General features: G+C 45.9%; 1 non-coding gene across 1 annotated transcript; it reads right to left on the minus strand.

Moving 5' to 3' along the window:
* Positions 1-19,920: 19,920 nt before the first annotated feature.
* Positions 19,921-19,995, minus strand: Trnat-ugu (transfer RNA threonine (anticodon UGU)). Its single transcript has one exon. It is a non-coding gene; the product is annotated as a tRNA-Thr (tRNA).
* Positions 19,996-72,089: the final 52,094 nt, after the last annotated feature.

The following is a 72,089-nucleotide window of genomic DNA, read 5'->3' on the forward strand; positions in this document are numbered from 1 at the left end:
TTGTGACCCCGTAATACAGCGTATTGTCATCCATAAAAAATTCATCGTTTTTGGGCAAATGAAGTCCATGAATGGCTGGAAATGGTCTCCAAATAGACGAACATAAACATTTCCAATCAATGGTCGATTCAGTTGGACCAGGAGACCCAGTTCATTTCATGTAAACACAGCCCTCACCATTATGGAGCCATCTTTGGCTTGCACAGTGCCTTGTTGACAATTTGGGCTGATGGCTTCGTGGAATCTGCACCATACTCGAACCTTAACATCAGCTCTTACCAACTGAAATGGCACCCATCTGACTAGGCTACGGTTTTTCAGGTGTCTAGTGCCCAAGCGGTATGGTCATGAGCGCACGAGAGGCGCTGCAGGCGATGTCATACTTTTAGTAAAGGCACTCGTGTCGGACGTCTGCTGCCATAGCCCATGAATGTCAAATTTCGCAGCACTTTCCTAACGAAAACGCTCGTTGTATGTCCCACACTGCGGTTATTCCCCCCGTTGTGTTGTTTATCCCTTAGCACCGTCAACTCTACGTAAACGCCGCTGCTCTCGGTCGTCAAGTGAAGACAGCCGGCCACTGCGTTGTCCGTGGTGACAAGTAATGCCTGAAATTTGGTATTTTTGGCGTACTCTTGACCAGTGGATATCGGAATATTGAATTACTTAACGAATTCCGAAATGGGATGTCCCATGTGTCTAGCTCCAACTACCATTCCGAGCTGAAACTCTGTTAATTCCTGTCGTGCTGTCATAATCACGCCGGACAACTTGTCACACGAATCGCCTGAGTACAAATGACAGCTCCGCCAATGCACTGCCATTTTATAATTTGTGCACGCGACACTACTGCCATCTGTATATGCTGCATATTGCTATCCCATGACTTTTGTCACTTTATTGTTTAACACAGTCCCCAAGGATCGAAACTTCAGATACGCACCTGAGGAAAATCGCATTACAACATGTGTTCCACATGCTCACCATCCTTGTGAAACCAAGCTTGAGCGCGTTCAAAAATCCGAAGAGTGTTCCGAATACATTAACAACCATCCACAACACATTTCTGTATTTCATCAGCATTCTAAAAAGGGCTGTAATACACCAAAAGTTTTAAATATCGCCCACAGAAGAAAAGAAAATTCGATGGGTTTATGTCGAGGGGCCGACCGCTGTGGCCGAGCAGTTCTAGGCGCTTCAGTCTGGAATCATGCGACCGATAGGGTCGCAGGTTCGAATCCTGCCTCGGGCATGGATGTGTGTGATGTCCTTAGGTTAGTTAGATTTAAGTAGTTCTAAATTCTAGGGGACTGATGACCTCAGATGTTAAGTCCCATAGTGCTCAGAGCAATTTTTTGATGTCGAGGGACTTGGGAGTCAATAGCATTGACGAGCCACGACTGATACATTGTTGAGAAGGTTCATGTTACATCTTCCCGAACAGCCACATAAAAGTGTACCAGTGCACCATATGCATGTACCACATACGGATTACTTCACAATAAGAAATAAAATAGACGAAGCTTTACACGTTAGCTGTGCTATAACGTTAGCATGGCTGCTCTGGTACACGTATCAGGAAAATTAATGATTTCCGAACCATGTTTATAAGGATTATATGATTTTTCCATTGTCTTCTACTTGAACCTTCCTTTTTGTGCCTTATCTATTACAAACAGTATGTACACTACTGGCCATTAAAAGTGCTACACCACGAAGATGACGTGCTACAGACGCGAAATTTAACCGACAGGAAGAAGATGCTGTGATACACAAATGATCAGCTTTCAGAGCATCCACACAAGGTTGGCGCCAGAGGTGACACCTACAACGTGCTGACATGAGGAAAGTTTCCAACCGATTTCTCATACACAAACAGCAGTTGACCGGCGTTGCCTGGTGAAACGTTGTTGTGGTGCATCGTGTAAGGAGGAGAAATGCTTACCATCACGTTTCCGACAATGATAAAGTTCGTATTCTAGCCTATCGCGATTGCTGTTTATCGTATCGCGACATTGCTTCGCATTGGTCGAGATCCAATGACTGTTATCAGAATATGGAATCGGTGGGTTCAGGAGGGCAATACGGAACGGCGTGCTGGATCCTAACGGCCTCGTATCACTAGCAGTCGAGATGACAGGCATCTTATCCGCATGGATGTAACGGATCGAGCAGCCACGTCTCGATCCCTGAGTCAACAGATGGGGACGTTTCCAAGACAACAACCATCTGCACGAACAGTTCGACGACGTTTGCAGCAGTATGGACTATCAGCTCGGAGACCATGGCTGCTGTTACACTTGACGCTGCATCACAGACAGGAGCGCCTGCGATGGTGTACTCAACGACGAACCTGGGTGCACGAATGGCAAAACGTCATTTTTTCAGATGAATCCAGGTTCTGTTTACAGCATCATGATGGTCGCATCCGTGTTTGGCGACATCGCGGTGAACGCACATTGGAAGCGTGTATTCGTCATCGCCATACCCGGCATAATGGTATGGGGTGCCATTGGTTACACGTCTCGGTCACCTCTTGTTAGCACTCACGGCACTTTGAACAGTGAACGTTACATTTCAGATGTGTTACGACCCGTGGCTCTATCCTTCATTTGATCCTTGAGAGACCCTACATTTCAGCAGGATAATCCACCGCCGCATGATGCAGGTCTTGTACGGGCTTTCCTGGATACAGAAAATGTTCGACTGCTGCCCTGGCCAGCACATTCTCCAATATCTCACCAATTGCAAACTTCTGGTCAATGGAGGCCGAGCAACCTGAACGTCACAATACGCCAGTCACTACTCTTGATGAACTGTGGTATGGTGTTGAAGATGCCTTGGCAGTGTACCTGTACACGTCATCCAATCTCCGTGTGACTGAATGCCCCGGCGCATCACGGCCGTTATTACGGCGAGAGGTGATTGTTCTGGGTACTGATTTCTCAGGATCTATGCACCCAAATTGCGTGAAAAGTAATCACATATCAGTTCTAGTATAATATATTTGTCCAATGAATACCCTTTTATCATCTGCATTCTTTGTTGGTGTAGCAATTTTAATGACCGGTAGTGTATTACGGAGGGGCCGAGTGGACTCCTCTGTATGGGGTCAGAATAGCAGTTGGGTACCTGTGAAGCCTTTCTGACGCTAGTAAAACATTTTAAAAGTTCTATTATTTATTAACCACGTCTTGTTCCACACCGGCCTTGTAGCCGATGCCTCATTCAGTTCCATGTTGGATTTCCGCTGACGGGTACCGAGTCAGCTCCTCGTCTGCGGGTTCAGGAGAGGAGTGAGTGACCTCACACCGTGGCGCGCTGCCGGTGCGTGTAAGGTCCAGCACGAATGGTCTCGTACTTGCTGTTGGAGTGTGCTCGATCCCATGCCGAATTCTATGTTGACTCTTGGCGACCCATCAGCAATGTTGTCTTGTCAGAAGTCGTGTGGTCAGTCGATCACCTTCATACCGCCCAGGTAGGTATCAGCACCTGGAGGCGCCTAAGTGCTGAATACGAACGTGGGCCCCACGAGGCCTGCATCCGGTTTCTGCGCTGAAGTTCGGTGCTGTCAGCACTCCGCGATGCGGTGTTGTTAGAAAACGGTCAGCTTCTCCATCAGCAGTGGTAGCCGGCGAACAGTATGAAGTTTATCAAGAGAATACCGTCAACTCAGGTATATCTTCGGCTGGTTGCTAGACTGCTAGACTGTTCTGGAGTATCTAGGACATCGATTCGCTATAGTATCGTAATCATGAAATCAAGTCCCATTAGTGCGAACGCCATCGATCCATATGATCAACTCTTAGAGAAATGGAGAGCTCGATTATTTAAGGGGATCTAACGTGTGAGTGTGACTATGACGCGATGCTCGGTTCGTAATGACCAGAAGTGTCCATCTTATTCTGTTATATTCGGTTAACAGCCTCTTAACTGCTGTCTAGGTTCTCTGATGCTGGTTCTTACGAAACTGGTACAGTTTCTTTCGACATCTCTTACGAGTTAACGAATTTGCATGTCATGTTTCAGTTGGTTTTTTGTCCCATGCTTTCTTCTGCTAAGGTCGTCCTCTCTCTCTCGACTTGATGCTGTAACGACACTAGGCCTGACCCACTTGCAACAAACAGCTTATTTCTTGGTTCAGTCTTTGCCTCTGGCGTGACCGCACTTTGCTTGTAGCAAGGTGAATGACTTTTAATAAAATTGTCTGTTTTTCAACCCCTTACTATTCTGTGCCATTAAAGTCCGAGAGTGGCTTGAAAAGTTCTCGGAATCACTATAAGAGGTCAGCGCTAGCGCAACGAGTTATTCGCGTGATATTCGTTGGACTGTAGCCTGTAAACACGTGCCGCGTCAGTGCTCCTGGTATAGAGCTGTGGCGGTGACGTGGCTCTGTTGTTGTTCCCGCGTAGTGATTTGCGAAGATGGAAAAAATCGAGATCCGAGTACTTAGCAAAGAAAAGTATGAAAGCAAAGGACATTCATGCCGATTTCCAGAATACACCGGGAGACTCTGCTCCTTCATATTAAACTGTTGCCAAATGGACAAATGGTCGGGAGAGATTAGATGATGATCCGCTCAGAGGTCGGTCAAGATGTGTCACTACTCCAGAAGTCCGGAGTTCGTGGTCTAGTGGCGAGCTTTGCTGCCTCTGGATCACGGGGTCCTGGGTTCGATTCCCGGCCGGGTTGGGGATTTTCTCTGTCCGGGAACTGGATGTTTGCGTTGCCCTCATCATTTCATCATCATCATCATCATCATTCGTGAAGTGGCTACATTGGACTGGGTAAAAAAATTGGACTGTGTAAAATTTGGGTTTTTGTAAAGGCGGTAATGACCGCGCAGTTGAGCGCCCCATAAACCAAACATCATCACTACCCCAGAAATCACTGCAAAGTGCACAAAATGGTCATGGAGGATCGCCGATTGAAATTGCGTGAAACTGCTCACTCTTGCCAGATGTCATCTGAAAAGGTATATCACATTTTAACTGAATAATTAGAAATGAAAAATCGGCTCCTGACGCGCGCCCGCACATATGTGCCAAAAGTACACGAACTGAGTTATGAATTCTTGACACACCCGCCTGATATGGCTCCGTCAGACTTCCATCTCTTCCCAAAACTGAAAATTTGTCTTGGTGGTCGAAGATTCACTTCAAACGAAGAACTGAATGCCGGAGTTGACAAATATTTTGCAGGCATGGAGGAAACTCATTCTTGAGGCACTAGAACATCGTTGGACCATGTGCACTTATCTACAAGGAAACTACACTGAAAAATTAAAAAAAAGTTTCAGTGATGAAAGTGCTTTTTTTCTCTTCCGTTCCGAGAACTTTTCAAACTCCCAGAATGTAGATGGCGTTGTTGCTACTACCACCTTTGTGCGGCGCCATTGCACGATATTACAATTTAATAGCTAGCAGTATATTTACTCTACCATCTAGTGAGCAAGATGTATGAGATAGGCGAAATACCCTCAGACTTCAAGAAGAATATAATAATTCCAATCCCAAAAAAAAAAAAAAAACAGGTGTTGATAGATGTGAAAATTACCGAACTATCAGGTTAATACGCCACGGCTGCAAAAATACTAACACGAATTCTTTACAGACGAATAGAAAAAAATCTGGCAGAAGCCGACCTCGGAGAAGATCAGTTTGGGTTCCGTAGAAATGTTGGAACACGTCAGGCAATACTGACCCTACGACTTCTCTTAGAGAATAGATTAAGGAAAGGCAAACCTACGTTTCTAGCATTTGTAGACTTAGAGAAAGTTTTTGACAATGTTGCGTGAAATACTCTCCTTCAAATTTTGAAGGTGGCTGGGATAAAATACAGGGAGCGAAAGGCTAGTTACAATTTGTACAGAAACCAGATGGCAGTTATAAGAGTAAAGGGGCATGAAAGGGAGTGAGACAGGGTTGTAGCCTATCCCCGGTTTTATTCAATCTGTATATGGAGCAAGCAGTAAAGGAAACAAAAGAAAAATTCGGAGTAGGAATTAAAATCCCTGGAGAAGAAATAAAAACTTTGAGGTTTTCCGATGACATCGTAAGTCTGTCAGATACAGCAAAGGACCTGGAAGAGCAGTTGAACGGAATGGACAGTTTCGTGAAAGGAGGATGTAAGATGAACATCAAGAAAAGCAAAACGAAGATAATGGAATGTACAAAATTGTTAAGGCTTTCGTGGCCACTTGTTGACAAACTGCCTATTGGCTTCTGTCTCGGGTTCTTCGGCCGACGTTCATCTAATGATTTTTCTGACGTTTCGCCAGCACGAGTGGCTGGCATTGTCAAAGCCTCACCCTCCATTGCCGGTGGTGAACTGGAGCCGAGCTCGCGGGCGCAGACTATATGTACCTGGCGCGCCAGTGTCCGAGGGCTTCTCCGCGGTCATTTCCGGTGCGGTTCTCCTCTTGCTACCTGCGACGGTCGTTTGCTGCAGTACGGGAAGCCAGGATCCGTTTACCTTAAGGCTTTCCTCTTTCTTGTTCAAACTGTTCGCGTGTTTTTGTATTTCTACAGCTTCTCTGAACAAGCGCGTGTGATAGTGCTTCTCTACAGCCAGAACTTCCGTGTCGGCGAATTTTATTACGTGGTCGGTCTCATTCAGTGCGTGCTCTGCCACGGCCGATTTCTCCACCTGCCCCAACCTGCAATGTCGCTTATGCTCTTTGATCCTTGTGTTGATGGATCGTCCAGTCATTCCGACATAAACTTTTCCGCATGTGCATGGTATACGGTATATTCCCGACATTGCAAGTGGGTCTCTTTTCTCCTTCGCCGATCTAAGACACTCTTTGATCTACCCTGTCGGTTTGAAAATCGTCTTTACGTCATGTTTGCGCAATATACGGCCGATTCTGTTCGTCACTCTGGGAATGTATGGCAGAAAGGCCGTACCCCACATTTCTTTTTCTGGTTCCTTACTTCGCCGAGTGTTTGGCTCTGCTACACTTCTAATATAATTTGTGGAGTACCCATTGCTCCTCAGGACAGTTTCCAGGTGTTGCATTTCTCGTTTGAGGTGTTGCGGCTCACATATTCGTCCTGCTCTCGTTACGAGCGTACTAATCATGCCTCTTTTCTGGCTCGGGTGGTGGTTTGACAGTGTGTGCAGGTATCGGTCCGTGTGTGTCGGTTTTCGATACACGCTGTGTCCCAGGTTTTCGCCGTCCCTTGTGACCAGCACATCTAGAAATGGCAGTTTCTTGTCCTTTTCTACTTCCATGGTAAATGTTATGTTGGCATGGAGGCTGTTCAAGTGTCTTAGGAATTCACCGAGCTGTTCTTCACCATGGCTCCACACCACGAAAGTATCATCGACGTACCTGTACCACACTTTAGGTTTGCAAGTCGCCGAGCCCAGTGCCTGCGCTTCGAATTGTTCCATGAAGAAGTTGGCCACCACTGGACTGAGAGGACTACCCATGGCGACGCCTTCCAGCTGTTCGTAGAAATCGCTATTCCACGTGAAATAGCTCGTGGTGAGACATGCATGGAAGAGCTTTCTGATGTCCTGCGGGAAAATGGAACCGATGTGCTCCAGAGCGTCACTGAGTGGCACTTTCGTAAATAACGAAACAACATCAAAGCTGACCAAGATGTCGTTTGGTGCAAGTTTCAGTTTCTTCAGCTTCTCAATGAAATGTCCTGAGTCCTTAATGTATGTGTCGGTCTTCCCCACGTGTGGCTGGAGCAGAGAGGCCAAGTGTTTTGCCAGTTTATATGTCGGTGATCCAGGAGCGCTAACGATCGGTCTCAGTGGAACTTTGTTCTTATGGATCTTGGGTAATCCATACAGCCGAGGTGGTAGGGCTTCTGTGTTGTGCAGGTTTCTCTGTATGTCCGCCGGCAGAGAAGACGCCTTGATTAATCGATTCGTATTCCGTGTGATACGTTGCGTCGGATCTGCGCTTAGTTTTCGGTACGTCGTCGGATCTAATAGGTCTCGGATCTATTGCTCATACTCTCCGGTCTTCATTACGACAGTCGCATTCCCCTTATCGGCAGGCAGTACCAATATACTCTTGTCGGCGTTGAGATTCTTAATGGCTTGTACCTCTTGTTTCTTCAGGTTGCAAGCTGGTGGTTTTGCTCGACGCAGTATCCTGGCTGTTTCCGTGCGTATTTCCTCTGACCTTTCACAAGGAAGGGTCCGAATGGCTGCTTCGGTGTTGGCAATGATATCCTCCATAGGTATAGTTCTCGGGATGATAGCGAAATTCCCTCCTTTTTGAAGAACAGACACTTCCTCTTCGGTCAATTGTCGTTCAGTGAGGTTGACCACTGTGTGTGACATGAACGTCGGCCGAAGAACCCGAGACAGAAGCCAATAGGCAGTTTGTCATAATGGAATCTAGTCGAATTAAATCGGGTGATTCTGCGGGAATTAGATTAGGAAATGAGACTGTGGTGTGCGTACTGTAAGACCTTCAGTACACACACCATCAGATTATTTGACTTGTCGCTCTAACAAAGTAGGCGAGTTCAACAATATGTCTCGTGGTCTTGTCGTGGCGTGTTTATCTTCTGCCGTTAGGTCAGATGATAGAAATTCCACTTGCAGGCTTAGAGTAACAGATTGACGGTGACCAACTTTAAACAGAACTTGGTTAATTTGCACACACATTTGTTTATATAATAACAAGCATAAAAATTACTTAACTTGGTTCTGGATGCTATTTACAATTGACAATCTGAAGTTCCTTTGGTATTGGTACGTTAATCTTATTGTCACATATATCTCTGATACTTGACAAAAGTGTCTGTACATTTATCTTCATGGCTATATACAGGAATATGGTAATATTATTAGGCGCAGACTGAAACTTGACTATAGACTGGTACAGACAAATGTAGAACTCGTACAGATTAATACCGACAAATGCAGACATATGCAGACTGACTAATTGGAGGTCTGTACACTCGTTATAATACCTCGCACGTTCATGTATCACTGCGCGAGTGTGATCCGCGAGGAGAAAAGGTTCTACGTTAGCAGCAATCACATTGGCTGCGTTACATATTAATACGCGGATCGGCGGAAGCAGTATTTGGTCCGTCTCTATGGCAGCGCCATCTCGTAGTGCGGAGACGGACGAACACTGCGCCTGCGCTGCTGTGCTTACCGGGGCGCGCTCTAGTGGGAAAGTTGTGTACGCACTGACTACGCGGAACTATGTACACAACAGAGATACTTACAGTAAAATGAGTTTTGCTATTTGGGGAGTAAAATAACTGATGATGGTCGAAGTAGAGAGGATATCAAATGTAGACTGGCAATGACAAGGAAAGCGTTTCTGAAGAAGAGAAATTTGTTAACATCGAGTGTAGATTTAAGAGTCATGAAGTCCTTTCTGAAAGTATTTGTATGGAGTGTAGCCATGTATGTAAGTGAAATGGGGACGATAAAGAGTTTAGACAAGAAGAGAATAGAACCATCCATAATGCCACTTCCTACACCTTCTACCCCTCTGCAAGTGTGCCCCAGGGCTCTGTCCTCTCCCCTCTCCTCTACCTCCTGTACACGGCAGATATGCCCCAACCCCCCCCCCCCCACCAGTACACCTCTTGCAATATGCTGATGACACCGCATTCCTCGCCCTCGCTCCTACCCTCCAACGGTCCCAACACCTTCTCCAGAATCACCTTGACCTTTTTGCTGCATGGTGTAACCAGTGGCTCCTGAAACTCAACCCTTCCAACACCCAGGCAATTATCGTAGGTCGTACCACTCGCTCCTTCCGGCTCCTGGATTTCTGCCTTACTGTCTGCACCCGTCCTGTCCGCCACACCCCCACCCTCACCTACCTTGGCCTCACCATTGACCGTCACCTCACCTGGATCCCTCATCTCCGCTCCATCGAATCCAAAGCCCACAACCGCCTCCGACTTCTCAAACTCCTCTCCGGCCGGACATGGGGGTTGCACCCCTCTACCATCCTCCACACCTACAAATGCTTAATCCGTCCCATCCTCTGTTATGCCAGTCCTGCCTGGATATCTGCCCCCCCCCCCCCCCCCCGCAAATTCTATAAGTCCCTCCAGATCCTTGAGCGTCATGCACTCCGCCTTGCCTTCCGTATACGCCTCCCGTCCCCCATGCGGATCCTCTATGATCTCATTCCTTTCCCCCATCTGCTCCTGTTCCTCGAACATATCTGCATCCTCTACACCTCCCGCCGTCTTGAACCCCCTCACCCCCTGGTTGCTCCTCTCCTCTCCGATCCCCGCCCCCTGCCACGTCTTCACCGTTGTGTCCCCCCTACCCATCTCTACAACCTACATCTCCTTTCCCAAGGTGGCTTCCATCAACTACCCCTCCCGGATGATGCCCTCTCTCCCTCCATTTATCCCTCCTATCAACTCTGATCCGCACTCCCCCTCCTTTCCTCTGTCCTTTTCCCGGGCTCCCTCTCCCCCCCTTCCATCCTCTTTCTTCCCCACCTCCCCTCTCTTTGCCCCCTTCTCTCCCCCGCGTCCTTTTACATTTCCCTCCTCTCATTCCCTCTCGCGTCTGCCCTTCTCCCCCTTTCTTAGTACTCTCCCTCCTTGGTTCCCCCCCCCCCTTTTCGTGCTTTTTTTTCCTCTCCTCCCTCCTTGTTTTTCCCCCTCCTGCAGGTCCACCCCCCCCCCCCCCCCATCTGCCTTTGGCTCGGGAGTGTCATCTTTGTGCTGCCACTTTCGTGCAGTGTTCTCCAGTGAGTCTTCTGCAGTGCGTGTTTTACAGTGAGTGTTCCGTGTTGTGTTTTTTGGGACTTGTTGCGAACGGCCATCATACTGCTGCTAGGTGTGCCTTTTATCTCTTGCGAACAGAAACCAGACTGTCGCCGTGTTTTTTAATTGTGTGTCTACTATGTTACTTGTCTGATTCCTGTGTATTTTATCTACATTGCCAGCCCCTTTTGCTTTCTGTTTTAACTTTCCGCATTTTTACGCCATTTTACACTTTAAATCACCATTTTATCGCCTGTTTTACCTTGTTTCCTTCTTCTTCCTTTATTTAAAAAAAGCCTGTAGGCTGTAGAGCAGCGTAGTAAGCTGCTGCCAGCCCGCCCCCTTCGGGGGGAATTGAAAATCAATAAAGGAAAAAAAAAAAAAAAAAAGAGAATAGAAGCTTTCAAAATGTGGTGCTACAGAAGAATGCTGAAGATTAGATGGGTAGAGCACATAACTAATGAGGAGGTATTGAATAGGATTGGGGAGAAGAGAAGTTTGTGGCACAACTTGACTAGAAGAAGGGATCGGTTGGTAGGACATGTTCTTAGGGATCAGGGGATCACCAATTTAGTACTGGAGGGCAGCGTGGAGGGTAAAAATCGTAGAGGGAGACTAAGATATGAATACACTAAACAGATTCAGAAGGATGTAGCCGGCCGAAGTGGCCGAGCGGTTCTAGGCGCTACAGTGTGGAATCGCGCGACTGCTACGGTCGCAGGTTCGAATCCTGCCTGGGGCATGGATGTGTGTGATGCCTTAGGTTAGTTACGTTTAAGTAGTTCTAAGTTCTAGAGGACTGATGACGTCAGAAGGTAAGTCCCATAGTGCTAAGAGCCATTTGAATTTTGAAGGATGTAGGTTGCAGTAGGTACTGGGAGACGAAGAAGCTTGCGCAGGATAGAGTAGCATGGAGAGCTACATCAAACATGTCTCTGGACTGAAGACCACAACAACAACATATTTTTAGTGACCGTAATGTATGAGACACTTGTTTCAGTGAAAGCTGCGTAGTGCTATCGCGAGCGAGGTCGCGGAAGGGTCTCGCAGCGTCGGCACGGGGACGCAGGGCGGCAGTGGGCCCGCATCGGCATTTACGGGAGCTTCTCGAATATCGCGAGCGCCAATCCGTCGCGAGCAGCCAGCACAAAGGAGCGCGCCGCCCGCGGAATCGATAACGAGCATAACGCGGCCGCTGGCGGCACACAGCGGCGGTCCGGTTACGTCGGCCGCTGCGCCCCGCCTGTCCGCCTGCCGACGGACGGCCGCTCGTTACGCGAGCGCCAGGTAGTCGCGGGTCGGGGCTACAGCCGCCGCGGCAGATGCGCTAACTGCCCGCCCGGCTGTCAGCTCAGCGGATCGGCGCCGCCGCTGTCCAATTATATCGCCGGCTAACAAGTACACCAGGCCAAGGGCGCGGCCGCGCCGTAATGGAAGAAATCGGTTAGTTTATAGTCTGCCGGCAGGGGGCGCAATGGCGGGTAACGAACGGCCATCGGACTGCCGCTTCGGCGTCGTTTGGTGCGGTGTTAGCTACTATAATGGAGTCCCTTGCTTATATGTCCATATATTACGGAGAACATTACATTGTAATAACTATCCCATGGCTTAAACAACATTAAAATACAAAAAAATGGCTCTGAGCACTATGGGACTTAACATCTTTGGTCATCAGTCCCCTAGAACTTAGAACTACTTAAACCTTACTAACCTAAGGACATCACACACATCCATGCCCGAGGCAGGATTCGAACCTGCGACCGTAGCAGTCGCGCGGTTCCGGACTGCGCGCCTAGATAAAATACAGGGTGAAAAGTATTTAAACCGACAAACTCTCGGAGGTTGTAGGGGGCATCAAAACAAATATTTTTCCCTAATGTCATTTTTTCCTCTGAGGATTATTTAAACCGGTGGAGGCCGTATTACGCTCGTCAGTTGTTAGAGGCCGTGTTACGCTCTTCAGTTGTAGGCAACTGCTGTCCACCAGTGTACTAGTGCATTGTCTCTGTTTACTAATGGAGCGATACACCTGGGCCGGCCGGTGTGGCCGAGCGGTTCTAGGCGCTTCAGTCTGGAACCGCGAGACCACTACGGTCGCAGATTTGAATCCTGCCTCGGGCATGGATGTGTGTGATGTCCTTAGGGTTGTTAGGTTTAAGTAGTTCTAACTTCTAGGGGACTGATGCCCTCAGATGTTAAGTCCAATGATATGTTTGGTGCGTACTACTTAGCGCACCACAACGGACGAGCTGCACAGCGGGTTTATCAACAACAATATTCTAATCACCGTATCCCGCATTATACGACCTTTGCTGCTGTGTACCAACGTCTGCGTGAGACCGGGTCATTTAGCAGAATACCTAGACAGGGACGCCGTCGCACGGTAAAAAAGCTGCAATTTGAGGAAGCTGTCTTGCAGCATGTGGAGCGGGATCCTTCAAACAGCACTCGAGCAATTGCACGTAACATGGGGACGAATCAGACGAATGTAAGAACAGTCCTTCGAGAGCAGTTGTTACGTCCATTTTACTTACAACGTGTCCACAACATGGAACCAGTTGATTATCCACCGCCGGCCGAAGTAGCCGAGCGGTTATAGGCGCTACAGTCTGAAACCGCGCGACCGCTACGGTTGCAGGTTCAAATCCTGCCCCGGGCATGGATGTGTGTGATGTCCTTAGGTTAGTTAGGTTTAAGTAGTTCTAAGTTCTAGGGGACTAATGATCTCAGAAGTTGAGTCCCATAGTGCTCAGAGCCAATTCGCGTGTTTGGAGTCAGGATAACCCACATGCCACAGTTACTAGCGCCCATCAAGTGCGGTTCTTCGTTAATGTGTGGGTCGGTGTTGTTGGGGATTGTTTAATTGGGCCGTATCTGCTACCTAGGCCATTGAATGGCAGACACTATTACAATTTTCTCGCCAGAGCATTGCCAGAATTGCTGGAAGGTGTCCCGCTCCCTACAAGACATCGCATGTGGTTCCAACGTGACGGGGCGCCGGCACATTTCAGTCGTCGTTTGTGTCGATTCCTGGACCGACGGTTCCTAGAAACGTGGATTGGTGGAGGTGGTCCTGTACCATGGCCTGCTCGATCCCCAGATATGTCCCCTCTGGATTTTTTTGTGTGGGGAGAGATGCGCAACTCCTGTTGCATCAGAAGAGGATCTAGTTGCCCGGATAGCAGCAGCAGCAGGAACAATTCAGAATAGTCCTGGAGTTTTTGCCCGTGTCAGTCAGAACATGATCCGACGGTGTAACCTTTGTTTACGTGTCAATGGAGGCATTTTTGAAAATCTACTGTAATTGAAATTGGGTTGTGTTAATGTGTTGTCTCTTGGTCATAAAAATGGAAAAGTGTTTGCTGGTTTAATTTATTTGCCGCCAGGGAAATCTTCCTCTACCGGTTTAAATAATGCTCATAGGAAAAAATGATATTAGGAAAAAATATTTGTTCTGATGTCCCCTACAACCTCCCAGAGTTTGTCGCTTTAAATACTTTTCACCCTGTATGTAGTAAGAGCAAATACATGAGCCAAAACATGATGACCAACTACTTAAAAGCGTGTTGGTCCACTTCTGGAACGCAATTCAGGAGAGATTGTGCATGCTACGGATTCGGCAAGTACTTGATAGTTTCCAGAGGTTTTTTGCACTAGTTGCCTACCCTAGGTCACACACTTCCCGTAATTTACGGGAGTCCCAGTTGGATTTCATCGGATTCAGATAAGCTGAATTTGGTGGCCAAACCATCAACGTGAGTTCACTGTCACGCTTTTTAAACTATTGTAGCAAGATTCTGACCTTGTGACACGGACAGTTATCCTCCTGGAATCAATCAGCCAAAATGACAGTCACACTCACGTTATTTATTTTGTCACCAACCGGTTTCAACCCGCGATGAGGTCATCTTGAGGGCAATTTACATAGACCTCTGGACATGGGAGTGGCAGCACGTCTTCTTCTCAGTCAAATGATGCCTCTGTGTAGATGACCACAATGGGCGTATCCGTCTGATCTGGAAATTGTATTGTCATCATATCGGTCCAGCACCTGGCATAATACTTTGGAGAGCCAGTGGGTACACAACACGATCATCTCCGGTTAGCATAGCTGGTAATTTAGACAGCAGGCAACCAAAGTTTTAAGGCAGGTGGCAGTAACCTGTCTTTGAGGTCTATCCAACGTTATCTTTCAACAAGATAACACATATCTTTCAACAAGATAACTCAAGACCACGTTTTACCCGTGCTTTCCTGACATATTTCGATACGGAGGGTGTTTGACTGTTGCCCTGGTCGGCACATCGTCCAGATCTCGCACCCAATGAAAAAGGTCTGCTCACGGATGAGACTGATAAACCACCATTCACGTGCTACTATGATTAATGGACTCTGGATTATAATTGAAGTAGCATGGAATGAAGTACCCGTATCTGTCATCCAAACTGAGCTCGAATCGATGCCCAGTTGGGTTAGATTCACTGTTGCTGCCTGAGGCGTCATTTTTATGTAGTAAATTTCGCATCCTGTATACCTCCAAATAAACTGGAAATTTAATAGTGTAATCTTCTACATCGCCGGCCGGGGTGGCCGAGCGGTTCTAGGCGCTACGGTCTGGAACTGCGCTACCGCTACGGTCGCCGGTTCGAATCCTGCCTCGGGCATGGATGTGTGTGATGTCCTTAGGTTAGTTAGGTTTAAGTAGTTCTAAGTTTAGGGGACTGATGACCTCAGAAGTTGAGTCCCATAGTGCTCAGAGCCATTTGTTTTAATCTTGCACGTCTACATCAACATCTACATGGATACCCTGCAAATCACATTTAAGTGCCTGGCAGAGTGTTCATCGAACCACCTTCACAATTCTCTATTATTCCAATCTCGTATAGCGCGCGGAAAGAATGAACACCTATATCTTTCCGTACGGGCTCTGATTTCCCTTGCTTTATCTTTTCCTCCCTATGTAGATCGGTGTCAACAAAATATTTTCGCATTCGGAGGAGAAAGTTGGTGATTGGAATTTCGTGAGAAGATTCCGTCGCTCACGTGAAACTCGCGCATGGGAGAGTAAGTCAGCAACCGTAGCACCCGACTGGACAGGACGTCACAGAAGAGACCTGAAGATGAAGCTTTAGCTTCATAACCGGTAGTGCAATAAATTAAGAAATTACTGGCAACTGAGGCGGATTTTTTATTCCAAGGGGTTTGAATGAAAAGTAATGCCTCCTCCTTCTTTAATTGGGTTTGGATGGGAAAACTGTAATATATCAAACGCAGAAGTAATCCTTAGAATGTGATCTTAAATTACCAATATTCACTTTACCACTTAACCACCAGCCAATTGGATACATTTCTGCCAACGATGAACAAGTTTTCTGAAGCCGTCACGGAAGAAGTCGACACTCTGTTTGCGCAACAACAGTCTCACAGTCTCCGGGTCGTAATGGTGTACCCACGTTTCGTCTCCTATCACAATTGAATGGAGAAAGGCGTCACCTTCATTCTCGTAATGCGAGAGGAGTTCCCGGCAATTTTCAAGTCTGTACACTTCCATTTCAGCAGTCAGCATCCGGGGTACACATCGTGCACAGATCTTCCGATAGCCAAGCAAAGCAATAATGTGACCCACACATTCTTGTGAAATGCCGATTCTGATACGACAATCTCCTGAATCCATCTGTCAACATTTTGCTTGTAAAACTCGGTAGCTGCTGTCACAGGACGTCCAACTCTTTGTTTGTCACGCAGGTCAGATGTTCCCGCCTCAACATCTTTAAACTTACTCGCCCAACGATGCACAGTACTCACATCAACACAGTCACCATAAACTGCTTTCATTCTCTGATGAACCTCCTTTGGGGTGACTCCTTCTGTTGTCAAGAATTCAATGACTGCACGTTGCTTAAATCGCATTGACCGACCGTCTGCGCAGGATTCCATACTTTAGACTGTAACAACACAACCGTTCAATGCTAAGGCTTCCCGCCAACTGGAGCTGTAGAGAAGAGGCTACAGAACAAGCCAATACCTGCCGCATACCATTGCTGCCAACTGTTGAAGAGTTACGAAGGTGGAGGCATTACTTTTCAGTCAACCCTCGTATAAATATGTTAATCAATTGTGGATGTTCGCCGGCCAAAGTGATCGAGCGGTTCTAGGCGCTGCAGTCTGGAACCGCGAGACCACTACGGTCGCAGGTTCGAATGCTGCGTTGGGCATGGATGTGTGTGATGTCCTTAGGTTGGTTAGGTTTAACTAGTTCTAAGTTCTAGGGGACTAATGACCTCAGAAGTTGAGTCCCATAGTGCTCAGAGCCATTTGAACCATTTGTGGATGTTCGCCAGATCAAGTATCTTATACTTTGCAATTCTGACAACCTATTCCGTATCCCTGGACCTTCGTTAACTGTCTGGAGTGGGGCTCTGTGTGAAAACTTTCTGGAGGTGTAGGAATAAGGACTCTAGGACTTTGCCTGTTTCGCATCACCCCTTCGACCATAGATACTAGTAGACTGGCCTTACTGTGCAGAAGCTATAGGGCTGGTGTGGCTCCAACATAAACCACGTGACTGTTGGCAAAACGTGGCGGGATTTCAAATCAGCTGTCAGCCATCCTGTGTTTGTATCGTATTTTACCCACATTTCTCAATTGACTGCCAAACGCTTCCAACAAAAATTACTTTTTTATTTGCGAAAAATTATGTCAGAACTACATTTGACCTGGGTTTGTTCACAGTACCATTTATAAAATCTAACAAATACATCGAACGCCCCTCTGGTGGGCAGCGGGACGAAATTACTATAAACTATCAATTAAAGTAAAATGTCGTTAAAATTCTTTTAAACAGTAAGAGTGGGCTCGTGTCAAAACTTTAAACATTGAATTCGCCGCTTTTTGAGCTCTAGTCACTTATAAAAGAAAATGGGATATGGGAAATATGTCAACTATAGGTGCCAAAATTGTCGACTTTAGGAGCAGGTCCATATTAGAGTATCAGTTTTAGGTACACTTCAAAGGTTCAGTTCCTACTATTTTTACAAAAGTTTAAACTATCAGTTTGAAAAAAAAATGATATTTTAGATGAAAGGTGAGACTTTGAAGTTTCAGAAAATAATTTTGGAGCCTACATTTATTTAATAGTATTAGAAGTTAGAAAAAAATTCTCTTCATGTGTCGACTATAGGTGCTCTTACCGTATTATAATCTCACTTGTATATACAAAAAGACGCGTATGTGCAGATGGCGTAAAGTTTTTCCGTTGCAGGGCCTGTATCCAAAGCTGCCTTCGGTTTTCATCCTTAGAGAACCTATGAGTAGGAACGAGAAACAGTTATACTTACTTCTGTAATTTATCACAGATACTTTCCAAAGTGTAATATGAGTCTAACTTTACAGGCATCACTTTCAACACTTTAATTTACGTGATACTCTATTTCAAGTGTAAAAAACATATAAAAGTCACGTCAGCAGATTTAAATAAACGCATCTGCACTATCATAGAAACACTTACACGTGAAATGTAATGCCATTTTCCCCGACAAAACGCTGAGTACAGCCATAAGCGCAACACGAAACAACCATGTTTTGCCAAAATTCACGTGACTTCAGCCCAGAGATGTTGGAGCCACGAAAATGACGTCAGGGACAGTCTATTATATTTATGGTCGAAGCATCACCCATGGTTCGCAGGACATCACGTGAGAAAAGGGCAATATGAGTTTCTTGAGCGGAGCTTTCTAAATCTATGCTGATTTGTGGAAACAAGCTTTCTTTCTCAAGGAAATTCAATATAGTCGAACCTAGACTATCCTCTTAGCGTCGTGTTACGGAAGGGATGAGAGAATCAGCAGAAATTCTGCTGTTCGGTACGAGACCTCGTTTTGGAGATGTGTTGCAGAGCTATATTGATAGCCTTGCGACAAATTCTGGCTGTCATGTCTGGCAGAGACGGTGCGCCCCTTTCTGCTGCCAACACGTATGCTACAGGACCGGCCGTCGGAACGCCAGGGAACGCACCGCGCTCGTATTCGACCGTGCTAGGGTCGATGCCAGGCGCGAGTGTTGACACTCGCAGAGCAGCAGGGCCAACTCACATTTCATGTTGGTTCAGCAGGCGGACGTTGTGGGTCGCGCTAATGCATTCTCCTAGCGCCTCCAGACAACACGCGACAGCACACCACCCAACGCCATGCGGCTGGGTATCGTCTTCCTTTCTTTGGGTCACGAATTCGAGGCATTCGATTCTGTGACTGTAAACAAACGTGCCATCAAATGAAACGTCACTGTAAGTGACATGTTACACAGGTTAATAGTTGATTGTTTTCACCACATGTTTCTCTTTTGTCTCTTATCTTGTTTCTTCTACCACTAATATTTAGTATCAGAACAGCTAGCAACATGAGTAATTTAGAAGTAGATACCCTCGGGACAAGCTGAAAGGCTGAAGGGGTATATAGAGGGTCTATACAAGGGAGAGAAAGGAAATATTACAGAAACGAAAGACGATGTTGATGAAGATGAGATGGGATATATGATCCTCCGAGAAGAACTTGTCAGAACACTCAACGACCTACATCTACATCTACGTGATTACTCTGCTATTCACAATAAAGTGCCTGGCAGAGGGTTCAATGAACCACCTCCAAGTTGTCTCTCTACCGCTCCACTCTCGAACGGCACGCGGGAAAAACGAGCACTTAAATATTTCTGTGCGAGCCACGATTTCTCTTATTTTATCGTGATGATCATTTCTCCCTATGTAGGTGGGTGCCAACAGAATGTTTTCGCAATCGAAGGAGAAAACTGGTGATTGAAATTTCATGAGAAGATCCCGTCGCAACGAAAAACGCCTTTGTTTTAATGATTGCCACTCCAATTCACGTATCATGTCTGTGACACTATCTCACCTGTTTCGCGGCAATACAAAACGAGCTGCCCTTCTTTGTGCTTCTTCGATGTCACCCGTCAGTCCCACCTGATGCGGATCCCACACCGCACAGCAATACTCCAGAATAGGGTGGACAAGCATGGTGTAAGGAGTCTCTTTAGTAGAGCTGTTGCACCTTCTAAGTGTTCTGCCAATGATTCGCATGTTTTGGTTTGCTCTACCCACAATATTGTCTATGAAATGATAATTAAATAGACACCCTAGCTGCAAGCAGGCGTTGATACACTTCATTGGGGACATGTTGAAAATGTGTGCCCCGACCGGGACTCGAACCCGGGATCTCCTGCTTACATGGCAGACGCTCTATCCATCTGAGCCACCGCGGGCACAGAGGATAGTGCGTCTGCAGGGACTTATCCCTTGCACGCTCCCCGTGAGATCCACATTCCCAACATGTCCACAACACTACATTCGTAGTGCGCCTAATAGATGTTCGCCCATCATACTCATTACTCGTGGCAGATTAATCTACCAAGTCCCGTACGAGTTCGGGCATAGCGTGTGCGTTCGCACACGAGTAATGAGTATGATGGGCAAACATCTATTAGGCGCACTACGAATGTAGTGTTGTGGACATGTTGGGAATGTGGATCTCACGGGTAGCGTGGAAGGGATAAGTCCCTGCAGACGCACTATCCTCTGTGCCCGCGGTGGCTCAGATGGATGGTATGGCCATTCTCACCAGGGAAGGAATAGGAGTGGAGGACGTCAGGTCTCTCCCTTCGGCACGCGGCATAGCGATCACTGTCGACGGCGTTCGTTTCATCAATTTATACGCACCATCTGGCTCCACAAAACGAAGAGAAAGGGCGACTTTTTACACCGAAGAGATAGCACCGTTGTTCGCTGGACGCTTTGATAACTATATAGTGGGCGGCGACTTTAATTGTGTCGTCGACAAAAAGGACCAAGTACCTCATTATGTGCCATGCATGGAACTGCGTGCGTTGATTACCGAAATGGCGCTTCTGGATACCTGGGAACTGCAGCATGGTGACAGACCGGGTTATACGTTTGTCACGGGACACTCGGCGAGTAGACTTGATAGGGTGTATGTGACACGAGCACTACGGACGGCGATACTGGATGCCGAAATCTGGCCAGCGGCTTTTACGGATCATATGGCGTACGTTTGTACGATTTCACTAACGCGTCAGAAGATATGGCGGAGTAAAGGTCACTGGAAAATGAATTGTGCACTTCTACGTGACACTGAATGTCACCGGTCGATAGAGGCGGCCTGGGAGACCTGCGTTCGCCGACAACGAGCCTACACCTCGGTTCTCCAGTGGTGGATTAAATGCGCAAAACCAACGTTACGGAGAACGTTGATACGATACGGGCAGGACAAATCGCAGTGGAACCGCACGACGGCTGATTTTTATTTTACGGCCCTGAGGGAGCTGATGACCCAACAACCATCGCCGGAAAGGCACACGGCCATGCGCAGGATAAAAGCCAAGTTATTACAGCTGACGAGACTAAGAATGGAAGGTATAATGGTCCGGGCGAGATTGGCGGACACAGTTGCTGCCGAAACCCCCTCCATGCACCACGTGGTACGTGAACGCCAACGACGACGCAGGACATTGATGAGGGAACTAATCTCTGAAACTGGCCAGCAAGTTGTGCACCAGCGTGATATTGCGCATGTGTTTACCGACTATTTCCGCCAGCTATATGGACCTGTAGATGTGAACCACGAGACACTACATGATGTCATCTCGGAAATGCCAGATAGAGGACCACCACTGGATGCAGAGACTTTCATCACAGCGATAACAGAGGACGAGCTGACAGACGCAATTGCCAGGGGGGCACCGAACAAGTCCCCAGGACAGGACGGCTTCCCAATTGAATTTTACCGCGCCTTTGCATACCTCATGGGACGGACCTGGATTCAGATGTACAACGAACTCCTGTTACCGCAGACTGAGATACCTGTCGAATTCACGGAGGGTATCATCATCCCAATACCCAAACCACGCGGTGGCAGAAATCCAGGAGATTATAGACCACTCACTCTCTTGAACTGCGACTATAAGATTTTCGCGCGCATCCTTGGGGCTCGCCTGCGGTCTACACTTTCTGATAGACTCCTCAGAGATCAAACTTGCCTCGGCGGCAAGAGTAACGTACATACGACGCTCGGTGACTACCGAGATATCATCGCATTAGCAGCGGCATGCCGAGTGCGTGGGGCACTCGTCGCTATTGACTTCGATCATGCGTTCGACAGAGTGGATCATACCTTTTTGCATGCGGTGATGGGCAGATTGGGAATCCCGCAGGCCTTCATCCTAGTGATCATGCGACTGTTACACGGCGTACGATCAAAGGTCTCGGTGAATGGGCGGGGCACTGACTACATTGTTATTTCAAGGTCAGTTCGTCAAGGTTGCCCCCTTTCGATATTTTTGTATGCAATGGCATTGGAACCCTGTCTATATGGTCTCCGAAGACGGTTGGAGGGAGTGCCGTTGCCACAACTGACCTTTCATTGCCGCGCTTATGCTGACGATGTGATGCTGGTGGCACGGACAGGCGAAGAAGTACGTACGGCGTTGGCATGGATACAGCGATATGGGATGGCGGCAGGAAGCGTGCTTAATCTACAAAAATCACGCTGCATGAACGTCGGTCGAGGATTACAACCGGGGGAGGAAGGCCCGCTCATCTTAGTTCAGACCATCAAATGCCTAGGTATTACGTTCCACACGGATGTGCAGCGGACAGCAGCGGATAACTACCGACGCATATTGAAGCTGATGCGGACAATGGTGCTGTTACAGAAATTAAGAGCGTTGGATATGATTCAGAGGGTGACCTATGTTAACGTATACCTAGCACCGAGACTCACTCACGTAGCGCATGTCCTGCCTTTAACGCGCACAATGGCATCACGGATACAAGCAACTTTCGGAACCTACGTGAGTGTGGGACACCTGTTTAAGATCCGATACACAACGCTTACGCTACCACCTGGAGAGGGTGGACTTGGTCTAGTGAACGTGTATGAAAAGGCACGGGCGTTATTCGTAAGTACGATTTTCCGACAGTGGCGCGGTCAATTTCGCAATATCTCGGGTGCGTTGGCCGATGTACTAGCGCCCACTTCAATGCTGCCCCCAGTCAATGTGGGCCATATTTCACAGAAGCTGTCACATTTCAAGTCCTTTTTTTGGAGCTTAGCTATGTCAGAGATTCCTTCCCAACAACACGACTACCGACGACGCGAGACGTATACCAACTCTTACTGCGCCGGTGCCCCAGGAATACCCTGGAAAAGAAGTACCCAGACAAGAACTGGCGACAGATATGGCGCGTTGTACGGAACGTTTACCTCCCAACGTCGGTACGCTCAACATGGTATGTGGTGATAAATAGGAAGTACGCAACGAATCAACGGCGGCACGCGATTCATTTGGCAGACACTCCACTATGTTTAGGCTGCGCAACAGTGGACACTGATGAACATCGTTTAGTATGTAGTGGGACGGCTCCAGTGTGGCACTTGGCACAACAGATATTGGCGTTCCTGTTACGCTCCGCCCCTCACACAATTTCATCAGACACACTTTTTTTCCCCCAAGAATCTTATTTCCCTGTCCAAAAAACCAATGCGGTGACATGGGTGCGGGGAATGGTGGTGGGCTACGTATATAACGAATCGGAAAAGGACAAAATCGATTTTTGGCATTTTCTCCTGGATGGACACACGAAGCTGCAACAGCGTACGAAATATAGGCAAGACTTCGCTAATTACTTGCGACTTACATTTACCGACCCGCCGGCCAGATGGGGTGTGACGGGTGAGAGATGAGATAGACGAAGAAGCCGAGATAGACGTCGATCACACTTACGGACCCTTAGTTAACTTCGAGAAGACGACCCAGTCTTACATCAACGTCTGGAGAACGAGTCGAGAGATGGCTCTCTTGCTTTATCGAACGTCGGGTCGTGAGCAGATGTCACCCCCGACACGAATTTCATTTCATTGCTACTGGCGCATGTTTCTTTTGTATTTGTACTATCCGCAATGTCTTCCTGTCTTTCATTTGGGCATTTTCAGTTTTATTCATTTCGTTGATTAATTAATTTTCTCATTAGCCACTATTTGTCAACATAGGGACTTTGTAGACACCATTTATGCGATAGTACCACAAAATGTATGTCAGAAAAGGTGGTAAGCCTGACATTCGAGTAAAAAAAAATAAAAAAATAAAAAATAAAAAAGTAAAAAAAAGAAAGAGAAAAAAAATAAAAAAATAAAAAAACAAAAAAACAAAAAAAGTAAGTAAAAACAAAAAGAAAAAAAAAGTGGCAAGCGGAAAAAAAAAAGGATGGATAGACTGTCTGCCATACAAGCAGGAGATCCCGGGTTCGAGTCCCGGTCGGGGCACACATTTTCAACATGTCCCCAATGAAGTGTATCAACGCCTGCTTGCAGCTAGGGTGTCTATTTAATTATCATTTCATTTCTAGCAAAGCTGCATGGTCATCCACGGTAACAGTTCTTTCGGGAACAGATACTACCGTCATATATATATATATATATATATATATATATATATATATATATATATATATATATATATATATAGTTAAAAAAATATTGTCTATGTGATTGTTCCAATTTACGTTATCTGTAATTTTAATCCCTAAGTATTTAGATGAATTTACAGCCTTTAGATTTGTGTGACTTATCGCGTAATCGAAATTCAGTGGATTTCTTTTAGTACTCATGTGATTATCTTCACACTTTTCCTTATTCAGGGTCAATTGCCAATTTTCGCACCATACAGATATCTTATCTAAGTTATTTTGCAATTTGTTTTGATCATCTGATGACTTGACAAGACGGTAAATGACAGCATCATCTGCAAACAATCTAAGTCGGCTACTCAGATTGTCTCCTATGTCGTTATAGATCTGGAACAATAGAGGGCCTATAACACTTCCTTGGGGAATGCCGGATATTACTTCTGTTTTACTCGATGACTTTCCGTCTATTACTACGAACTGTGACCTTATGACAGGAAATCACAAATCCAGTCGCACAACTGAAACAACGCCCCAGGGGTAGACGACATCCCCTAAGAACTATTGATAGCCTTGGCAGGGCTAACCATGACAGAACTCTTCCATCAGGTGTGCAAACTGCATAACATAGGCGAAATACCCTCAGACTTGAAGAAGAATGTAAAATTCCAATTCCAAAGAAAGCAGGAGCTGATTGGTGTGATAATTACCAAACTATCAATTTAATAAGCCATTGTTGCAAAATACTAACAGAAGAATGAAAAAACTTACAGAAGCCAGCCTCGGGGAAGATCAGTTTGGATTCCTGAGAAATGGAGGAACACGGGAGGCAATACCGACTTATCTTAGAAGATAGGTTATGGAAAGGCAAATCAACGTTTATACCATTTCTAGACTCACAGAAACCTTTCGAAAATGTTGGGAATACTCTCTTTGAATTCTGAAGGTAGCAAGGAGTGAAAGGGTGGTCAGACTCGTAAATTGCACAGAAACTAGACGGCAGTAAAAAGAGTCGAGAGGTGAGATAGGGAAGCAGTGGTTGAGAAGGGAGTGAGGCACGGTTATTGCCTATCGCAGATGTTACCCAATCTGTACACTGAACAAACAGCAAAGGAAGCTGAAAAAAAATTTGGAATAGGAATCTCAGCCCAAGGAGAAGAAATAAAAACTTTGAGGTTTGCTGATGACATTGTAATTGTGTTAGAGACATTGAAGGATTTGGAAGGGAACCTGAACGGAACGTATAGTGCCTTGAAAGGTGGATATAAGATAAACATCAAGAAAAGCAAAGCAAGGATAATGGAATATAGTCAAATTAAATTAGGTTTTGCTGAGGGAATTATATTAGGAAGCAAGACACTTACACTAGAAGATGAGTTTTGTTATTTGTGCAGCAAAATAACTGATGATGACTGAAGTAGAGATGATGTGGCGCGCAGATTGGCAACGGCAAGAGAAGCGTTTCTAAAGAAGAGACATTTGCTAACATCGAATATACATTTAAGTGTTAACAAGTCTTTCCTGAAAGTATTTCTATAGAGTGTAATCAATAGCCACGTGTGGAAGTGAAACGTGGACAATAAACAGTTTAGACAAGAAGAGAATAGAAGTCTTTGAAATATGATGCTACAGAACAATGCTGAAGATTAGATGGGTAGATCACGTAACTAATGAGAAGGTGTTGAATAGAATTGGGGAGAAAAGAAATTTGTGGCACAGCCAGACTAGAACAAGGGATCGGTTGATAGCACACATTCTGAGGCGCTAAGGGAAGACCAAATTAATACTGAAGGGAAGTGTGTGGAGTAAAAATTGTAGAGGGAGATCAAGAACTGAAAACGGTAAGCAGCCTCAGAAGGATGTAAGTTTCAGTAGTTATTCGGAGATGGAGAAGCTTGCACAGGATAAAGTAGGATGGAGATCTGCATCAAATCAGTCTTCAGACTGAAGACCACAGCAACAACCGTCGGTGTAGCGAAGCAACTTACGTCAATTGATAAAGGCAGGTCTTCCGGTCCAGACTGTGTATCAATTAGCTTCTGTTCGGAGTATGCTCCATTAGGAGTAGCAAATCTATCTTCCCTTTGTCCATATGCAAAGTTCCTATCACAGGATCTCTTCTTTTTAAATCTGTATAGTAGAATTTACAACCTACAACAGTAGGATTGCACTGGCGAGTATTTCACATATGGCAATGACGATGGACTACTGTCGTGACACAAAGGACTTGGGCAAATGACAATTTATTTGCGTCACGTTTTCAGGGCGAATAAAGGATACATCAATGAAATAATGTATGACGCGGAAATGGCCCGCATAAATTATGATAAAAGAACCTAGTGGGTTAAAATAGGAAGTATCATCGATGCACGTCGGAACACAGCATATTGTTATCAATGGAGAGACGTCTACAGACGTTAAAGTAACCTCTGGCGTGCCACAGGGGAGTGTTATGGGACCACTGCTTTTCACAATATATATAAATGACGTAGTAGATAGTGTCGGAAGTTCCATGCGGCTTTTCGCGGATGAAACTGTAGTATACAGAGAAGTTGCAGCATTAGAAAATTGTAGCGAAATGCAGGAAGATCTGCAGCGGATAGGCACTTGGTGCAGGGAGTGGCAACTGACCCTTAACATAGACAAATGTAATGTATTGCGAATACATAGAAAGAAAGATCCTTTATTGTATGATTATATGATAGCGGAACAAACACTGGTAGCAGTTACTTCTGTAAAATATCTGGGAGTATGCGTGCGGAACTATTTGAAGCGGAATGATCATATAAAATTAATTGTTGGTAAGGCGGGTACCAGGTTGACATTCATTGGGAGAGTGCTTAGAAAATGTAGTCCATCAACAAAAGAGGTGGCTCACAAAACACTCGTTCGACCTATACTTGAGTATTGCTCATCAGCGTGGGATTCGTACCAGATCGGGTTGACGGAGGAGATAGAGAAGATCCAAAGAAGAGCGGCGCGTTTCGTCACAGGGTTATTTGGTAACCGTGATAGCAAACTCAAGTGGCAGACTCTTCAAGAGAGGTGCTCTGCATCGCGGTGTAGCTTGCTGTCCAGGTTTCGAGAGGGTGCGTTTCTGGATGAGGTATCGAATATATTGCTTCCCCCTACTTATACCTCCCGAGGAGATACGAATGTAAAATTAGAGAGATTCGAGCGCGCACGGAGGCTTTCAGACAGTCGTTCTTCCCGCGAACCATACGCGACTGGAACAGAAAAGGGAGGTAATGACAGTCTAAATGTAAATGTAAAATAGCTCCTTATTTAGCAGTCATATACAACTGCTCTCTCGTCGAAAGACTGGAAATTTGCGCAGGGAACGCCAATACACAAGAGACGAAATAAAATTATTCGGCTGAAATATAGACCCATAAATCAATGGCATCAGTTTTCAGTAAGATATGGATCTTACACCGTGTTCTAACACTGTAAAATACCTTGACGAAAACTGTCTACTGGCACAACCAGTACGGCTTCACAAAATCCCGTTCTTGTCAAACGCAATAGGCCCTTTATGCAGACGAAGTAACGAGCGCTATCGAGAGGGGATCTCAAGCCGATTCCACCATTCCAGATATCCAGAAGGGTTTTAACACCATTCTTCAGAAGCTTCTTCAAATCAGATTTCGTGCTATGGAGTATCGTTCCCATTGTGCGACTGGATTCGTGATTTCTTGTTAAAAAGGACGCCTTCGTAATAACTGACGGGAAATCACCGAGTGAAAGGGAAGTTATATCTAACGTTCCCCGAGAAAGTGTTATAATATACAGGGTGTTTCAAAAATGACCGGTATATTTGAAACGGCAATAAAAACTAAACGAGCAGCGATAGAAATACATCGTTTGCTGCAATATGCTTGGGACAACAGTACATTTTCAGGCGGACAAACTTTCGAAATTACAGTAGTTACAATTTTCAACAACAGATGGCGCTGCAAGTGATGTGAAAGATATAGAACACAACGCAGTCTGTGGATGCGCCATTCTGTACGTCGTCTTTCTGCTGTAAGCGTGTGCTGTTCACAACGTGCACGTGTGCTGTAGACAACATGGTTTATTCCTTAGAACAGAGGATTTTTCTGGTGTTGGAATTCCACCGCCTAGAACACAGTGTTGTTGCAACAAGACGAAGTTTTCAACGGAGGTTTAATGTAACCAAAGGACCGAAAAGCGATACAATAAAGGATCTGTTTGAAAAATTTCAACGGACTGGGAACGTGACGGATGAACGTGCTGGAAAGGTAGGGCGACCGTGTACGGCAACCACAGAGGGCAACGCGCAGCTAGTGCAGCAGGTGATCCAACAGCGGCCTCGGGTTTCCGTTCACCGTGTTGCAGCTGCGGTCCAAATGACGCCAACGTCCACGTATCATCTCATGCGCCAGAGTTTACACCTCTATCCATACAAAATTCAAACGCGGCAACCCCTCAGCGCCGCTACCATTGCTGCACGAGAGACATTCGCTAACGATATAGTGCACAGGATTGATGACGGCGATATGCATGTGGGCAGCATTTGGTTTACTGACGAAGCTTATTTTTACCTGGACGGCTTCGTCAATAAACAGAACTGGCGCATATGGGGAACCGAAAAGCCCCATGTTGCAGTCCCATCGTCCCTGCATCCTCAAAAAGTACTGGTCTGGGCCGCCATTTCTTCCAAAGGAATCATTGGCCCATTTTTAAGATCCGAAACGATTACTGCATCACGCTATCTGGACATTCTTCGTGAATTTGTGGCGGTACAAACTGCCTTAGACGACACTGCGTACCGAGCGAGGTGGCGCAGTGGTTAACACACTGGACTCGCATTCGGGAGGACGACGGTTCAATCCCGTCTCCGGCCATCCTGATTTAGGTTTTCCGTGATTTCCCTAAATCGCTTCAGGCAAATACCGGGATGGTTCCTTTAAAAGGGCACGGCCTATTTCCTTCCCCATCCTTCCCTCACCCGAGCTTGCGCTCCGTCTCTAATGACCTCGTTGTCGACGGGACGTTAAACACTTATCTCCTCCTCCTCCACGACACTGCGAACACCTCGTGGTTTATGCAAGATGGTGCCCGGCCACATCGCACGGCCGACGTCTTTAATTTCCTGAATGAATATTTCGATGATCGTGTGATTGCTTTGGGCTATCCGAAACATACAGGAGGCGGCGTGGATTGGCCTCCCTATTCGCCAGACATGAACCCCTGTGACTTCTTTCTGTGGGGACACTTGAAAGACCAGGTGTACCGCCAGAATCCAGAAACAATTGAACAGCTGAAGCAGTACATTTCATCTGCATGTGAAGCCATTCCGCCAGACACGTTGTCAAAGGTTTCGGGTAATTTCATTCAGAGACTACGCCATATTATTGCTACGCATGGTGGATATGTGGAAAATATCGTACTATAGAGTTTCCCAGACCGCAGCGCCATCTGTTGTTGAAAATTGTAACTACTGTAATTTCGAAAGTTTGTCTGCCTGAAAATGTACTGTTGTCCCAAGCATATTGCAACAAACGGTGTATTTCTATCGCTGCTCGTTTAGTTTGTATTGCCGTTTCAAATATACCGGTCATTTTTGAAACACCCTGTAGATATAGCTACACTCACATTCAGAAAAAACAGAACACCTTGAAATATAGGACGTTCATATTCACAGGACATGTACATTAGTATGTTCTGCAGAAATGATTAGTATTTCAACCATAAAATTACAGAAATAACAGCCCTCGGTCGTAATAATGAAGTCTTTTGAGCTAGGTTTCGGCACTACCAAGAGTGCCTTCATCAGAAGTAGAACATTCAAACTGGCATGTCACGTATAAAATAAATATCAGGCGATAAAGCTTTAGTCACAAAATTAAAAAAAAAAAAGACATAGAAGGCAAGTCACTATTGGCTGCTCGCTTATGTCGAGCTTGACTGGTTCTGCTTGTTGTATGTTAGGTAGAAGATTATTTACATATATGAGGAATAGTAGTGGACCTAAGACTGAACGTTGGAGATCCCCATACGTGATTCCTCCACAGTCAGAATGTCGTCCCTAGGCTATAATGGTTGAAGTACTAAGTACAACTTTCTGCTTTCAATTTATCTAGGTGAATACTATGATTCACACAGTCGAGTGCTTCATATAGGTAACAGAAAAAACCAACCGGCGCTATTTTATTATTAGAATAGTGGTTAGACGGATGATGTTATTTTTATCATTTAGTTCACAATTAGACATAAACCCCGTGGTTTAGTACGTTAAACACATACTCATCATCATCAAATACTATACCTATGCCCATTCAAATTGTAACTTGTCTCTGTTATTGTACTCAGGAACGAATGTGAACTGTGATTTTTTTCTTTTCCTGCGACATGGTAATTACTAAATGTTTTATAATTTGGTTTAACGCTTTTGAAATGAGGTGCTGCAGAAGAATGCTGAAGATTAGATCGGTGGATCATGTAACTAACGTGGAGATACTAATCAGAATTGGGAAAAAAGAAATTTGTGGCACGCCTGACTGGAAGAAGGGAGCAGTTGATAGGACACATTCTGGGACATGAAGGGATCACCGATTTGCTATTGGAGGGAAGTGTGGAGGGTAAAAATCGTAGAGGGAGATCACGATATGGATACAGTACGCAGATTCAGAAGGATGTAGGTTGCAAGAGTTATTCGTAGATGATGAGGCTTGCCCAGTATGGAGTAGCATGGAGAGCTGGCATCAACTCAGTCTTCGGACTAAAGACCACAATAACAACATACCAGATGTAACTTACGTTTATTGTAATTAATATAATGCAAAATATGTAAATTGAATAAAAGCAATAAAAATTAAATGAAATTTTCATAATTTAAGATAGAGTTGGGTTCGTTGTAGGTAGCCAGGTAGAAATCTGCAGCTTTCAGTTAGGGCACAGTCAACTTTATTGGCATTTGCTGTTGCCAGCACATTCGGCAGTGGAGAAGCACGTTGTTGAAGCTGTAGTTTTCACAACAACAGGTTTCTCTTTCCAAATTGAAATTAAAAACACTAAACGTAGTATTGAAGAAGGCCATTCCGTCGACAAAAATCAGTGATTGACATATTATGAACTTTTCTTTATTTCAGCCACTATAATATTCTGTGATACTATCACAGCTTGCTTCAACCTAAACTGGACATTTTCAGATTCTACTGTAGGAAAAAAAGACAATCTTAAATTACATTAATGTCAATTGGCAGTCCTGCTTGTAATTTAAGTAAAGCAAAAATGATATATATGTGGTTGATCATGAGTGGTATTTGCTGAACATTTCAAAAGGAGGGACATAACACTGATACCACTCACAAACAGGTACAAAATTTTGCAGAGAGCTGGAAAAATGTAACAAAAAAACGTTTTACAAGGTGTACAACTTTGCTTCTGCCGTTTTTTCCCCAACATTTGAGGCTTTAATGAAACAAATAGGTTACACATGTATCAATCTAAGTATTTTCCATCGCTGGCTTCTACTTTCTCCCATATTTCGGGCAGTGTACGAATCCTGCGTCGAAAAAATTGTTCATCTTTTGAAGCGATCCACGCATAGATCCAATTTCTGACTTCTTCATGAGATCGGAAGTGTTGGTCAGCCAGGCCATGCGCCATTGATCTAAACAGGTGATAGTCAGAGGGAGCAATGTCTGGAGAATACGGCGATGGGGTAGGACTTCCCATTTTAACGTTTCCAAATACGTTTTGACCTCTTCTGCAACGTGGGGTCGAACGTTGTCGTGCTGCAAAATCACTTTATCGTGCCTCTCGCTGTATTGCGGCCGTTTGCCTTCTAATGCTCTGCTCAAACGCATTAATTGGATTCGATAACGAGCACCAGTGATTGTTTCACTTGATTTTAACAGCTCATAGTACACGACGCCGACCTGGTCCCACCAAATGCAGAGCATGATCTCGGCGGCGTGAATACTCGGTTTGGCCGTCGACGTGGAAGCATGGTCGGGATACCCCCATGCTTTTTTGCGTTAAGGGTTATCGTATTGAACCCATTTTTCGTCTCCGGTCACAATGCGATGCAGAAATCTCTTCCGTTTATGCCTCTAAAGCAACTGTTCATAAAACACACAATCGCCGTTCAACGTCTCTTGGTTTCAGCTCACACGGGACCCAAGTTCCTTCTTTCCGAATCATGCCCATAGCCTTGAGACGTTTTCAAATGGTTTGCTGTGTTACTCCCACTAATCGCGCCAACTCTTCGCTCAGCAATGTCTCCAATTCTGCATCTTCGAAAAATTCTCTCTTCCACCACTATGCCGGTCTGCGACGTTAAAATCGCCGTTCTTGAAGCGTTGAAACCACTCTCGACGTGTTCTATGACTAATAGCTTCCTTACCATACGTCCGCAGCTCGTGGTCGTGCGGTAGCGTTCTCGCTTCCCACGCCCGGGTTCCCGGGTTCGATTCCCGGCGGGGTCAGGGATTTTCTCTGCCTCGTGATGACTGGGTGTTGTGTGATGTCCTTAGGTTAGTTAGGTTTAAGTAGTTCTAAGTTCTAGGGGACTGATGACCATAGATGTTAAGTCCCATAGTGCTCAGAGCCATTTGAACCATTTTGAACCTTACCATACGTACTTGAGAGCATCCGATGAGACTCAGCAGCTGTTTTCTTCATATTGAAACAAAACAGTAAGACCTCCCGCAAATTACGAGAATTAGGCTTGTAAACTGACATTTTCAATGGAGAACAACTTTATGATGCAGACCCAAATCGACTAATGTTTGAATGAGGTTATGTTGACCGAGGTCGAAGCTAATTGCCTGACGTCTGCGATCTGTTTCTTTCGACCGCTACGTACCGATGTCGCAAAGTTGTACACCTTGTAGAAAAATTGCAGGTTTATATAACGAAGTGGAAAGAACCGGACAAAGTCCTCAATAAAAGAAACGAGTTTACAACGGATAGGCGTTTTAATATTTACGACGTGCTGTTCAGCTGAGGCGATCACTGCTCGCTGAAAGTGTGCTCCAGCTGGTGAGCAGAGCTCTCTGCGATGGAGTGCTGTACTGTGCCGTGCGTACGAGCCGCATCTTCACTTCCGAGCATCTGCCCAGCTCGCGTAAACGCCTCGTAGTCGGAGTAGCAATGCCAACCCGCAGTGTACAACGGACTGGCGCCCTCTGTCATCCGACAGCGTCGTTTCTTCTGAGCTCAAGGGCATTGCAGTTAGCCATTGGAAATACACCATCTAATCAGAAGCATCCAGGCACTCGTATGCGGAAGTGACTACAGATGCCACAAGAGCCGGACTCGCCGTTATAAAAGGAGGTGTGGAGTACTGTGTTTTTAGCAGAGGAACAGTAACAGTAGAATGGTTCGATGAAGACAGTTCGGCGACTGCGAACGTAGACCAGTCATTCGATATCGCCTGAGAAACAAATCCGTCAGTGACGCTACAACCCTTCGAAAGCTGCCCAAGTCGACTGTTAGTGATCTGATTGTGAAGTGGAAAGGCGAAGGCACAACCAGAGTTAAACCAAGACCAACTGAAGAGTTTACCATGGGTCACTCCTATTCTGTCGAGGAGTTCCTTGAAAAATTGAGCTGTTTCCTGTGTAATATTGTTGATTGTCTTTACGTAAACTTGTGGATTGTCTCTTTTGGGTTCATAAAGATTTTATTTTATCTGTTATTACTTTTATGTTGTAATTTTACGTACTGACACGTTCCATGACCTTGGAGACTTGCTCCTCAATTTGGTCCTACGGAACTAGACGTGTAAAATAAGAAAAAATAAAAATAGAAAACCAGGCAGATCTCAGGTACTCATGGACAGGGATTGTCGAGCATTTCGGAGGATGGTTGTAAAATATCGTACGAAATCGGGGGAAGGAACCACTGTACGTTCCACAGTGTTACCAGTAGTCTAATTAGCACAATAACAATGTGAATGTACTTAAAAATAAACGTGAACAATAATCGAGCAGCTCCTCATATAGCACACATTTCTGTAGCTAGTGGTAAGAGACCACACTGCAGAGTGGATGACTAGAAACGAGAGATCGCGCTGTAGGAGGTGGAAATCCGACGGAAGAGTTTGGATTTTGCGAATGCCCGGAGGAAACTACAGAGGGGATGGGGTTATGGTATGAGGGTGTTTTCGTGGTTAGGGTACAGTTCCCTTATTGGGGTTAAGAAAACGCTACACGTGTAAGGAGACGAACACATTTTGTAGCATTGATAACTGCGCAAAGAAGAAGAACCGTTAAGAGACGATAAGTGTGTGTTATCAGCATGACAACGCACCCTGCCTAGAAGCAGCTTGTGTGAATCAGTGGTCTGTGGACAGCAACATTCCTAAAGTGTACATTACTGTCCAGAGTCCCGACATTAACCAAATGGAACGCCATTATGATGCCTGAAAACATCCACTCCGCTCCCAGTTTCCAACATTACTAACTTCTCGAGTCTCGACGGAGAACGAGCTTCCATTCTTCCAGAAACATTCAGACACGTCATTTAAAATGTTCCCAGCAGAGTTAAAGCTGTCATAAAGGTGAAGGGTGGACGCACACATTATTAATGACCACTAATAAGTGTCCGAGTACTGGATACTCCTGTTCTCCTCTGTTACAAAGACCTTTCTCTATTCTAAATGTGGTTTGCTACTTTAGCGACTCGCACGCTATATTTATATGAAACGGAGAGGTCTTAGAACTTTCACTGTAACTTTGACACATTTTGTTTTACTCTGCATTTAAAGACTTGCTGTGTGGAGCAAACATGTAACCAGCGCAAAGAGCAGGAAAAGTAGCGTGCACTTGGTTATCCCTTTTGTTGGCTGCGAAGTTTGCTTTGACTACGCATGTAATGAACGTTTTGTTCACCAATGTCACTCATTACCAATGGGTATGAACCACGTATACACGGTGGGTAACATTAAAACCAGTCCATAATATACAGGGTGATTATAATTAAAGTTAAACTTCCAAATCGCTGTAGAAATAACACCACTGGTCAGAATGACGTCAAATTGCAACGGAATATTATACGAGAAGAAGGAAAACGTATGGCAGAAGAAAAATAAATAGTTACAAAATGTAGCAATAGATGGCGTGGAAAGCATTAAAATTTAATAGTGGTCGACTACAAATGACAAATGAATCATACAACAATCCTAAGGTGTACGTTTGACGTTAAACAAACTGTACCGCTCAGTGTGCATGGGTGCACATAGCGATTACTAGTGATGGTACAGGTAACACGACAGGAAGCAGTTGTCTCTTCGAAAAAATATAGCCCTCTGATAAATGATGTCGTAAATCCGCACCACACAGTGACCTTTCCAGGATCAGTTGGAACTGGTAGTTTTGCGTGTGGATTTTCCGTTGCCTGTACTCGAGAATTCAGCGTATTGAAATATCCTGTCAGGTGGAAGTGGGCTTCGTCTGTCCACAAAATCTTCCACGCCCAATCATTGTCCACTTCTATACGAGCAAGAAGTTCTAAAGCAAAGGTCTCTCTTGCTGGCAGGTGAACAGGAAGCAATTCGTGCACATGGATAATTTTGAATGGATAGCAAAGAAGAATGTTTCGTAGGATTTTACGCAGCGTGTTCACGGGTATGTCCAACGTTCGGGCAATTCTTCATGCACTACACGTATGCACACCACCACTCGTCTCCTCCTGCATTGCTGTGGCCACTGCTTCATCTGACGTCGAATCAATTCGTTTCCTCCCTCTAACAGGTTGCACACAAAACAACCCGTCTTTTCGAATTTCCGAATCATTTTCTCTAGACCCACGGCAGTCATCGGACCAACGCCTTTTTTCAAGCCCTTCAGTGTCCGGAACATCTGCAGAGCGACTTGTGTACAGTCATCATTCTTGTAATACAGTTTTCCAAGCAGAGCGCGATCCTGAATTGAGACAGTCATGCCGAACGTCGCAGACGCGAAAGGAGGAAAAGCTTTTTTTTGTGGCAGTTTACTAATACACAGCGTCACCGGTTCAGTTCAGGTCCAACTGTCTCGGTAGACAAGTGAGAGGAGACTCAAAGCAACGGCTGAATAACAGCCGAGCATAGCACGTTGAAGGTGTGGCGGTGGAACTTTTAAGTACCGTGGCACCCTCCGACGGTGGAAGTACAGAGGAGGGGTGCAGTAATGCGCCAACTCTATGGTCAAAGAAAAAAGTGGCTGGGCGCGAACAGGCCACTGCTAGTGACTGTACGAAAACGGACAGAAAATCGTGGTCGTATTGGGCCTATTGTCCGTCACTGCCCGAATCCGAGTCCTCCAGAAAGGTGAGCGGAAATGGGTGTCGGTGCCAGCGCCGTGGAACTGTAGTGCCGATGGTCTGTAGTCCTGCGACCGTGTCATGGAGGGCGTCCACTTTACTGTATAGTTGGCGAGCCTTACGGCGAATGATCATCTTGAGAAGGGCCGTATTTGCCTCCTCGTGCAGAGTGACAATCCTGGTGAGCGGAGGGCGTGAAGACTCTACCTGAGAACTTTATTCTGTAGGAGCTGGAGCGCCAGCATCCGTGACTTAGTAATCGTGGCCCACGCAGAGGAACGATATGTTAGTGAGGGTAGGACAACGGAGTGATATAGCTGGATCCTGGTATCTAAATTCAACTCTCGGCTGGAGAAGAGCGGGTACAAGGCGTTTGTCAACTTTAACCCTTTATGGGTGATGTATTCTGCATGGCGGTGGAAGAAAAGTTTCTTATCCAAACAGAACCCGAAATACTTCGTAGCTTGGGCCCGCGGGAACCGGACGCCCCCGTCTGAGATGTTGTGGCGGAGTATAGGGCGCCGTTTAATGAAATACAATGCCGTAGTTTTGGCGGCATTAAGGGCCGTCTTATTGGAGCGACGCCAGATGACTGTTGCGTCCCCTTGCCTTTGGAGGCGAGCAATGAGTTGAGCAGGATTGCGGCCCGTCGTCTAAAGCGCCGTGTCATCGGCCTATTGCGCCAAATGGCAGCGACGGATGACGGACATGTCATTGACAAAGACATTAAAAAGAACAGGGGACAGCACAGAGTCCTGAGGGGTAACCATCGACATGCGGCGTACACTGGAGCGCTTTCCCCGCTGAGCAACGAGGAAGGTCCTCTGGTGAAGGAAATCATCCACAATCTTAACGTAGATGTCAGGGATGGGCGTTTGCGTCAGCATCTTACACACCAGGCTGTCCTGCTAAATCTTATCATAAGCATTTTGCACGTCCAAGCAGACCGCTACCGTCGACATGCTGGAGTTAAAACCCGGAGGAAAAGCCTTGTACCCGGCGTGTTTATACCTACTTCAGTGGGTCGTGCGCGTGACAGGTGCTTTCATTTGCGTATTCTGATACATACAGCGCCATCTATTGATGAATTATCACGCTATTTTTTATTTTTTTTTTTCGCTTCTGCTTTTCCCCCGATAATATTACGTTGCAATTTGACGTCATTCTGGCCAGTAGTGTTATTTCTACAGCGTTTTGAAAGTTTAATTATGATCAGCCTATACATCACGCAACTTACTATAGGCAACCCAACTTACATCATGTGCCCATGGCAGATGACGTACACTACTGGCCATTAAAATTGCTACACCAAGAAGAAATGCAGATGATAAACGAGTATTCATTGGACTATTTTCACGAAATTTGGGTGCATAGACCCCGAGAAATCAGTACCCAGGACAACCACCTCTGGCCGTAATAACGGCGCCTGGGCACTGAGTCAAACAGAGCTTGGATGGCGTGTACAGGTACAGCTGCCCATGCAGCTTCAACACGATACCACAGTTCATCAAGAGCAGTGACTGGTGTATTGTGACGAGCCAGTTGCTCGGCCACCATTGACTAGACGTTTTCAATTGGTGAGAGATCTGCAGGATGTGCTGGCCAGGGCAACGGTCGAACATTTTCTGTATCCAGAAAGGCCCGTACAGGACCTACAACGGTCGTGCATTATCATGCTGAAATGTAGGGTTTTGCAGGGATCGAATGAAGGGTAGAGCCACGGGTCATAATACATCTGAAATGTAAAGTCCACTGTTCAAAGTGCCGTCAATGCGAACAAGAGGTGACAGAGACGTGTAATCAGTGGCACCCCACACCATCACGCCGGGTGATACGTCAGTATGGCGATGACGAATACACGCTTCCCATGTGCGTTCACCGCGATGACGCCAAACACGGATGCGACCATCATGATGCTGTAAAGAGAATCTGGATTCATCCGAAAAAATGACGTTTTGACATCCGTGCACCCAGGTTCGTCGTTGAGTACACCGTAGAGTCCATGCTGCTGCAAACGTCATCGAACTGTTCGTGCAGATAGTTGTTGTCTTGCAAACGTCCCCATCTGTTGACTCAGGGATCCAGACGTGGCTGCACAATCCGTTACAGCCATGCGGATAAGATGCCTGTCATCTCGACTGCTAGTGATACGAGGCCGTTCGGATCCAACACGGCGTTCCGTATTACCCTCCTGAACCCAACGATTCCATATTCTGCTAACAGTCATTGGATCTCGACCAACGCGAGCAGCAATGTCGCGATACGGTAAACCGTAATCTCGATAGGCTACAATCCGACCTTTATGGAAGTCGGAAACGTGATGGTACGCATTTCTCCTCCTTACACGAGGGATCACAACAACGTTTCACCAGGCATCGCCGGTCAATTGCTGTTTGTGTATGAGAAATCGGTTGGAAACTTTCCTCATGTCAGCACGTTGTAGGTGTCGCCACCGGCGCCAACCTTGTGTGAATGCTCTTAAAAGCTAATCATTTTGCATATCACAGCATCTTCTTCCTGTCGGTTAAATTTCGCCTCTGTACCACGTCATCTTCGTGGTGTAGCAATTTTAATGGCCAGTAGTGTACATCGGATTGCATATTTTATGGCGCGTTAAATGTGTTCAGAACCAGTTTTCATTTGTCCACTCAGTATTACATTTCTACTGAGTTAATATTTTTTACCTGTTTTTAAGATATTAATTTAGGTCTTTCTCTTCTTGTTGTTGTAGTATCTGAAAATGAATAGTGCAGGCGGAAATCGGTAATAATGCTGTCATAGAATGTGACTGCTTGGAAATAAAGGTAAGTTAAAGACGCACAACTGTCTCGCTCTACTTCCGAACGGGAACGGGAACTAAGTTACAAGGCGAGTGTCAGTGTTCCACCGCTGCCACCTATAATTTAATCTTTGATTTTTTTCTCTCCCTCGGTTTGGGGCGGTGCCTGTGCCAAGGCGGCGCCTTGCTGCTTTAATTAGTTTTGTCAAGCCGGGCGTCGGACCGCGTCCGTCGTGTCTGATGGTCCGGCGTCGCGCACCCCCGCCCCAGCAAAACTTTCGCCAGCGCGAAGACAGCACCCCCGCCCCCCAGTTTTCCTTTCTGCTGTTCGCTCGCCACCCCCTCCACCCCCGGCCCCCCTGTTTCCGGTTCATTTTCTCTTCACTCCTCTGGCGCGGCTGTCCAATCACCAAGCAGCGAGCCGCCAGTCCCTCTCTACACGTGACCCAATTTACAAGACGCGGGGAACTCATGTGAGGCGCTAGGCGCTCGGCCGGGGATCGATAGGGAGTGAGCCCAGGGCGAGAACTGCTGCCTGTGCCCGTGTCCTGCCCTCGCGTTTAACGAGCCCTGTTAGCTGCACGCCTCCCCTATATGTTTCTGGCCGCCGTGATCACTTACACACGGGTAGGAAACGCGCCATTCGTTCTGTCCACCGCACTGACAGATTGGGTGTATTGCAGACGAATGCTGTTTCTAGACATCTCCTAGACACTACCTAGAATACATCGAAAGATCCGCGCGGTGCACTGAAGTTAGCGGTTGCATCCTTCAGCAAGAGTAGTAAAGGGAAATGTAAAATAAGACGCAGTTGCCTTAAATGGTGTCACAGTCAATGTTACGTAGCGATTGCAATACTATATATGAAAACAGTAACTGCTCTCGAAAGAACAGATAGCACTGATGACCGTGCTGCTTCTCTAGAATAAATGATAATTAACTGAAGCCCTCAGATGCCAACAGGTGTTGTTGATATACCTCGATGGGGACCTCTGAAAATGTGTGCCCCGACCGGGACTCGAACCTGGGATCTCCTGCTTACATGGCAGACGCTGCATCCATCTTTTTTTTTTTTATCGTTGTGTTTGGTCGTTGCGGATGTCACAATGACATCCGTTCAAGTTTGTTTGTTGATCCTTCCACTCAGGTTTTTTATTACAGAAGCCAACCGGCTCTCTGATCGAACACGCTGAGCTACCATGCCGGCAATTTTGTTCGCTTTTGTTCGTTGCATCTGCTCGGGGCGGACGTCTAAGACACCCGTTTAAGTTCGTTGTTGATCGATTAACTCAGTTTTTTCTTCATTACAGAGGGCAGCTAACCCTTTGACCGAACACGCTGAGCTACCGTGCCGGCCCTTGCACGCTTACCGTATGACCCACATTACCAACTGCCCACAATCTACGTAATGTGCCTAATAGATATTTGCCCATCCACTCATTGCGCGCTATCCTGCCATTGATCTTCGTCTGTGCGAATGCGCACAGGTTGTCCGAACTCTTACGGGAATCGTCACCTTAGTGTGCTCGAGTAATGAGTGGATGGGCAAATATCTATTTGGTACATTACGTATGTAGCTGGTGGACAGTTGGGAATGTGGGTCTCACGGGAAGAGTGCAAGGGATAAGTCCCTACAATGGCGCTATTCAACGGTGTCCTCGGTGGCTCAGCTGCATGGACGGTTGTGCATCAATTGACAGAACTGCAATAATAGTTCACGCAGTCAATTATATATATATATATATATATATATATATATATATATATATATATATATATATATAATTCTCTTTAATATTTTGCGTTTTGGTTCTATGTCTCTGTCTGCACTGAAGATGCTGTTGTCAGTTTAAAATTTTTGTTATGTTTTGTAAGCTTAAAACAGACGCTATATTGAAATGTGTTCTTGAGTCTATTGTAGGTTACAATTCGTGTTGAAACAGTTCCAGTACTTCATTATTTTGTTTTTGTGCATATGTGCTTATATGATTGTTTAATAAAGAAAAAAAAAAGCTGTATAGAAAGTCTGTCATGTAAGCAGGAGATCCTGGGTTCGGTTCCCGGTCGGGGCACACATTTTCAACTCTTCCCATCGAGGTATATCAACAACACATGTCGGCAGCTGAGAGCTTCAGTTAATTATTATTGGTTGCAATACTGTTAGTAATGTAAAAGTTTATTTCCATCTCAACTGCAAAGTATTTTGACTAATATGTGATCAGATTCAATGCCTTATGCGCCGTTCGCAGAGTCAGTCGATTGTGGTAGTGCAGTTCACACTGACATGCTATTCGTAGCGAAGCATTTTATACCGATATTGCTGCATAAGCCATTGAAACCGATTATATGTTAATAAAAGCACTTTGCAGTCCAAATGGAAACAAATTCCTATTATGTGAATAACTATCACTTTGGATCCGTCTGAATATCGACTGAATGAAACGAATCTGTCATCTCTTACTCGTTTTTCCCTTATTATTTGAAAGGCATTTTCAGTGACAAAGTTCGTATGTCCTGGTCTTCATGTGTTCTTATTCCACTTTTATAGCTATTCTGCTTATTTCCATGCGAAATTTCATTTACACAGTACTAGGAAGTCAACTCCTATTTTTCTTTTCTCTTTTTAGAGTAACATCCAAAACATAACATGAAGAGAATGAGTATTCACGTCCTAGTGTTGCCCAAATGAAATTTCTTATGGAAATAAGCATGAGAACAGCTATAAAACCTGAATAACAACACATGCGTAGGACTATCGAGAAATTTACCACTGAAGGTGCCGTATAAATAACGAATGCGAAACGCATATGCCACAAAAAACTCATTTCATTAGATTGTAATTACACGGATCCAAAGTCATGGTTATTAACGTAGTTTCATACTCTACTGACGACAGCGGAACAGCGAAAGTTAAAGACTTGTTTATTTTAAGTAATATAAATGCAGAATTGTGCAATCACAAAACAGGGAAAAGTACTTCCTACGGCTAAAAAATCGAGTGACAATTGCAATGAGTCGGCTCATACAAGTAGCTAGGATACGAAATGGAATAATCACATTTACTCAATTGTAAGTAAGGCAGGGGGTAGAGAATGATTCTTTGGCAGGATACTGGGACAATGCGGTGAGTCTACAAATGAGACTATTTACAAATCACTTGCGTGTCCCATTTTAGAATGATGTTCAGGTGTGCGGGACCTATAAAGAAACGAAGTAATAGGGGATGTACAAGGAAGAGGGGCACGAATGGTCACTGTTTTGTATCGCAGGAGAAATACTGAAAAGCCTGAAGTCGCACACGTTTGTATATAAAAGCCAGTTATCCCACGAAAGCCTGTTTACAAAGTTCCAAGAACTAGTATTAACTAAAGAGTCTAGACATATTCTTTAGTCTCTTACTAACCTCACCCCCCCCCCCCCCCAGTAAGAGCAACAAAGACAAGTTTATAAGTTTATACTAATTACAATATGCACAGAAAGCAATAAATCTCACTGCTTTCCATACAGAATTGGAACGGGAAGAAATCTTACCATGTGGTACAATTAAATGCCCTTGTCAGTGATTTTCAGAGTAGATACGTTCATCAAGATGTCGAAGTACGTTCTCTGACATTTTTAACGATTTCTACTCCCGAAATCTTCAAACTGATGTATGGCGGAAACAAACATATAAAAGAGACACGAAGTACACTTTACGGAGATTTTCGTGGTTTCCGAATGAAGTCATCAGTATTGGTGGGTACTTGTATTCCTGAATGGATTTCTTCTTCTTAACTGGGAGATGGCTGGCTGGATCAATAACTAGACTAATATCCATGTGGATACGAAAATTAAGGTTTAATGTCACGACATCGGATCGGGGAAGGATAGGGAGGTTTCCGGCCATGTTTTGTTCAAGGATACCACCCCACCACCTGCCTTATGCGATTTAGGGAAACCACGGGAAACCTAAATCTGGACGGGGATTTGAACCAACGCCCTCCGAATACAAGACCAGTGTCCTACGACTGCACACCTCACACGGTCACTCATATGGAGTAAGGTTCAAAACGTACGTATAGTCATCCATGTTTCAGCGTTCCGCCTTTTCCCTAATCGACATCTCGTAAATATCAGGATGATTTAATCGGATAGGCCACTATCGCTACGTTCTTCCTTCCTTCTCCAGACAGTATATGTGATTCATCTATAATGTCATCCTGATAGAAGAGATATTATATTATTCCTTTCAGTTCTGCTTCCTTCTGAATTCTTCTCTCGTGACAGTTGTCGTTGCATTTCCCACAATATTAGACAGCTAACTGAGTTTCTGGACATGGCAAACTGAACCCTCCGCCACGTCTGTATCAAACTGAGAAGAACTTCATAGTTATTCAAAAGTTGGACAGGGATAACGAAGGCACAGACCAGACGATTTCAGTGCTCGATAGGAATTTTGTCAGGGGCAGCACTAGTGGTACATACTGAAAGTGAAAATATCCATGTAACTGTATACAGGGTACTTTCATGATGTAAATTAGTGTTGCTTCCATTGGAAGCGTGCTGAACAAGGTGCTACGCTGGTACAGCCTGAAAGCACCTGGCCCTTGCTGGGGAATATTGACTCCTCAGTGTGTAAGAGTCGTGTTGCACAAACAGTTCACCGTCTACGTGAATACGCAGCGAGTGCAACGATATCGCCGCGACAACTGGCGATTCTCAACAGCGGTCGCGATCCTTGAAAGTGACTCAGTGATTTCATTCCCAGAAAGAGGTAGGGTGACTTACACCCAACCGGGAGTGAATATGGAATACCGTCTATAACTCTTAATGCCCATCCCGGATAGCCGAGCACGTTAACGTAACACTTCCGAGATTCGGGGAGGCCAGACAGGCTCGGATCAAATCGGCCTCACAGATTAACTACGAGGGCTGGTGATGGGTATGGTTTTCAGGCGGTTTCCCACATCCAGCTAGGTAAATAACTAGTTCCCATATCCTGATTTCCACATCTCGCTTAAAATACACGTCACGCAAACATTTAGAAAATATCCTCACACTTTAACATGAGATTTACTCTAACGTCGATCAGTTGTAGAATTTTGGAACACGTATTATGTTCGAGTATAATCACTTTTCTGGAGACTAGAAATCTGTTCTGCAGGAATCAGCATGGGTTTCGAAAAAGACGATCGTGTGAAACCGAGCTCGCGCAATTCGTCCACGAGACTCAGAGGGCCATAGACACGGGTTCACAGGTAGATGCCGTGTTTCTTGACTACCGGAAGGCGTTTGATACAGTTCCCCACAGTCGTTTAATGAACAAAGTAAGAGCATATGGACTATCAGACCAATTGTGTGATTGGATTGAATAGTTCCTAGATAACAGAACACAGAATGTCATTCTCAATGGAGAGAAGTCTTCTGAAGTAAGAGCGATTTCAGGTGTGCCGCAGGGGGGTGTCGTAGGACCGTTGCTATTCACAATATACATAAATGACCTTGTGGATAACATCGGAAGTTCACTGAGGCTTTTTGCGGATGATGCTGTAGTATATCTAGAGGTTGTAACAATGGAAAATTGTACTGAAATGCAGGAGGAACTGCAACGAACTGACGCATGGTGCAGGGAATGGCAATTGAATCTCAATGCAGACAAGTATAATGTGCTTCGAATACGGAGAAAGAAAGATACCTTATCATTTAGCTACAATATAGTAGGTCAGCAACTGGAAGCAGTTAATTCCATAAATTATCTGGGAGTAGGCATTAGGAGTGATTTAAAATGGAATGACCATATCAAATTAATCGTCGGTAAAGCAGATGCCAGACTGAGATTCATAGGAAAAATCCTAAGGAAATACAGTCTGAAAACAAAGGAAGTAGGTTACAGTACACTTATTCGCCCACTGCTTGAATACTGCTCACTGGTGTAGGATCCGTACCAGATAGGGTTGATAGAAGAGATAGAGAAGATCCAACGGAGAGAAGCGAGCTTCGTTGCAGGGAGCAGCGCGCTTCGTTACAGAATCATTTAGTAATCGCGAAAGCGTAACGGAGATGATAGATAAACTCCAGTGGAAGACCCTGCAAGAGAGACGCTCAGTAGCTCGGTACGGGCTTTTGTTAAAGTTTCGAGAAGATGCCCTCACCAAGGAGTCAAGCAGTATATTGCTCCCTCCTACGTGTATCTCGTGAAGAGCATGAGGATAAAATCAGAGAGATTAGAGCCAACACAGAGGCATACCGACAATCTTTCTTTCCACGAACAATACGAGACTGGAATAGAAGGGAGAACCGATATAGGTACTCAATGCACCCTCCGCCACACACCGTGGGGTACACAAAATACGTTCCGATGGGGGAGTGATAGTATTAAGAAGGGCTTCTGGCCGCCAACTGTCACTAACATTGCCAAAACTCGTCTAACGATGCCGACTCCGTTGAGAAACGAGGAAAAACAAGGTAAAAAAAGAAGTCTTTTGTGATACTGATTCCCTGCCGCAGTAACTTGCTTTAGTTTGGAGAAATTTTTTAATAGTTTTTAGCGTTTATGAGATGAGACAACTGCTCTCATTCCTATCTACATATTACGAGATGTACGCTACGAATCAGAGCAAAAGAGAGTTACTACGGTTAACAAACAAATGGCGTACGCGATACGTGCACCTGACGTTGAACACTTCACTGCCAACATAAGATTTCCAGAGCCATATACTAGTGTTTGATTCACTCTCAGCTTGAACTTGACTCTAACCTCCGGAGTTAGGATGAATCTCGTAATTGCAGACGCGATCTTTGTTAGTGTCGTACGAAGTGCAACAGTTTTGTGAGTTCATGTTAAGTGTGGCGCGGCGATTATGTAGGCACCCCCATCAGGGAGAGTGGGTAAAGTAGTTCTGGAATGTAGTCTATACCTGTCCAGAATAAGAGGCCCGACCAGAAATGTCTCCGTACGACTGACGGATTTTTACCAGGCAGCATTTATTTAATGTCCACATCGATTAGTTCGTGATGTAGTCATTATATGGCTGACATGTTTTCATCGTTGATCGAATTGGTAGTACCGTACAGACACGTGACGTCTGTTTGGCAGGCAGGGATGAGACAAGTACTTTATATATTTTCGGACTTTATCTCTCACTCCTCAGCAGTGTGTACGCTGTAGTGAAGATTACTGGCAGGTTGAAACTATATGCCGGAAAGCCCGCATCTCGTGGTCGTGCGGTAGCGTTCTCGCTTCCCACGCCCGGGTTCCGGGTTCGATTCCTGGCGGGGTCAGGGATTTTCTCTGCCTCGTGATGGCTGGGTGTTGTGTGCTGTCCTTAGGTTAGTTAGGTTTAAGTAGTTCTAAGTTCTAGGGGACTGATGACCATAGATGTTAAGTCCCATAGTGCTCAGAGCCATTTGAGCCATATGCCGGAAAGGACTCGAAACTGGAACCTTGTCTTCCTTCCACGAGAAACGCTCTTATCGATTCAGCATCCAGGTACTACTTGTGAAAATTGGAGGGTAGAAAATGGATACTGGCGGAAGTCAAACTTTGTGTGTAGTTTTGTGGTGCAGTGGGGACGGGATCCGCACGGAAGTTCGTCAGTTTGTGAATCAGTAAGAGTATAACCCGTGAAAGGCAAGAAATAGCCTTTGAGTCCTGATATGCATACAGGTTATACGTAGAATTGTTGTGGCTTACATGGACACTTGTTGACCTACTGCCTCTTGTCTTCCGCCGGAATCTTCGGATGACGTTCGTTTAACGATTTTTCTGACGTTTCCCCAGCACGACTGGCTGGCATTGTCAAAGATTCATCCACTGCGACCATTTCAGAATGCCAACCACTCGTGCTGGCAGAACGTTAGGAAAATCATTAAAAAAACGTCGGCCCAAGATTCCGGGCGCAAGGCAACAGGCGACACGTCATCAGGGTTAAAAGTTGTTTTGCATGCGCAACTGAATGAAAGCACTTGCTGTATACTGGCATAGTGCGACACAAGCCTCTGTCAGTATACGTTTGAGAAACAGTGCCGTACGTTCAGGTTGCAGAATGTCGTACATAGAACATTGAGGCTTAGCATCGAACCGAATGACTTGCTCGTATAACGCAACACGCAGCGAGCTAGCTTGTGAGACTGGGAGGTTTGCCCGGACACAGGTCGAACCCACTCGGTGGATTAACGACCGTAGATTGGTAGACAGGCCAGATGACAGTGGTTTTTAGGATGTTTAGGCAAATGCTGAGAGTGTCCCAGAATTCCACAGCAGAAAATAGTTAACGGTTAAAATGGGATTCAAATGGTTCAAATGACTCTGAGCACTATGGGACTTAACATCTGAGGTCATCAGTGTGGTGTCACCGCCAGACACTACACTTGCTAGGTGGTAGGCTTTAAATCGACCGCGGTCCGTTAGTATACGTCGGACCCGCGTGTCGCCACTATCAGTGATTGCAGACCGAGCGCCGCCACACGGCAGGTCTAGTCTAGAGAGACTCCCTAGCACTCGCCCCAGTTGTACAGCCGACTTTGCTAGCGATGGTTCACTGTCTACATACGCTCTCATTTTCAGAGACGACAGTTTAGCATAGCCTTCAGCTACGTCATTTGCTACGACCTAGCAAGGCGCCATATTCAGTTACTATGTCTTCTGAGCAGATAATATTGTGAATCATGTACCGTCAAGAGCGACGTTCATCATTAATGGATTAAAGTTAAGTATCAAAATAATTACGTCCGCTTTCTGAATTCTCATTCCTTGTCATGTTCCAGCCCTCACGTCAGTATAGTTCTTCCCTCCTCACGCCAGCCTGCGTGAGCTAAAAACGCGTGAATTTCGGCCTCCAGTAGTAACACGGCTCTTCTGCCAACACAACAATCAGTCCCCTAGAACTTAGAACTACTTAAGGGGCTCCGGAAAGGCTCAAAATCATGAAAAGTTCAATTTTTACTTTTTTGCGTTTTCTGAATCTGCAGACATTACCTTTTAATAGATATATAATTTATTCAATTACGAAGACTACAACTATTTTTAAATTTCTTTTGAAATGTGTTCTACATGGGCGTGACCCACTGTGGCGCTGTTAAACTGCTGTCAAATGGTGTTATTATTAACGTCCGTGTTCATCAGGTACATTTTAGTGATGTGAGATAAATAAAGTATGTGTTGTGGCTAACCTGTGATGGTTCAATATATATCGCTGGTGTGATTGTCGATTGTTTCATGTTTATTTACTCTGTCGTTATCTCGAAAATATTCGTAATTAATTCTGTTTCTTGAGTCTCTGTTTTGTTGAAGTATAATTATGAGTAAAAGTAAAGTTATTAGAAATCCTCTGAAGGCTTTTAAGAAAAGGAGAAATGTTGGAAAGCCAAAGGTATGTGTTATTACTGTAAACAATAAAGACGATGAAAATCCCCAACATAGCTTGTGTCCCAAAGAAGAAGACAGTTGGTGTAAATATAACAAAGGATTGCTAGCTGGTGAAGTGTAGACTCATAAGCATAGTCTGCCTCATGCAATAATGGAGGTGATAAAACTTATTTGCAGAGACTTAGCAGCACCTGAACTGTTGAAAAAGTGTATTCACGGAAAAACTCAAGCCCCCAATGAAAGTGTAAATAGTGTTATATGGTCGAGAATCCCCAAGACTGTATTTGTTGGAATAGAAACACTTCACTTTGGTGTGTATGATGCTGTTGCGACTTTCAATGATGGCAACATTGTAAGGTGCAAGGTATTTAGAAATATGGGAATGAAGATAGGTTCTAACATGGTACGAGCGATGCTTGCTTTAGACAAGGAACGCCTTCGGGCTGCAGACAGGACTGTAAAGAGTCTAGAAATACAAGCAAGAGTAAACAGGAGGAGGAACAAGAGGAAGCTGGAGGAGGAGTTTGCAGAGGATGAAGATAATCCATCCTATGGACCTGGAATGCACTAAAAAGTTAATCCAATCTTTGTCGCTCGATTCCAAAAACTTTTATTTTCTCATACTAATTACATCTTTTCTAAGGATCTTCCAAACATATTTGTTTCAAACTTTCAGTAAATGTTACACAGTACCTTCTGCATAATTTAACACAGCCTTTTTCTAAAAAACTGTATATTTTTGAATATATAAATAAAAAATTGCAAAAAAATGTTGTGAATTTTCATAACAATTGAAAAAAAAATCATCTTTAATAACTGAACTAAAATTTTGTAAAATCCCTGTGTTAAGTTGTAGCCCATATTCCAATAAATAATCTGTAAAAAGTTCAACTTCCTACCTCAAATACTTTGTGAGGAAAGATGTAATTTATAAGCGTTATTTTAACATCGCAAGTATAGGGCGTTCCGGAGCCCCTTAAACCTAACTAACCTAAGGACATCACACACATCCATGCCCAAGTCAGGATTCGAACCGCAGCGGTCGCGCGGTACCTGACTGAAGCGCCTAGAACCGCTCGACCACACCGGCCGTCTAAAATGGGATTGAGCCGTGGCGACTGGCGCTAGTTATGTTCCACTTGCGTCGGTGATATCGTTACTCGTCTGGTCTTGTATCTCTGACTGTTCCGCCTTTGGTTTTCCGGCTTAGCGTGTGGCCGGGATCTCTCTCCGGTCGGCGTTCGACGAGGTAACATTCTTTTGAAAGGAAACCATCGTCTCCATCCGCGGTGGCTGGGCCTCGTCGTCCTTGTCGTTTGGCCGCGCGCCGCGTGTACCGTGCTGATTAGTCGGGGCCTTTGCGTGCCAAACGGTGGCGAGTTCGTCGTCTCATGCTGGACATCTTCTCATCGCGTAACTGTAAGCATTAAGTTACATATGATTCACATTCTGATGTTATCCGGTGAAGATGTGTGAGACTTACGGTGGGCCGGCCTCGTTGGGCGAGCGGTTCTAGGCGCTCCAGTCCGGAACCGCGCGACTGCTACGGTCACAGGTTCGAATCCTGCCTGGGGCATGCATGTGTGTGATGTCCTTATGTTAGTTAGCTTTAAGTAGTTCTTAGTCTAGGGGACTGATGACCTCAGATGGTAAGTCCCGTAGAGCTCAGAGCCATTTGAAGCATTTTGAACTTATGGTGGCATGTGGTATCTGCCGGAGATTAGTTAAGGATAGTTCTTAACTTGGTCCCACAGTGTGTACTGCTTATTTTGCTTGAGGGCATGTACAGTGTGTGTTATTTTACGTGGTTTATATGGCAGTTTTAGTCTGTTTTAGGACACACTGTCCGGTCTGAGCTTGGCCGGGACTGTGTACGTGTCCAGCAGCCGTAGAATTCAACACAAGTGGCTCGGGGTTGGTTTAATCACTTGTTCCAGCATGATTTTATATAATTATTTAATGAGGGAATTTCCTTAAGCCTACTGTAAGTGCTGCCTTAAATTGTTGCTAACTACTCAGAAGACTGTTAATTTTCCAGGATCGCTCCGTAAGAATTTGCATTAATTCTTGGGAGCGTAATTGTTATTAATTATAACCTCGGCTGTGACTGGGGCTTGCACTTATTGGAATTTATTTGTGGTGCAGGGAATTTTGTTAAGACTACTTGTGCGACGGCGTCGATGCTGTTTACAAATCCTTGTGAGGGCTACTTATGTTGGGCCCAGTCGGATTACACATCCGCCAGTTTATGCGGTCCTGTACACAAGTTTTGGGTAGCGAAAGCTCGCGCTGCCAGTCTTCCGCAGTGTTGTATTTTTTCAAGCGCCGCTATGGTCTTTAATGCTTATGTTTAAAGTTCACTTGCAACTTTACAACGATTTTGATTCATTCCATTTGTTACATTAAGAGAGGCTACCCTTTTATAACCTTATTGCTTCTGGAAGTTACTTAAACATTATACTAGTGGTTGAGATAACAACCATCACTCTTATTTAAAGTAAATTTTACTTATTTGCGTATTGTTGGGGAACGCTGTAACCCTTGCTATCATTTCTGTCTGGTGAGGTTTTCAACTCCGGGTTCTCCTTCTTTGGCCACCTTGTCTTTTAGTATAAGAATTTTTGGACTGTGGACTATTATGTGGCCGGTTCACTTTTATAAAATTTTTATTCTCTCTTGTGCCCATGAAGTTTTTGCTAATTTTATGGCTTTTTAAATTTGGCTTGAAGATTGTATCATTAGTATCTTGTGGTCATGCAAAGAACGATTGCATGCGAGTTATAATTGACATTTTCTGCCATCTCTGATTATGGTTCAGTATTCAAATAGTTGTTTAGTTAAAATCTTAATTGTGTTTAATGTAATTCAGTCTGTGAAAAATAAATTTGTATGTTGTACCACTAAAAAAAGGGGGGGGGGGGGCGGGCGACAAAGGTCCGAATTAAAATTCTATATTGCCTTCTGTTGATTCTGTAATTCTGTAATAATGAAAGTTGTTCTCTAGTCAAAATTAAAATCATGTGCCAACCACAAGTTTGTCCATCAGCGAAGATCCCTAGCTTCATATTTCCTTGAGTAGCTGTGTAATTTGAACAATATACAGTTCAGTGATAAAATGCAGAACAACGTTTACACGATTCACAGACAGTTGCCGGGCACGACTTTCCTCACTTAGGTTACCTCTACGACTGTGGCGTTACGAAGGACTTCTGTCTATAAAATTAAATAATAAAATAGAATCTGTCAGATCGTAAAGACGTGGACCCCCTAACAGACAGCATAAACGCCAGGGAAAAGAAAGAAAGAAGAAGAATGGTATTCTAACACATTACCTTCGAGTCGTGTGACAGTGCGCTAGAGTCTAGCGTGTGGCAGGAGACTTACTATGGAGACCGGGTTACTGCGGTTATTGCCTTGGTGCTGCAGTAAAGTACCTGCCTCACGTGGACAAGAAAAACCTATAGAAATTAAGACTTCTTTTACTGCTGTTGCCATCTCCTTTGGCTTTCTGTTTTTCATTTTTGTTACTTATTTCTGCATGATTTTGGTGTAGTTCGAAATGTTTTTTTGTAGAAATGTATTATTCAAAAGTGACTCTGAACTGTAACCTCTTATACATGTGGACTGAGGAAATAATTCACGGGTGAACAGCGGGATGTCAGTGTCGAACGGGCATAGTATTTTGACAAGCGACCATGTTATCATCGTCAGGTGCGCTGATGAACTGACCGCTCAGGGCCTGGCGCGGTGCTTTTATCTCTTCCCCTCTGCCGCTCCCCCACCTTCCAACTTCCGATCGGCCGCTCTATCCGCCTTATACGTACAACATCTCTTTCCCCACTCCTAAAGTCAGCTCGTTACTCCGTCCTAGGTGAGCACAGGTGCGCCCACGTGCGCATGCTGGCGTCATCTCTGCTGTTCCTTCACCTGCTCTGAAGTCAGTTCTTTGTGGGTATCTCCTTCCTCTTCTCAATCATACTAATGGCGGGTCCCCAGGCCATACAAAGGATGTAGCTTCTACCACGACTGACCAGCGTCCTTACTCGGATCACGATGGTTACTTTAATGATACAGTCTCAGAAGTTAGAAGAGTGTGCCAGAACCTTAGCGTGGTAAATCATTCAGTATCATTCCGACTATATATGAATTGTTTTGAAGTTCATGCGAGTTTCTGAGTTTTGCGCAGAAACGTAAACAGTATGGCCAACATGAAGCCTGTAAAGGACGTCGTCGTTTTTGCAGAACTTGGAGCCACTACTTCTCATACAAGTAGCTCCTCAGTTGACGTCAGGAGGCAAAGTGCACCCTCTTCCAGCCATCCCACGAAGCAAAAATCCAGGGCAGTACCGGGAATCGAAACCGGGATCTTCGCGTCCTAGTCAGGTACGCTGGTGACGCAGCTGCGGAAACGGACAACCGACTACATGAGAGGTAGGTATTGGGCTGAGGCTTAAGTTCGTAGCCTTTCTTCATAAGTGTAATAAACACAACGTATACACATGACAGAGCATTTGGTAATCAATATTATATTCTCCTTTGCTATTTGCAGCAGGTTGCCAACGCTGGGGTAACGTTTAGATTACGCGACCTTAGAAATCACGTGGTTTTGAGCCTAATAACTTGTTAAGCCATGTTCGGAGCGCTTTTTCATCTTGAAAGGAAGTTCTTTCAAGGTTGTTTGCTAGGGAGCGGAAAGAGTTAAAATTTGAGGGCATAAGATCAGGCGAATAAAGTTGTATCTAGGAATCATGCATACTAGTTCGCTAGACAAACAATCAAGCAACTAATATTAATGAGTTTTATTATAACAACACAAATACAAATAATTAACTTTGATAGCCATGTCACAAGCAAAGGACGACATACAAAATAATCAGTCTTCTTTCAGAATAGACAAACACAAGTCTGTGCTACATACAGATCGTTAATGATAGAGGCTACAATACGTCGGTTAACGAAGAGGCTAGCATTGAATCTGCTATCGAAGTGGGCTGTCACCAGTCGGGCGCGGCGCTTACGTTGTGTTATCATCCTGGAGGGAGGTCGGTCAGCGTGCGATTGGCTGACGTCTTCTCACAGCCTTCTCTTCCCTGTCGTTCCTAACTGCGTGCCGGCGCTGACTTTACGCCGTCAAGTAACATGGGTGCAGAATGACTTGCTAACTCATCTCTTGTAACTTATAGTGTTTTTTTGTCAGTTTAGCAGCGTGCGGGCGGGTGTTATCTTGTAGTAGCAACACTTCACGCAGTCTCCCTGGTACTTGTTCTTGATTTGCGTCTGCAAGACGTCAAGTTGTTGACAATAAATGCCAGTAGTGATGGTCACATTCGCAGAACACCACATCGTCGTTGTTTCTCCAGATGCATAACAATTTTTTTGTGGATGTACGGGGAGTTGTTGTTTTGTTTGGTCTCAACCATTCCTTTCTTTCCCTTGTGTTAGCATAAAGACACCACTTCTTATCATCAGTAACGATACGGGATAGGAAAGGTCGATGTTGTTAACGAGCCAGTTGGTGACGAGCAAGCAGAGATGCACGAATCGCCACCCACTGATTTTTGTGATTTTGGCTTTAAGCATGCGGTACCCGTGCACCCGTTTTTTGAACCTTCCCCACTGCTTTAAAATGTCGCACTATGGTGGAATGATCACAGTTCATCGCATTAGCCAATTATCGAGTTCACTGACGTGGATCATTGTGGATTAATGTGTTTAAGGGGAGGTTTACCATCTTTGGCCCGAAAAAAAGCATGTTATTTGAGAATTTTTTTCTCGGGATGTGTTATAGATATCAATGTCAAATTTGGTCAAAATGTTTATTGATATTTCCTCTACAAACTGGAATTTGTTCGACCGGAAATGTTGAAGAGCAAAGGTGGAAGTACCGTCGGAACGAAACAAAATTTCGATGAAGACTTCCACGCGTGGTATGTCACAGGTAAACAGGCTCGTCTTAAGTCAAAACTGAGTTGACGTTAGCGAAGTATACAAGATTCTTTACGAGTTGTACCTCGCTTAAGTTATTTGGACCATAGGAAGCAAAATGGCGGCCATTTGAAAAATATAGGGTTTCTTTCATCGATTTTTTGTCTTCGTCGGCCAAGTAAAAATATTTATAGTTGATGGATCGGAATAAAAGTGATACAACTCCTAGACAATTTAGTTAGCTTCGTCGGAAACAAAGAATCATGCCAATCGGTTCAGTAGATTTGAAGTTTTTAACATTTTTATGCAGCGACAGCAACTGATATTGTTTATGTAAGAACATACAGCCTACAGTTGCGGGTTAACTTTATAGTTTACCTAGGTTTCAACGTTAGTAATAACGTCTTCTTCAGAACCTGCAGAAAGTTAATATTATAATGTGCTAGTAAATTATATTAGATATGGTCATCCTACAGGATGCAAGGTGTAGTACTTACATAAAATATTATTTAAATATTTGCCTAAAACAAGCCATGTCCTAAGTCAACTTTATAAAACTTGATGCATAACCATAATGTTTTGTCACTTCTATTAAATAAGCTGTAACAAATTCACTTTAAGCCCGTTGTATGGGACTCGTGTGTCTAGAGACTACGGACCGCGAGGGCTTCGCGGTCTGCCTCACAGAGGGCGGCGCGCATGCGCGAGACGTATAGAGTCAATCTCTTATTACGCACGCGTCAGATAACATTTTTGCTATGAATTAATTTTATACTTTACTATTGTAAGTTAATTACAGTATCCAGCATGACTACGTTTTACATTCTACTACAGAGCCTTATCAAATGACCAACAAATCTCGTATGAACATCTGTAGTAAAAGGTTCTATTATTACAGAAACTGTAATGGTCACATGTCTCCGATGTATTTTCCATCCCCGATGATCCCCAGTTCGATTACTCCCTCTTCCCGGATATCCGCGATCGAACTGACACCTCTGTCCCTCCCCTCGCTCCTGGTTTCCAGTACTTGGACAACACTGCACACACGGAACTCAATGCCCCTATCACTACACAGGATCTCATTGCTACACTCCGCACAAAACGTAACACCGCTCCTGGTCACGATCGTGTCACCTACCGTCACCTTCGTGAAGCTCCTGTCTCTTTCCTCTCCACCCTGGCCAGGCTCTACAATGTAGTCCTGTCCACCGGTTACTACCCCGACCTGTGGAAAACCTCCCGTATCCTCATGTTCCTTAAACCCGGCAAACCGCCGTCCGCCGTCTCCTCCTACCGCCCCATCAGCCTTACCTCGGTCTTCAGCAAGGTCCTGGAATCTATCCTCACCCGCCACATCCACCAGCATCTCCGCCAGCACCGCCTCCTTCCCGATACCCAGTGTGGCTTTCGGCCGTCCTTCTCTTCCGACGACCTTCTCCTTCACCTCACTCATCTCCTTTCCGAACAGCTTAATTCCCGTCGCTCTGCAATCTTCCTCTCCCTGGACCTCGAACGTGCCTATGACCGCGTATGGCATTCCGGTCTCCTCTTCAAGCTCCAAACCTTCGCCCTTCCCATTAACTACGTCCGTCTGATCGGCTCCTTTCTCTCCCGCCGTCCTTCCTCTGTCACCATCCATAACGCAGATTCCTACACCTTTTTCCCCTCCGCCGGTGTGCCCCAAGGCTCCGTCCTCTCCCCCCTTCTGTACCTTTTGTACACGGCGGACATGCCGCCGCCGTCACCCCCCGTCCACCTTCTCCAGTTTGCCGATGACACCGCCTCCCTTGCCCTTGCCCCCACCCTGCAGCGCTCCCAACACCTTCTCCAATCCCATCTTGACCGGTTCACCGCTTGGTGCAACCAGTGGTTGCTCAAGGTCAATCCCTCCAAAACCCAGGCGACCATTGTAGGCAAAACCACCCCTTCCTTCCGCCTCCTTGATTTCTACATCACCATCTATGGCCGTCCTATCGCCCTCACTCCCACCCTTAAGTACCTTGGCGTCACCCTCGACCGTCGCCTCTCCTGGACTCCCCACCTCCGGACAATCCAAGCCAAGGCACGCTCCCGACTCAGTCTCCTCAAGCTCCTCTCCGGCCGCACGTGGGGTCTGGACCCCTCCACCATCCTCCACACTTATCAATCCCTCATCCGCCCTATCCTTTGTTATGCCCATCCGGCTTGGATCTCCGCCCCCCCTTCCTTTTATAAATCCCTCCAAATCCTTGAACGCCATGCTCTCCGCCTCGCCTATCGCATCCGTCTCCCCTCCCCTACGCGGATCCTGTACGATCTCCTCCCCTTCCCCCACCTCCTCCTTTTCCTTGAAAGGATACGGATCCTGTACACCTCCCGTAAACTCGATCCTCCTCACCCGCTCGTCTCCCCGATCCTCTCCCACCGCCGCCCGCTGCCGCGCCTGTATGCCCACGTCCCACCTGGTCTCCATCTCTCCACCCTCCTTACCCTCTCCCAAGGTGGCTTCCGCCAGCTCCCCCTCCCTGATGATGTCCTCCTCCCCTCCATCTACCCCTCCTATCAACTTTGTTCCTCCCCCCCCCACCTCCTGTGTCCTTTCCTTTAGGCACCCTCCCTCCCTCCTTTCCCTTCCCTTCTCTTTCCTTTCCTCCCTCCCTCCTCCCCTCTCCCCCGGGCTTCCCCTCCCCCTTCCTCCCTCCCCCTCTCTCTCCTTTGCCCATGGCATCTCTGCTCTCCCCTCTCGCTCTCCCTTCTCCCCTTCCTCCTCCTCCTCTCTTGGCAGGTCCCCGGACTCGCACACGCATAGTGAACATTCGCGCGCCGGAGATCATCGCCTTCTGTGTCCCGTGTGTGTGACGTCGTTTAGTGTTTTTGGTGTCCGCCGTCCCACTACTACGTTCACTTGTGCCGTCGGATTCGTCAGTGTTCTGTGCGCCGTGCCAACGTGTTTTCAGTGTTGTTATCGTCACGTGTGAACGACTCCGTGTTTTTTGTCTCTCTGTGACCTCTCTCTTTTGCCCGTCACTTTGTTCATTATCATTCTCCGTTTTTATACTATTGTAAAACGCTATGGCTGAAGAGCGGCGTAGTGTGCCGCTGCCAGCCTACCTGATTTGCACAGGTTTTAAAATAACAATAAAGTAAAAAAAAATGGTCACATGCATTATGAATTATTGTAAACCTAATATAGGCTGGAAGCCTTCGAAGTATGCCCTATTATTTAGATACAGTTGATCGTTCAGTAAATTGCCTCTATCTGTAATTAGGTGTGCATAAATTTGTAGTTCCTCAAGCGTGTCGAGTCTATAGCCCTTAACTTCATGATGTAGTAGTTCTATGTCACGTAAAGGTTTAGGTGTATGAGCCATTTGCACCAGATGTTCCGCAAAGGCTGACCCCCGTGTTCCTACGCCCTTTATTGGAAGATGTTCTTTAAACCTTACTGCTATAGCTCTGCCTGTTTGACCTATGTAGTAACATGGGCAATCATCACACATAATCTTATATACGCCTGATTTCGCTGACGTATCACAGTCTTTCTCAAGGGTATGAACCAAATTTCGCTTTAAACTATTACTCGCCGATATGGAAATTTTAAAACCTGAATTTTTCAACATTCGCCCTATCTTGTAGGAGACATTACCTATATAAGGTACAATAAATCGTCCTCCGAAAGAAAAAAAAAATGGTGCGTGAAAAAGGCCTATTTCAGGCAAGTGAATTTTTTTTGTTCAACCGCGAATAACAAACATTTCAGTTCCGCATTAGGAAAAACCGTTTCAGGGATGGATTCTAAACACTTTTATGGATCCAAAAATGTAGTTTAAAAAAATCGATTTTTTGAACCAGAAGATAGTAAACCTCCTCTTAAACGATCAAACGGTGAAGGTGTTAGCGAACGTGGAAAGTCATTAATGTCAAAGCGATCCTCCTTAAAACGGGAAAACCAATATCTTGCCATGCTCTGTCCAATGCGATTGTCCCCATATACGGCGCAAAAGTTTTTGGCTGCCTCCGTTGCTGTCACCGCTCTGTTGGACTTAAACAGAAGAATGCTTCGGAAACGTACCGATTTCTGCACGTGGCACACCATTTTCTAACCTCCACAAAATAACGATAAGCAAAACTGAAATAGCAACAGTGAACTACAAATACAAAATGACAAACGATAAATAAGCCCATAGCAACGGGAATATCAAAATGCAAAACAAAAACGCTGCGGGATTATGCAACAAGCCGATAAATCCGTGAGAGGGGAAAGGAAAAATGTAAACGTCAACGTGAATAGCTCGCTCCTACTGTTTCACTGCTGACGCCGTAGGTGGAATGAAATGAAAAAAATACAGGCTCTTTTAAATTTTAAGTAGGCCTCTCCTGGCGTGGGGAAAGAGTAGTGTGAAGAGTTTATTACGGGAAACGTGAGGAGAAGCGGCCTCCACAAGCGGCACTAATACACACAGCTGGGAAACGAAGCCGTGTAAACAGACGCGGTTGTCGGCCAGCCCGCGCGGCGTGACAGTGGCCATCAAACAAGCGCCGGTAACGAGGCTGCGCCCTGTTTGCGCGGGGCTGGACAGTAAACAGGCCGGACACGCGGCGGATAAACACGTGTTCATTAGCGCCGGCGCCGCTAACTCCGACGCGCTGATCCATCTTGTCCGGCCTAATCCCCGCAGACCGCCGGCCAGCGACCGCCTCGGCTTTAAAGCCGGCGGACAGTGATGGAACGCCGTAATGACTGTCCACCTGATGCCTCCCACCAACACACACACACACACACACACGCACACACACCCACAGCCCCTGGCCGGATTAGGCCCTCCCCGACTTAGTCATTCAAAGCCGACCCGTGTCTTCGGGGTTTTGCGTCCGTCTGGGGGAGGGAAAAAAAAGCGAGCCATTAGTAGAAGGGCGAGCCGCGACAAAACCTGCTGCAAGCTTCATTAAGGGCTCATGAGGGACGCAGGCGACAATACCAGCTTTGTGTCTGGCTAAAGCGAGCCGTGAGCCCAGAAAAAATTTGCCAGAAAGCGGCAGCTGCTGCTTTATCCAGTAGGCAGTACGGTGCTTGCTGCCAGAGATGGGTACTAGTGTCTAAAACAGTTCCCTTATGCTAAATTTACAAAGACAAACAATACGAACGAGTAATGTACCTAACAAGTGATGGCAGACGGATTCGTGAAGAACCCTCAGAAGTGAAATTCTCTCACGAATAAGGTATTGTATTGTATTGCATGTTAACTGGGGACCTACAAACGACGGAGAGGTTTCGTCCCCTCCGCAGCCGCAGTGGTTCACAACCCCACGACGACTACCGCAGTCCACTTCACCCCTCCGTCGCCCCACACCGAACTCTGGGTTACTGTGCGGTTCGGCCCCCGGTGGACCTCCCGGGGAACGTCTCACACCAGACGAGTGTAACCCCTATGTTTGCGTGGTAGAGTAATGGTGGTGTACGCGTACGTGGAGGACTTGTTTGCGCAGCAATCGCCGACATAGTGTAACTGAGGCGGAATAAGGGGAACCAGCCCACATTCGCCGAGGCAGATGGAAAACCTCCTAAAAACCATCCACAGACTGGCCGGTTCACCAGACCTCGACACTAATCCGCCGGGCGGATTCGTACCGGGCACCAGGCGCTGGGAGATGAAGAAGCTTGCACAGGATAGAGTAGCATGGAGAGCTGCATCAAACCAGTCTCAGGACTGAAGACCACAACAACAACCAGGCGCTCCTTCCCGCCCGGAAAGCTTTGCGTTAGACAGCACGGCCAACCGGGCCGGTACTGTGGTCACGAATGAGGTACTTTACGAAACCCTACTTCCACTGATACTTGGATATTTCTTGTCAGCCTGGTATCCTTAACAGAAAGTGATTACTGAGTGTTGTGTGCTGTCCTACGGTCGCAGGTTCGAATCCTGCCTCGGGCATGGAAGTGTGTGATGTCCTTAGGTTAGTTAGGTTTAAGTAGTTCTAAGTTGTAGGGGACTGATTACCATAGCTGTTAAGTCCCATAGTGCTCAGAGCCTTAATAGAAAGTACTTGGTTATATCTCGTCTTATGCTCATGGGGGATCTTAATTAGTTGATGGGGGCGTTGAGTACAATGCACTGTTAACGTAAACATAGGCAATTATCTTTTATTCTAAGTACTGACAACATTAAGGAAAGAATGAATACATATTTTTGCCGTCCGCGGTGGCCGAGCGGTTCTAGGCGCTTCAGTACGGAACCGCGCGACTGCTACGGTCGCAGGTTCGAATCCTGCCTCGGGCATGGATGTATGTGATGTCCTTATTTTAGTTAGGTTTAAGTACAGTTGAAGAGTTCCTAGATAACAGAACGCAGCATGTCATTCTCATTGGAGAGAAGTCTTTCGAAGTAAGAGTGATTTCAGGTGTGCCGCAGGGGAGTGTCGTAGGACCGTTGCTATTCACAATACAGGGTGTTACAAAAAGGTACGGCCAAACTTTCAGGAAACATTCCTCACACACAAAGAAAGAAAATATGTTATGTGGACATGTGTCCGGAAACGCTTAATTTCCATGTTAGAGCTCATTTTAGTTTCGTCCCTCCTACGTATATCGCGCGAAGAGACCATGAGGACAAAATCAGAGACATTAGAGCCCACACAGAAGCATACTGATAATGTTTCTTCCACGAACAATAGGAGACTGGAATAGAAGGGAGAACCGATAGAGGTACTCAAGGTACCCTCCGCCACACACCGTCAGGTGGCTTGCGGAGTATGAATGTAGATGTAGTTCTAAGCTCTAGGGGGCTGATGACCTCAGATGTTAAGTCCCATAGTGCTCAGAACTATTTGAACCATTTTAATACATATTTTTCTGGTGAAAACAAATACACAAGTTCTGAGTTGTCCAATCAGGCTTCACGTTATGAAAGATAATTACAGAGTCCATAAGCCCTTGCCAATGATTACGTGAGAACACTGAATAGCAAGTACAAGAATAAGTCACAAGAGAGCGCGAGAGAAGCTGTTTCATAAGTGTTTTGGTTGGCAGGAGAGCCAACACTGTGTTACTAGAGGAGGCCGAAAGGCACGCGTTTTGGCTCACGCAGGCTGGCGTGAGGTCTGGAACAGGACAAGGAAATTAGAATTTAGAAAAAAAGGACGTAGCTGGTGGAATACTTAACTTTAATCCATTAGTGGTGAACGTCGGTCTGGACGGTACATGATTCAAAATATCAATAGTAACTGATAATGGCGCCTTGCTAGGTCGTAGCAAAGGCTATGCTAAACTATCGTCTCGGCAAATGAGAGCGTATTTTGTCAGTGAACCATCGCTAGCAAAGTCGGTTGTACAACTGGGGCGAATGCTAGGAAGTCTCTCTAGATCTGCCGTCTAGCGGCGCTCGGTCTGCAATCACTGATAGTGGCGACACGCGGGTCCGACGTATACTAACGGACCGCGGCCGATTTAAAGGCTACCACCTAGCAAGTGTGGTGTCTGGCGGTGACACCACAATAACTTCAATACATCCGCCGCTGGACCTCGGAATGGAGGGTTCCTCGTAGATAATTGGCGGCGGCGCAACAGCGTCGAAGCAGCGGCCCGTCGCCGCGGTGGCGATTGTGGAAAGCGAAGTGGTGTCTAGCGTATTTCGGAGTGTGGGTGATACCGAAGACTGATACAGGAAGTAGAGTACATCCAAAGTGGAGTAGAGTGTTTTCTCACAGGTTCGTCTAGTACGCTCGAAATCTTCACCGAGATGCTGACAAAACTGGAGTTCTTACGGAAGTTTATCGTACTTATCCGCTGACACTGGGCGCGCGACTTTCAAGTAAAGTGTCTCACGTGTACGGCAATATACGTAATGGGTGTACGAGTACAGGTTGTAGACGCCTGGTTGACGACATATGGAAGTTTCGGTCTGGCAGTGAGTTGTGAGCAGATAGCCAAACGATAAGGCGAACGCTTGCGATAATCGGGAAATCCGGGTTCGAGTCCTGGTCCGTCACAACTTATCATTGTCATCATTCCATTCTACAGCTGATGGTTGTCCATATTCGCCATTGCGAATACATTTAATGTTTATCGACAGTGGTCTGCCATCGCATCATTTGCGAATGGAAGACAGGAGATGGAAAATGATGGTGTTACTAGAGGTATTCTCCACCATACATGTTAAGGTGACTTACAGTGCACTCATGAACATATGGAGATGTTCATGCAACTACCACTGCAAGTCTAATTCTACCTCACGATATCTGGTGTGTGGTACTTTTGGCACCACTGACCGATTCATTCTTCCTTGTTCCATTCGCGAATGGCGTGTGGGAATAGCAAGCTCGTGTATTAGATCTAGTTTCTCGAATTTTCTGGTTGTGATCATTTCGCGAGACGTATGTGGGAGGAAGTAATATACAGAATGGTTCAAATGGCTCTGAGCACAATGGGACTTAACTTCTGAGGTCATTAGTCCCCTAGAACTTAGAACTACTTAAACCTAACTAACCTAAGGACATCACACACATCCATGCCCGGGGCAGGATTCGAACCTGCGACCGTAGCGGTCACGCGGTTCCAGACTGAAGCGGCTAGAACCGCACGGCCACACCGGGCGGCGCTACAGTCTGGAACCGCGCGACCGCTACGGTCGCAGGTTCGAATCCTGCCTCGGGCATGGGTGTGTGTGATGTCCTTAGGTTAGTTAGGTTTAAGTAGTTCTACGTTCTAGAGGACTGATGACCACAGATGCTAAGTCCCATAATGCTCAGAACCATTTAAACCATTTGAACCGGACTGTAGCGCCTAGAACCGCTCGGCCACTGCGGCCGGCCAGGAAGTAATATGTTGTTCAACGACGTACATGCAAATATAGGGGTGCATGTAGCCAATGAGTCATCAATTTTGCTCGTCTTTCGCACGAGTGTAGTACATGCGTAGATGTGACAAATACTGTTTTCGTTGAATTCACTCCTCATACTTTTTCGAGAAATCGAAGTTCATTGTTTTACGATCGCGTTGAATTCCATACGAGAGTCCAGGCGCCGAGCAGCAGCAGTCATATCACGTTCGAGTCAAGTCTGTTTTTCCTGATCTTACATAGAACACTTATGTGGCTACAACGTGTCGCGTTTCTTCCGAAAGGAACAATAATAATAATGGTAATGACGGTGGCATGTATGTAGCGGGATATAACAAGGAATCGTGATCAAATGAATATTTATCGATACATTGATGCTTATATTAAAAAGTTATCACATTGAAGTCGATCTACTTAAGATTCTTCTTCTTGGTACGCCGATAGTATTTGTGGTGGTATTTACTACAGAAGTACGTGTGAATGTCACTTTCTCATACAAGTACTTGATTTTTAATAATCCTGGTAGAAAACACACACCATTAATACTGCAAAAAATGGCGGTTCAGAAGTAATTCACGACGCAGAACATGGGTGTTTCAACACTGATGCAAAACACTCGAGCTGTCAACTGATGCAGTAAGAGGGAGTGAAGAGTACTGCAGGCAAATGAAACCTTCACGAGATGATATTTGTGGCCCTCTAACAATGTAGGAGTTATCTACAATAGCTTCAGGAATTTTTTTACTTGCCGGTAAAAGTATAGACCACTAGGCTGACAGAACGGTGAGCATTTCGCTGGTGCGATCTTCAGCGTACATATTTCACTTTTGTAATCATCTAGAAATACACTCCTGGAAATGGAAAAAAGAACACATTGACACCGGTGTGTCAGACCCACCATACTTGCTCCGGACACTGCGAGAGGGCTGTACAAGCAATGATCACACGCACGGCACAGCGGATACACCAGGAACCGCGGTGTTGGCCGTCGAATGGCGCTAGCTGCGCAGCATTTGTGCACCGCCGCCGTCAGTGTCAGCCAGTTTGCCGTGGCATACGGAGCTCCATCGCAGTCTTTAACACTGGTAGCATGCCGCGACAGCGTGGACGTGAACCGTATGTGCAGTTGACGGACTTTGAGCGAGGGCGTATAGTGGGCATGCGGGAGGCCGGGTGGACGTACCGCCGAATTGCTCAACACGTGGGGCGTGAGGTCTTCACAGTACATCGATGTTGTCGCCAGTGGTCGGCGGAAGGTGCACGTGCCCGTCGACCTGGGACCGGACCGCAGCGACGCACGGATGCACGCCAAGACCGTACGATCCTACGCAGTGCCGTAGGGGACCGCACCGCCACTTCCCAGCAAATTAGGGACACTGTTGCTCCTGGGGTATCGGCGAGGACCATTCGCAACCGTCTCCATGAAGCTGGGCTACGGTCCCGCACACCGTTAGGCCGTCTTCCGCTCACGCCCCAACATCGTGCAGCCCGCCTCCAGTAGTGTCGCGACAGGCGTGAATGGAGGGACGAATGGAGACGTGTCGTCTTCAGCGATGAGAGTCGCTTCTGCCTTGGTGCCAATTATGGTCGTATGCGTGTTTGGCGCCGTGCAGGTGAGCGCCACAATCAGGACTGCATACGACCGAGGCACACAGGGCCAACACCCGGCATCATGGTGTGGGGAGCGATCTCCTACACTGGCCGTACACCACTGGTGATCGTCGAGGGGACACTGAATAGTGCACGGTACATCCAAACCGTCATCGAACCCATCGTTCTACCATTCCTAGACCGGCAAGGGAACTTGCTGTTCCAACAGGACAATGCACGTCCGCATGTATCCCGTGCCAGCCAACGTGCTCTAGAAGGTGTAAGTCAACTACCCTGGCCAGCAAGATCTCCGGATCTGTCCCCCATTGAGCATGTTTGGGACTGGATGAAGCGTCGTCTCACGCGGTCTGCACGTCCAGCACGAACGCTGGTCCAACTGAGGCGCCAGGTGGAAATGGCATGGCAAGCCGTTCCACAGGACTACATCCAGCATCTCTACGATCGTCTCCATGGGAGAATAGCAGCCTGCATTGCTGCGAAAGGTGGATATAGACTGTACTAGTGCCGACATTGTGCATGCTCTGTTGCCTGTGTCTATGTGCCTGTGGTTCTGTCAGTGTGATCATGTGATGTATCTGACCCCAGGAATGTGTCAATAAAGTTTCCCCTTCCTGGGACAATGAATTCACGGTGTTCTTATTTCAATTTCCAGGAGTGTATTTCGTCAAACAAAACTGGATTCGTAGTTGTAGCGATACACGTGTTTCGTGGAAGATTAGAAAAAGGAGAACCTGATCTGAAAACAAATTCAGTTGGGTGCGCTAACGACGTAGCCATTTGAAGGTTTTTACTAGAAAACTGACTACATTTATACTGTTCGTTCGTTTTGCAGCCAAAGTCGCATTCGTTCTTGTCGGCAACCACTTGGCCCAGTTATTTTCGGAGACTGCTATTCTCTGGAATGGATACTCAATAGTCAGTGGAATCAAAGCACATTATTTAATCAAAAGTATCTGGACATCCCTGTGTAATGCGCAACTGACTACTACACTCATGCTCATAAATGAAGGATAATTGCAGAATGTGGTACCACACAACGTGACACAACATAAAACCTGAGCTAATAGCATAGTCACATAGGGAACACACACGACAGTCCACGGTATTGGTCATAAGTTGAGAAAACCGTCCCGAAACACATGTGCTACAAAACGCCACTGTTTCCTGCGCATGTACCCCGAAATCAATATGGGATGTGATCACCATGCACACGTACACAGGTCGTACGACGGGTTGGCATACTTTGGATCAGGTGGTCAAGCAGTTGCTGGGGTATAGCCTTCCATTCTTGCACCAGTGCCTGTCGGAGCTCCTGAAGTGTCGTAGTTTGAAGACGTGCAGCGATACGTCGACCAAGAGCATCCAGACGTGCTCGACGGGGTTTAGGTGTGGAGAACAGGCAGGCCACTCCATACGCCTGATATCTTCTGTTTCAAGGTACTCCTCCACGATGGCAGCTCGGTGGGAACATGCGTTATCATCCATAAGGAGGAAGCTGGGACCCACTGCACCCTTGAAAAGGCGAACATACTGGTGCATAACGACATCCCGATGCACCTGACCTGTTACAGTTTCTCTGTCAAAGACATGCAGGAGTGTACGTGTACCAATCGTAACCCACCCCACACCATCAAACCACGACAGCCCAACAGGTCCCTTTCAAGGACATTAAGGGGTTGGTGTCTGGTTCCTGGTTCACGCCAGATGAAAACCCGGCGAGAATCACTGTTCAGACTATACCTGGACTCGTCCGTGAACATAACCTGGGACCACTGTTCCAATGACCATGTACTGTGTTCTTGACACCAGGCTTCACGGGCTCTCCTGTGACCAGGGGTCAGTGGAATGCACCTAGCCGGTCTCCGGGCGAATAAACCATGTATATTCAGTCGTCTATAGACGAGAGGCGAACTTGCTAGTATAAAAGGAGGCGGGAATGTTGTGTTGTCAGTGGAGAAGCTGTAACAACAGAGCGGATCTGCCGTGAGAACTGAGTGACTTTTAACATGGTTAGTCATTGGATGGGGCACCTTAGTAACAAGTCCATCAAGCACATTTCAGCCCTCCTAAATCTGCCCAAGTCGACTGTTGGAGATGTGACTGAGAAGTAGAGACGTGAAGGAACATCTACAGCCAAACCAAGACCAGGAAGACTTGATGTGCTGAGGGCAGGGAGCGTCAAGCACTGCGGAGAATGGCTGTAAAAAGTCGCATGAAGTCAGCGGTAGGACTCATTCGTGATGTGCAACCGACGGTCCAGCTAGAACAGTAATTGTTCGCAGGGAGTTAAAAAGAATGTGGTACAATGGTCGACGAGTTTCTCATGAGCCAAATATTTATGCTGTGATTTAGTGAGACTCGGCGCAATTATTAAATTCCCGTCCCACTCAGCAGTTGGCGGCAAGTCTGGTGAGGTATCTCTGCTGTGCCACACAGCGGAGAAACATCATGGCAGCTGGGCGCAGCGCCAGCACGAGGCTCCGAGAGGCCGTGAGTGACAATTTGTAAGCATATTGTAGTATCGTTGCCTATCGCGGATATCTACATCGGTAGTCAGCTCTCTGGCGAGCGCGGAGCGCGATTGTATAGAGACCTGCTTTAGCTACCGTGGTGTGTGTGTGTGTGTGTGTGTGTGTGTGTGTGTGTGTGTGTGTGTGTGTACCATTCAGTGTGAAAGCCGCGGCCACAGAACGCAGTTTGCCGAAATAATTAAAATTCCTGCCACGTAAGCTGTGTATTTCGTATCAGTGTTGACGGTTAATTCCTGATGATTTGAGAGCGATGATTCCAAAATAGTTTGTCGTATCGTAAGAGCAAGAATCATACGCTCCGAGACTGTTACGGGACATGTAAGCTGTACTGGACAGTTATCTATGTGAACGTTAAACCAAGAAACATATAACCGGTTTGACCAAACACCACGAGCGTAATTACTTTTCGTACGCATATCGTAACGCTGATCTTCAAAGAGCCGCGTCGCAATCGGTCACGCATACGCTCGTAAAAATAAGCAATAACGGCACTACAATGGATTAATACCAACTGCAAGAACTGTGTCCCTCGTCTAAACTCACTACAGCGTATTTGAGTAGTAGATTTCACATGTTTGTGCTCCTAGCATTTGAACTGACTGATCAACGATTCGACTTTGGTACATGGCTGAAGTTCCAATAAATGATTATGTTCATCATTTGATACTGTTATTTGTGAACAGCGCTGCTTAAATTTAAAGGGGTTGATTAGTTGAATATATTTGGATTTACCATATAACGTTGGATATTATTGTGTGAGTGTTTTCCCAGAGTATTTTCCCAGCACTACGGGATCACAGCTTTAGACGGCAATAGGAGAAACAATAGGACAGCTGCCGCGTGGGAAGCAGGTACCTATGGTTTAGGCACGCGGGCTTAAAACATCTAAACCTCGTTCCTGCGTTTACGTAACTTGTGCAACAATCGCGGGTGTTCAAAATGGTTCAAATGGCTCTGAGCACTATGGGACTTAACATCTGAGATCATCAGCCCCTAGATTTAGAACTACTTAAACCTAACTAACGTAACGACATCACACACATCCATGCCCGAGGCAGGATTCGAACCGGCGACCGTAGCGGTCGCGCGGTTCCAGACTGAAGCGCCTAGAACCGCTCGGCCACCCCGGCCGGCAATCGCGGGTGTCATGAGATCAATTGTTAGTTATTTAACCCCCTGGTCTGCTACAAGCTGAAGGTAGTCTGGTGTGTGACAATGAAGCGGTCAGGATTTGGAGCCAACGCCGGGGAACGTGGCAGCGGCTTCCGGACAACACTTTAAAGCCGGATTACACGACACACCTGTTGTGCGCAAGTCAGCACCATCGTCCCAAGCATACAAGCCTGTAACTGCCAACTTCTTCGTTAGTCCTATTACACGATAGAACTAACAAGTGTGTCTGCACCAGCGCCCTAAAAGTACATACTCGGAACAGCAGGCTTGTTACGTCGTAGAATGTGAAAGCTGATGTGTTTGTTAAGTTGATATTTACTAACACTGAAATTTCAGAGAGGTCTAGGTTCCTATTTGTTAAGCTGTTATTCTTTATCTTGTGCAACTAGAATGAAACTCTTTATAATTATACATAATTATGAACTAAAGTGTTCGTCTTAGAATGTACTGGTCGTGCGACAAGGGCCTCCCATCGGGTAGACCGTTTCCGGGTACGAGTCTATCGATTTGACACCACTTCGGCGACTTGCGCGTCTTTGGGGGATGAAATGATGATGATCAGGACAACCCAACACCCAGTCCGTGATCAGAGAAAATCTTCGACCCAGCAGGGAATCGAACCCGGGCGCTTAGGATTGACATTGTTCTCGTCCAGCGTGTATAGTTAGTTAGTTAGTTAGTTAGTTGTAGGCTTGTCAGTTTACACTGTTCTCCCCGTTCATTGTTAAAGCAACATTTAGTTCAAGACTCAACATTTTTTTTCTCAAGCAGATCCTTAATATAAGATAAACTGTTGATGTTTAAATCGAGCGCAAGTAATATTTCCGTATTTTGTTATTTCAGCTGATGCACTCCAATCAAGTGGATTGTATCCTAAATAAATAATATTGAATCTGATAAGTATTCGCCCGCATCTCGTGGTCGTGCGGTAGCGTTCTCGCTTCCCACGCCCGGGTTCCCGGGTTCGATTCCCGGCGGGGTCAGGGATTTTCTCTGCCTCGTGATGGCTGGGTGTTGTGTGCTGTCCTTAGGTTAGTTAGGTTTAAGTAGTTCTAAGTTCTAGGGGACTTATGACCACAGCAGTTGAGTCCCATAGTGCTCAGAGCCATTTTTTTTTGATAAGTATTTCTGCCCCCACAAGCCTACACTACCTTGAACTCTCAATTTGTCCGCGCCAAACATATCTGCAATCAGCGCTAAGGACGCTTGAGGTGCTGTAAAGAGTGACGGCACTGGACAGTGGATGACTGGAGACGAATAACTGTGACTGATGAATCGCGTTGGACCTTGTGGCAATCCGATGGAGGCGTTTGAGTTTGGCGAATGCCTGCAGGATATTTACCTGCCGTTAACAGTGAAGTGCGGAGGAAGTGGTGTTTTTATGAAATGCGTCGTTTGATCGCAAATTAAAATGAGTGTCTAATACCCTGACCAGTGAAGCGCATATAAATACAATTCCAAAGGGCACGATTTCTTTAAACCTGGGATTAAACTGGAATGGTTGCGAGAGTTTCTTAATTAGACCTAGAAGTGACTCTTCATTGGTTGTCAGGTAGTAGCCTTTGCTCACGATAATTGTCAGCACAACATAGAGTATAGCATCAAACCAGTTGTCTGGGGAATGGGTGAGGCGCGCTTCTTTGCAATGAGAAAAATCCTCCATATACCTTCCACCCTGTTTTCCACGGTGAATGTGGAGGGCTTCGGATATTCTGAAGTGTGTTCCCTGGAGACAGAATAACAGTGATTTCTCCTCCCAGAGTTTCAACTCTTCTGTGTAACTCTTTAATCTTACACTTATTAAGATAGACTTTCCTCGACGGTAACGTATTCTTACTTCGGGTTTCTGATGTGTCGATGTGCACCAGAGCTGACTGACAGACTTGCTGGCTGTCATCCTGAGGGATATCGTACCAAATTCTGCCCAATTGGCGCCTTAAATCGTAAAGATCCAGAACTGGTTGGAAGGCCCTACCACAAATGCTCCAAACGTTCACAATTGGGAAGAAATTCGGCGAACTTACTGGCCAAGGTAGGGTTTGACAAGCACGAACAGAAGCAGTAGGAACTCTTTCCATTTGTGGACGTGCATTATCTTGCTGAAATGTCATCCCAGGACGACTTGTCTTGAAGGACAAGACGGTGTGTACAATATCGTCGACGTACCGCTGTGTTGCAAGTGTGCTGCTGATGACAGCCAAAGGGGTCCTGCTATGAAAAGAAATAGTAACCTAGACCATCACTACTGGTTGTCAGGCCATTTGGCGCGCGACAGTCCGGTTGGTACCCTACCGCTGTTCGTCGCATCTGCAGACCCGTCTTCGGCTTGGAATCTCCCTGGATGGAGTGGAATTGTCCTCAGTGACGAGTCCCGCTACCGCTTGAATCCGGATGACCAGCGAATATGGCACTATATCTCACAGGAGGACATCCAATTATTCTATCAATGAACGCCAAAACAGAGTAACTGCTTGCGTAAGGACCGGAGGTGGACAAACTCGTTATTAACTTGCTGAACTTGTGAAGCTCTTTCTCTTGAATAAATCATCCATTTTTTCGGGTTATTCAAATGAGTCCACATTTGTGCAAGGTTTTCCCACAGATTTTGTTGTCGAGCATGTTTACAAAGTCCCAAAATGATACGGTTAATATCTCCTTCCTCTCTTGGATGTTCGCTAGATGTGGGTGGGTCTATCACTCCGATTCTGTAGCGGTGCGCAGAGAAACATGATTCTATCAGTCTTATTTTAGGCTATTACTAACTGATGGCACATGACTCCTTGGAACATTGCTGTGGCAGCACCACGGTTTTGTTGGAATGGTGAACTGTACTGCAGCGAACGTAAATCCCTCTCCTTGCTGTGATACACTGAAACACCAAAGAAACTGGTATAGGCATGCGCATTCAAAAAAATGGTTCAAATGGCTCTGAGCACTATGGGACTCAACTGCTGAGGTCATTAGTCCCCTAGGACTTAGAACTAGTTAAAGCTAACTAACCTAAGGACATCACACACATCCATGCCCGAGGTAGGATTCGAACCTGCGACCGTAGCGGTCTCGCGGTTCCAGACTGCAGCGCCAGAACCGCGCGGCCACTTCGGCCGGCCATGCGCATTCAATTACAGAGATATGTGAACAGGCTGAATAAGGCGCTGCGGTCGACATCGCCTGTATAAGGCAATAAGTATCTGCCGCAGTTGTTGGATCGGTTACAGCTGCTACAGTGGCATGTTATAAAGATTTAAGTGAGTTAGAACTTGGTGTTACAGTAGGCGCACCAGCGATTGGACACAACATTTCCGAGGTAGCGATGAAGTGTGCATTGTCCCTTACGGCCATTTCACGAGTGTACCGTAAATATCAGGAATTTGGTAAAACATCAAATCTCCGACATCACTGCGGCCAGAAAAAGATCCTGC

The sequence above is a fragment of the Schistocerca nitens genome, chromosome 4 (assembly GCF_023898315.1).
Source record: "Schistocerca nitens isolate TAMUIC-IGC-003100 chromosome 4, iqSchNite1.1, whole genome shotgun sequence".
NCBI classification, from domain to species: Eukaryota; Metazoa; Arthropoda; class Insecta; order Orthoptera; family Acrididae; genus Schistocerca; species Schistocerca nitens.